Source organism: Gymnoscopelus microlampas, assembly GCF_963454915.1.
Source record: "Gymnoscopelus microlampas genome assembly, chromosome: 20".
Taxonomy (NCBI): domain Eukaryota; kingdom Metazoa; phylum Chordata; class Actinopteri; order Myctophiformes; family Myctophidae; genus Gymnoscopelus; species Gymnoscopelus microlampas.
Window position 1 is genome coordinate 40,576,387 of NC_139957.1, and position 60,948 is coordinate 40,637,334.

The 60,948-nt window shown below is 40.8% G+C and overlaps 3 protein-coding genes across 3 annotated transcripts; 1 reads left to right on the forward strand and 2 right to left on the reverse strand.

Annotated features, from left to right (window-relative positions):
- Positions 1-25,205: 25,205 nt before the first annotated feature.
- atg14 (autophagy related 14) lies at positions 25,206-46,220 on the reverse strand. The gene is made up of 12 exons (XM_084044437.1): positions 45,867-46,220; positions 44,451-44,626; positions 40,157-40,219; positions 39,179-39,221; positions 38,526-38,607; positions 37,381-37,618; positions 34,787-35,016; positions 32,632-32,749; positions 29,427-29,517; positions 28,256-28,341; positions 27,086-27,257; positions 25,206-26,416 (listed from the first exon to the last, which is right to left on the reverse strand). The coding sequence occupies exons 1-12, from the start codon at positions 45,993-45,995 to the stop codon at positions 26,291-26,293; spliced, it is 1,554 nt and encodes a 517-aa protein (XP_083900563.1). The 5' UTR covers positions 45,996-46,220; the 3' UTR covers positions 25,206-26,290.
- Positions 46,221-47,695: 1,475 nt separating this feature from the next.
- Positions 47,696-51,647, reverse strand: tbpl2 (TATA box binding protein like 2; the record flags this gene model as incomplete). The annotated part of the gene is made up of 6 exons (XM_084045905.1): positions 47,696-47,772; positions 48,209-48,303; positions 48,765-48,932; positions 49,128-49,219; positions 50,057-50,144; positions 51,577-51,647. The coding sequence occupies 6 exons, from the start codon at positions 51,645-51,647 to the stop codon at positions 47,696-47,698; spliced, it is 591 nt and encodes a 196-aa protein (XP_083902031.1).
- Positions 51,648-55,591: 3,944 nt separating this feature from the next.
- jmjd7 (jumonji domain containing 7) lies at positions 55,592-60,300 on the forward strand. The gene is made up of 9 exons (XM_084045501.1): positions 55,592-55,836; positions 56,176-56,329; positions 57,600-57,738; positions 57,985-58,099; positions 58,703-58,759; positions 58,992-59,087; positions 59,245-59,321; positions 59,432-59,591; positions 60,043-60,300. Exons 1-9 carry the CDS (start codon positions 55,776-55,778, stop codon positions 60,165-60,167), a joined length of 984 nt encoding a protein of 327 aa, XP_083901627.1. The 5' UTR covers positions 55,592-55,775; the 3' UTR covers positions 60,168-60,300.
- Positions 60,301-60,948: the final 648 nt, after the last annotated feature.

The window sequence follows — 60,948 nt, forward strand, 5'->3', positions numbered from 1 at the left end:
TGAGGCAACTCACACAAACAAAGAACGTTTAAATTATTTTATTAATACTAACTTAACCCCATATGGGTAACAGGTGAGCCTCAGGGCTCAATACTAGTGTATTTTCTGTTTTGTGTTATTATGAGGAAAGTTTTGACTGAAAATAGCCGATCAACAAGCTCACAACGTGTCGCAGTGAGCTTGTCGATCGGCTATTTTCTGTTAAAGCTATACCCACAATACGGATACTGGGGTGGATAACAGTGCTTAAAGGGCAAGACCACTTTGGTAGAGGTTTGGGTTGTGTAGTTACCTTGCCATGATGCATCTCCAAAGGTGGGCAAGAAATCTAAAAATAATTGCTCCATTGATAATAAAAAAAATATGCTCCTCCCTCATTGAATTACATTGTAGGCTGAAACAGCTCTCAAAGTCACTCTTTTAGCACAAACGAACGCAAATAAAGTTGATTCAGACTATATATATATATATATCACATCACCAAACCCAGTACCGTTTATTTTTTTAAATAAAAATGCTAACATCCTGTTGATTTTGCTATTTTTATTAAAAAGAACTCGGACTGGATCCACGGATCTGGATCTTCAAATAGTAAAGTCAACAGGAAGTTGACATTTTTATTTAAAAAGAAAAACAGTACTGGGTTTGGTGATGTTCTATATTGACTGAATCAGCTTTGTTTGTGTTCGTTTACGTGCTAAAAGAGTGACTTTGAGAGCCGTTTCACCGTACAATGTCAATGAGGAGCATATTTTGAATGATCAATTTCTATTAAAGTATTATACAGCAATTATTTTAGATTTCTTGTTCACCTTTGGAGTTACATCATGACAAGGTAACTACACAACCCAAACCTCTACCACAGTGATCTCGTTCTTTAACAAGCAAAATCCAAAAGGCTGGAGTGCTCCCAGTGAGCTTCACGGTGAGAGAGAGAGAGCAAGAATGAAGTCCAGCCACCTCTTTTATAGAGGACAATCCAGGTGGGCCAGATCTCCACTGATGACACACTCCGCCCTCCAATCATTCTGACACACATGACACATGGTTAGTAACCATGACAACCACACCAGCTTGTAGATCTGCTATTTTTGGCTAAAGTTCTCCTCAGAAAAGGCAGGGCTGCCAACATTGGACTGTCAGAATCCAGGAGATTGGTTGGGGGCGTGGCTAGTGGGGAGTCCGGGGGTCCTCACTACCGAAACGAAAGTTTGTCACTACCGGAACGAAAGTTAAATCCGAAAAAATCACTAAGTGTGGAGGCCAAAATCGTCCCCCCAAAAACCTGTTAGGAGTACGTTTCAGGCAATTTAGAGTTGATTGGTAGTACTTTGTAGTGACTTTTTTTTTTGGTCCCTAACATTCATCGAGCTCTGGACTTAGTACTTTTTTTTTTCCACCATTGTGTCACTTCCCATGTATGCTCTAACTGCACCACTGGGGTTTCTTAGTTGTCTAATGTCTTGTATGCTCTTCAGCAGTGGTGGGAGAAGTAAGGCCCAACATCCCTATTCTGGCGGCAAACATTTGTCAAGATTTACAATGTGTCGACGTGTTGTGAGCTTGTAGATTGACAATTCTTTGTGAAAAGATTTGGTGTAGATGGTAACAAGGCAAGCGGGAAAGTAAAGTTGCAACTTTACTAAGAATAGAGGGTTTAAGTGGTGAAGTTAATGTAGAAATACACTGTGCATCTAAATACTAAAAGGATAAGTATTTCCTTCTCATCTGAATGTTTCATGTCTCTGTGGCTCAAGAGATGTGTCACTGTTTATGAACCAAAGAGTTTAAGGTTCAAAGCTCCTAAAGAACATTTTCATTGTCCATCTCAATCCTGAAAAGGTGGTTTAAGTATTATGTTCTCAGTTGCATGGTTCATGCCACCATGGCTCAAGAGAAAACTCTGGGGTTTATAAACCAAAGGTTTAAGGTTCGAAACTCCTGGAGCACATTTTCACTGTCCATCTAACTTCTAAAAGGTGGTTTAAGTATTACGTTCTCTTTTGTATTATCCATACCTGTGTGGCTCAAGAGATAATAACACAGGGTCTGAAAGCAGAAGGTTTGGGGTTCAAAGTTCCTGAAGAACATTTTCACTGGCCATCTAAATTCTAAAAGGCGGGTTAAGGATGACGTTTCCAATAGTAACTTCCATGCCAGCGTGGCTCAAGAGATAAACACAGGGTCTGAAAGCAGAAGGTTTGGGGTTCAAGGCTCCTGAAGAACATTTTCACTGTCCATCTAAATTCTAAAAGGCGGGTTAAGCATGACGTTCCCAATTGTACTTTCCATGCCAGCGTGGCTCAAGAGTTAAACACAGGGTCTGAAAGTAGAAGGTTTGGGGTTCAAGGCTCCTGAAGAACATTTTCACTGTCCATCTAAATTCTAAAAGGCGGGTTAAGGATGACGTTCCCAATTGTACTTTCCATGCCAGCGTGGCTCAAGATTTAAACACAGGGTCTGAAAGTAGAAGGTTTGGGGTTCAAGGCTCCTGAAGAACATTTTCACTGTCCATCTAAATTCTAAAAGGTGGGTTAAGGATGACGTTCCCAAGTTTACTTTCCATGCCAGCGTGGCTCAAGAGTTAAACACAGGGTCTGAAAGTAGAAGGTTTGGGGTTCAAGGCTCCTGAAGAACATTTTCACTGTCCATCTAAATTCTAAAAGGCGGGTTAAGGATGACGTTCCCAATTGTACTTTCCATGCCAGCGTGGCTCAAGAGTTAAACGCAGGGTCTGAAAGTAGAAGGTTTGGGGTTCAAGGCTCCTGAAGAACATTTTCACTGTCCATCTAAATTCTAAAAGGCGGGTTAAGGATGACGTTCCCAAGTTTACTTTACATGCCAGCGTGGCTCAAGAGATAAACGCAGGGTCTGAAAGTAGAAGGTTTGGGGTTCAAGGCTCCTGAAGAACATTTTCACTGTCCATCTAAATTCTAAAAGGCGGGTTAAGGATGACGTTCCCAATTGTACTTTCCATGCCAGCGTGGCTCAAGAGTTAAACACAGGGTCTGAAAGTAGAAGGTTTGGGGTTCAAGGCTCCTGAAGAACATTTTCACTGTCCATCTAAATTCTAAAAGGCGGGTTAAGGATGACGTTCCCAAGTTTACTTTCCATGCCAGCGTGGCTCAAGAGATAAACGCAGGGTCTGAAAGTAGAAGGTTTGGGGTTCAAGGCTCCTGAAGAACATTTTCACTGTCCATCTAAATTCTAAAAGGCGGGTTAAGGATGACGTTCCCAATTGTACTTTCCATGCCAGCGTGGCTCAAGAGATAAACACAGGGTCTGAAAGCAGAAGGTTTGGGGTTCAAGGCTCCTGAAGAACATTTTCACTGTCCATCTCTAAATTCTAAAAGGCGGGTTAAGGATGACGTTCCCAATTGTACTTTCCATGCCAGCGTGGCTTAAAAGATAAATCAAAGGTTCACAAACTAAAGGTTCAAGGTTCAAAGCTCACTCAAAACAACTACAAACTAAAAGGGTAATACAACAAAAAAACAATGGAGCTGTGGTCAATACAAACTGGTGATGAAAAAAAACAATAAAAAAATGTCTCGAACAAATTCATGTGAAAAAAAATAGTGGCCAAAAAATACTAAAATAAAAATCTTTAATTAATATGTAAATGTATTAAGCTCCTCCCCCTGGAGGTGGGCTCCCTCCATGCTCCTCCCTCTCCTACCGGAGCTAAAAGAGGGCGTGAGGAGGGAGGCGGGCTTCATCCATGGTTCTCGCCTTAAAAAGACCGAAAATTGAGATCTTCCCTGACCAAGATTCAAACCCACCACCATCCGCTTGTGAAGCCTATGCTTTACTCTTGCACCACCAGGCCTTTCACATTAATCAGGATTTTGAGGTTATATTTAAAGTTAAAGCAAGAGGTGACAGGTCAAAAACTGAAAATCCACAGCAAACACCTCTACCCCTGACAGAATGACTGGATCTACTAGATACACCCTCTGATGATCAGGGAAAGGGTTCATTATGACACGACTGAGATTTAGGTTGTTTAAAACCATCTGTTAGAAAACGTTTACTCTGGCTGAGTCTGAACCCAGATTTACACTTTCATTGAAAGGAAACAGAGAGATGTTTCGTAATGTCATAAAAATTCATACCCTTTTTGTCATTTATAAATTCCTTAGTTTCAGATTATCAAAACTATAGCAGTTTTGGTGTTAAATCAAGTAGGCTACATTGTTCTCACTTTGGACTGGACAGTAAAAAATATGTCTGTATGTGTTCAACTATAGCTCCTCAAACAGAGCTGTATCATGACCACAGATCCTCTTTGATTAGCTGAATTAAGTTTAAGAAAATACCACTTTGCACTCATGGCATGCAGCACATCAATCAATTCAATGATCAATCATAGGCCGAGCTCCATACTTCATATGGAGGTATTCTAGTGACTCAGGGATAACAAATTACGTAAATTGAATACAACCACTTAAATGTAATGTATTTATTGCAACAACCAACCAAGAGTGTTGCAAACGGCTGAGTTTGTAACAAAATGAGGCAACTCACACAAACAAAGAACGTTTAAATTATTTTATTAATACTAACTTAACCCCATATGGGTAACAGGTGAGCCTCAGGGCTCAATACTAGTGTATTTTCTGTTTTGTGTTATTATGAGGAAAGTTTTGACTGAAAATAGCCGATCAACAAGCTCACAACGTGTCGCAGTGAGCTTGTCGATCGGCTATTTTCTGTTAAAGCTATACCCACAATACGGATACTGGGGTGGATAACAGTGCTTAAAGGGCAAGACCACTTTGGTAGAGGTTTGGGTTGTGTAGTTACCTTGCCATGATGCATCTCCAAAGGTGGGCAAGAAATCTAAAAATAATTGCTCCATTGATAATAAAAAAAATATGCTCCTCCCTCATTGAATTACATTGTAGGCTGAAACAGCTCTCAAAGTCACTCTTTTAGCACAAACGAACGCAAATAAAGTTGATTCAGACTATATATATATATATATCACATCACCAAACCCAGTACCGTTTATTTTTTAAATAAAAATGCTAACATCCTGTTGATTTTGCTATTTTTATTAAAAAGAACTCGGACTGGATCCACGGATCTGGATCTTCAAATAGTAAAATCAACAGGAAGTTGACATTTTTATTTAAAAAGAAAAACAGTACTGGGTTTGGTGATGTTCTATATTGACTGAATCAGCTTTGTTTGTGTTCGTTTACGTGCTAAAAGAGTGACTTTGAGAGCCGTTTCACCGTACAATGTCAATGAGGAGCATATTTTGAATGATCAATTTCTATTAAATTATTATACAGCAATTATTTTAGATTTCTTGTTCACCTTTGGAGTTACATCATGACAAGGTAACTACACAACCCAAACCTCTACCACAGTGATCTCGTTCTTTAACAAGCAAAATCCAAAAGGCTGGAGTGCTCCCAGTGAGCTTCACGGTGAGAGAGAGAGAGCAAGAATGAAGTCCAGCCACCTTTTTTATAGAGGACAATCCAGGTGGGCCAGATCTCCACTGATGACACACTCCGCCCTCCAATCATTCTGACACACATGACACATGGTTAGTAACCATGACAACCACACCAGCTTGTAGATCTGCTATTTTTGGCTAAAGTTCTCCTCAGAAAAGGCAGGGCTGCCAACATTGGACTGTCAGAATCCAGGAGATTGGTTGGGGGCGTGGCTAGTGGGGAGTCCGGGGGTCCTCACTACCGAAACGAAGGTTTGTCACTACCGGAACGAAAGTTAAATCCAAAAAAATCACTAAGTGTGGAGGCCAAAATCGTCCCCCCAAAAACCTGTTAGGAGTACGTTTCAGGCAATTTAGAGTTGATTGGTAGTACTTTGTAGTGACTTTTTTTTTTGGTCCCTAACATTCATCGAGCTCTGGACTTAGTACATTTTTTTTCACCATTGTGTCACTTCCCATGTATGCTCTAACTGCACCACTGGGGTTTCTTAGTTGTCTAATGTCTTGTATGCTCTTCAGCAGTGGTGGGAGAAGTAAGGCCCAACATCCCTATTCTGGCGGCAAACATTTGTCAAGATTTACAATGTGTCGACGTGTTGTGAGCTTGTAGATTGACAATTCTTTGTGAAAAGATTTGGTGTAGATGGTAACAAGGCAAGCGGGAAAGTAAAGTTGCAACTTTACTATGAATAGAGGGTTTAAGTGGTGAAGTTAATGTAGAAATACACTGTGCATCTAAATACTAAAAGGATAAGTATTTCCTTCTCATCTGAATGTTTCATGTCTCTGTGGCTCAAGAGATGTGTCACTGTTTATGAACCAAAGAGTTTAAGGTTCAAAGCTCCTAAAGAACATTTTCATTGTCCATCTCAATCCTGAAAAGGTGGTTTAAGTATTATGTTCTCAGTTGCATGGTTCATGCCACCATGGCTCAAGAGAAAACTCTGGGGTTTATAAACCAAAGGTTTAAGGTTCGAAACTCCTGGAGCACATTTTCACTGTCCATCTAACTTCTAAAAGGTGGTTTAAGTATTACGTTCTCTTTTGTATTATCCATACCTGTGTGGCTCAAGAGATAATAACACAGGGTCTGAAAGCAGAAGGTTTGGGGTTCAAAGTTCCTGAAGAACATTTTCACTGGCCATCTAAATTCTAAAAGGCGGGTTAAGGATGACGTTTCCAATAGTAACTTCCATGCCAGCGTGGCTCAAGAGATAAACACAGGGTCTGAAAGCAGAAGGTTTGGGGTTCAAGGCTCCTGAAGAACATTTTCACTGTCCATCTAAATTCTAAAAGGCGGGTTAAGGATGACGTTCCCAATTGTACTTTCCATGCCAGCGTGGCTCAAGAGATAAACACAGGGTCTGAAAGCAGAAGGTTTGGGGTTCAAGGCTCCTGAAGAACATTTTCACTGTCCATCTAAATTCTAAAAGGCGGGTTAAGGATGACGTTCCCAATTGTACTTTCCATGCCAGCGTGGCTCAAGAGTTAAACACAGGGTCTGAAAGTAGAAGGTTTGGGGTTCAAGGCTCCTGAAGAACATTTTCACTGTCCAGCTAAATTCTAAAAGGCGGGTTAAGGATGACGTTCCCAATTGTACTTTCCATGCCAGCGTGGCTCAAGAGTTAAACGCAGGGTCTGAAAGTAGAAGGTTTGGGGTTCAAGGCTCCTGAAGAACATTTTCACTGTCCATCTAAATTCTAAAAGGCGGGTTAAGGATGACGTTCCCAATTGTACTTTCCATGCCAGCGTGGCTCAAGAGTTAAACACAGGGTCTGAAAGTAGAAGGTTTGGGGTTCAAGGCTCCTGAAGAACATTTTCACTTTCCATCTAAATTCTAAAAGGTGGGTTAAGGATGACGTTCCCAAGTTTACTTTCCATGCCAGCGTGGCTCAAGAGTTAAACACAGGGTCTGAAAGTAGAAGGTTTGGGGTTCAAGGCTCCTGAAGAACATTTTCACTGTCCATCTAAATTCTAAAAGGCGGGTTAAGGATGACGTTCCCAATTGTACTTTCCATGCCAGCGTGGCTCAAGAGTTAAACACAGGGTCTGAAAGTAGAAGGTTTGGGGTTCAAGGCTCCTGAAGAACATTTTCACTGTCCATCTAAATTCTAAAAGGCGGGTTAAGGATGACGTTCCCAAGTTTACTTTCCATGCCAGCGTGGCTCAAGAGATAAACGCAGGGTCTGAAAGTAGAAGGTTTGGGGTTCAAGGCTCCTGAAGAACATTTTCACTGTCCATCTAAATTCTAAAAGGCGGGTTAAGTATGACGTTCCCAATTGTACTTTCCATGCCAGCGTGGCTCAAGAGATAAACACAGGGTCTGAAAGCAGAAGGTTTGGGGTTCAAGGCTCCTGAAGAACATTTTCACTGTCCATCTCTAAATTCTAAAAGGCGGGTTAAGGATGACGTTCCCAATTGTACTTTCCATGCCAGCGTGGCTTAAAAGATAAATCAAAGGTTCACAAACTAAAGGTTCAAGGTTCAAAGCTCACTCAAAACAACTACAAACTAAAAGGGTAATACAACAAAAAAACAATGGAGCTGTGGTCAATACAAACTGGTGATGAAAAAAAACAATAAAAAAATGTCTTGAACAAATTCATGTGAAAAAAAATAGTGGCCAAAAAATACTAAAATAAAAATCTTTAATTAATATGTAAATGTATTAAGCTCCTCCCCCTGGAGGTGGGCTCCCTCCATGCTCCTCCCTCTCCTACCGGAGCTAAAAGAGGGCGTGAGGAGGGAGGCGGGCTTCATCCATGGTTCTCGCCTTAAAAAGACCGAAAATTGAGATCTTCCCTGACCAAGATTCAAACCCACCACCATCCGCTTGTGAAGCCTATGCTTTACTCTTGCACCACCAGGCCTTTCACATTAATTAGGATTTTGAGGTTATATTTAAAGTTAAAGCAAGAGGTGACAGGTCAAAAACTGAAAATCCACAGCAAACACCTCTACCCCTGACAGAATGACTGGATCTACTAGATACACCCTCTGATGATCAGGGAAAGGGTTCATTATGACACGACTGAGATTTAGGTTGTTTAAAACCATCTGTTAGAAAACGTTTACTCTGGCTGAGTCTGAACCCAGATTTACACTTTCATTGAAAGGAAACAGAGAGATGTTTCGTAATGTCATAAAAATTCATACCCTTTTTGTCATTTATAAATTCCTTAGTTTCAGATTATCAAAACTATAGCAGTTTTGGTGTTAAATCAAGTAGGCTACATTGTTCTCACTTTGGACTGGACAGTAAAAAATATGTCTGTATGTGTTCAACTATAGCTCCTCAAACAGAGCTGTATCATGACCACAGATCCTCTTTGATTAGCTGAATTAAGTTTAAGAAAATACCACTTTGCACTCATGGCATGCAGCACATCAATCAATTCAATGATCAATCATAGGCCGAGCTCCATACTTCATATGGAGGTATTCTAGTGACTCAGGGATAACAAATTACGTAAATTGAATACAACCACTTAAATGTAATGTATTTATTGCAACAACCAACCAAGAGTGTTGCAAACGGCTGAGTTTGTAACAAAATGAGGCAACTCACACAAACAAAGAACGTTTAAATTATTTTATTAATACTAACTTAACCCCATATGGGTAACAGGTGAGCCTCAGGGCTCAATACTAGTGTATTTTCTGTTTTGTGTTATTATGAGGAAAGTTTTGACTGAAAATAGCCGATCAACAAGCTCACAACGTGTCGCAGTGAGCTTGTCGATCGGCTATTTTCTGTTAAAGCTATACCCACAATACGGATACTGGGGTGGATAACAGTGCTTAAAGGGCAAGACCACTTTGGTAGAGGTTTGGGTTGTGTAGTTACCTTGCCATGATGCATCTCCAAAGGTGGGCAAGAAATCTAAAAATAATTGCTCCATTGATAATAAAAAAATATGCTCCTCCCTCATTGAATTACATTGTAGGCTGAAACAGCTCTCAAAGTCACTCTTTTAGCACAAACGAACGCAAATAAAGTTGATTCAGACTATATATATATATATATCACATCACCAAACCCAGTACCGTTTATTTTTTTAAATAAAAATGCTAACATCCTGTTGATTTTGCTATTTTTATTAAAAAGAACTCGGACTGGATCCACGGATCTGGATCTTCAAATAGTAAAGTCAACAGGAAGTTGACATTTTTATTTAAAAAGAAAAACAGTACTGGGTTTGGTGATGTTCTATATTGACTGAATCAGCTTTGTTTGTGTTCGTTTACGTGCTAAAAGAGTGACTTTGAGAGCCGTTTCACCGTACAATGTCAATGAGGAGCATATTTTGAATGATCAATTTCTATTAAATTATTATACAGCAATTATTTTAGATTTCTTGTTCACCTTTGGAGTTACATCATGACAAGGTAACTACACAACCCAAACCTCTACCACAGTGATCTCGTTCTTTAACAAGCAAAATCCAAAAGGCTGGAGTGCTCTCAGTGAGCTTCACGGTGAGAGAGAGAGAGCAAGAATGAAGTCCAGCCACCTCTTTTATAGAGGACAATCCAGGTGGGCCAGATCTCCACTGATGACACACTCCGCCCTCCAATCATTCTGACACACATGACACATGGTTAGTAACCATGACAACCACACCAGCTTGTAGATCTGCTATTTTTGGCTAAAGTTCTCCTCAGAAAAGGCAGGGCTGCCAACATTGGACTGTCAGAATCCAGGAGATTGGTTGGGGGCGTGGCTAGTGGGGAGTCCGGGGGTCCTCACTACCGAAACGAAAGTTTGTCACTACCGGAACGAAAGTTAAATCCGAAAAAATCACTAAGTGTGGAGGCCAAAATCGTCCCCCCAAAAACCTGTTAGGAGTACGTTTCAGGCAATTTAGAGTTGATTGGTAGTACTTTGTAGTGACTTTTTTTTTTGGTCCCTAACATTCATCGAGCTCTGGACTTAGTACTTTTTTTTTCCACCATTGTGTCACTTCCCATGTATGCTCTAACTGCACCACTGGGGTTTCTTAGTAATCTAATGTCTTGTATGCTCTTCAGCAGTGGTGGGAGAAGTAAGGCCCAACATCCCTATTCTGGCGGCAAACATTTGTCAAGATTTACAATGTGTCGACGTGTTGTGAGCTTGTAGATTGACAATTCTTTGTGAAAAGATTTGGTGTAGATGGTAACAAGGCAAGCGGGAAAGTAAAGTTGCAACTTTACTAAGAATAGAGGGTTTAAGTGGTGAAGTTAATGTAGAAATACACTGTGCATCTAAATACTAAAAGGATAAGTATTTCCTTCTCATCTGAATGTTTCATGTCTCTGTGGCTCAAGAGATGTGTCACTGTTTATGAACCAAAGAGTTTAAGGTTCAAAGCTCCTAAAGAACATTTTCATTGTCCATCTCAATCCTGAAAAGGTGGTTTAAGTATTATGTTCTCAGTTGCATGGTTCATGCCACCATGGCTCAAGAGAAAACTCTGGGGTTTATAAACCAAAGGTTTAAGGTTCGAAACTCCTGGAGCACATTTTCACTGTCCATCTAACTTCTAAAAGGTGGTTTAAGTATTACGTTCTCTTTTGTATTATCCATACCTGTGTGGCTCAAGAGATAATAACACAGGGTCTGAAAGCAGAAGGTTTGGGGTTCAAAGTTCCTGAAGAACATTTTCACTGGCCATCTAAATTCTAAAAGGCGGGTTAAGGATGACGTTTCCAATAGTAACTTCCATGCCAGCGTGGCTCAAGAGATAAACACAGGGTCTGAAAGCAGAAGGTTTGGGGTTCAAGGCTCCTGAAGAACATTTTCACTGTCCATCTAAATTCTAAAAGGCGGGTTAAGGATGACGTTCCCAATTGTACTTTCCATGCCAGCGTGGCTCAAGAGTTAAACACAGGGTCTGAAAGTAGAAGGTTTGGGGTTCAAGGCTCCTGAAGAACATTTTCACTGTCCATCTAAATTCTAAAAGGCGGGTTAAGGATGACGTTCCCAATTGTACTTTCCATGCCAGCGTGGCTCAAGATTTAAACACAGGGTCTGAAAGTAGAAGGTTTGGGGTTCAAGGCTCCTGAAGAACATTTTCACTGTCCATCTAAATTCTAAAAGGTGGGTTAAGGATGACGTTCCCAAGTTTACTTTCCATGCCAGCGTGGCTCAAGAGTTAAACACAGGGTCTGAAAGTAGAAGGTTTGGGGTTCAAGGCTCCTGAAGAACATTTTCACTGTCCATCTAAATTCTAAAAGGCGGGTTAAGGATGACGTTCCCAATTGTACTTTCCATGCCAGCGTGGCTCAAGAGTTAAACGCAGGGTCTGAAAGTAGAAGGTTTGGGGTTCAAGGCTCCTGAAGAACATTTTCACTGTCCATCTAAATTCTAAAAGGCGGGTTAAGGATGACGTTCCCAAGTTTACTTTCCATGCCAGCGTGGCTCAAGAGATAAACGCAGGGTCTGAAAGTAGAAGGTTTGGGGTTCAAGGCTCCTGAAGAACATTTTCACTGTCCATCTAAATTCTAAAAGGCGGGTTAAGGATGACGTTCCCAATTGTACTTTCCATGCCAGCGTGGCTCAAGAGTTAAACACAGGGTCTGAAAGTAGAAGGTTTGGGGTTCAAGGCTCCTGAAGAACATTTTCACTGTCCATCTAAATTCTAAAAGGCGGGTTAAGGATGACGTTCCCAAGTTTACTTTCCATGCCAGCGTGGCTCAAGAGATAAACGCAGGGTCTGAAAGTAGAAGGTTTGGGGTTCAAGGCTCCTGAAGAACATTTTCACTGTCCATCTAAATTCTAAAAGGCGGGTTAAGGATGACGTTCCCAATTGTACTTTCCATGCCAGCGTGGCTCAAGAGATAAACACAGGGTCTGAAAGCAGAAGGTTTGGGGTTCAAGGCTCCTGAAGAACATTTTCACTGTCCATCTCTAAATTCTAAAAGGCGGGTTAAGGATGACGTTCCCAATTGTACTTTCCATGCCAGCGTGGCTTAAAAGATAAATCAAAGGTTCACAAACTAAAGGTTCAAGGTTCAAAGCTCACTCAAAACAACTACAAACTAAAAGGGTAATACAACAAAAAAACAATGGAGCTGTGGTCAATACAAACTGGTGATGAAAAAAAACAATAAAAAAATGTCTCGAACAAATTCATGTGAAAAAAAATAGTGGCCAAAAAATACTAAAATAAAAATCTTTAATTAATATGTAAATGTATTAAGCTCCTCCCCCTGGAGGTGGGCTCCCTCCATGCTCCTCCCTCTCCTACCGGAGCTAAAAGAGGGCGTGAGGAGGGAGGCGGGCTTCATCCATGGTTCTCGCCTTAAAAAGACCGAAAATTGAGATCTTCCCTGACCAAGATTCAAACCCACCACCATCTGCTTGTGAAGCCTATGCTTTACTCTTGCACCACCAGGCCTTTCACACTAATTAGGATTTTGAGGTTATATTTAAAGTTAAAGCAAGAGGTGACAGGTCAAAAACTGAAAATCCACAGCAAACACCTCTACCCCTGACAGAATGACTGGATCTACTAGATACACCCTCTGATGATCAGGGAAAGGGTTCATTATGACACGACTGAGATTTAGGTTGTTTAAAACCATCTGTTAGAAAACGTTTACTCTGGCTGAGTCTGAACCCAGATTTACACTTTCATTGAAAGGAAACAGAGAGATGTTTCGTAATGTCATAAAAATTCATACCCTTTTTGTCATTTATAAATTCCTTAGTTTCAGATTATCAAAACTATAGCAGTTTTGGTGTTAAATCAAGTAGGCTACATTGTTCTCACTTTGGACTGGACAGTAAAAAATATGTCTGTATGTGTTCAACTATAGCTCCTCAAACAGAGCTGTATCATGACCACAGATCCTCTTTGATTAGCTGAATTAAGTTTAAGAAAATACCACTTTGCACTCATGGCATGCAGCACATCAATCAATTCAATGATCAATCATAGGCCGAGCTCCATACTTCATATGGAGGTATTCTAGTGACTCAGGGATAACAAATTACGTAAATTGAATACAACCACTTAAATGTAATGTATTTATTGCAACAACCAACCAAGAGTGTTGCAAACGGCTGAGTTTGTAACAAAATGAGGCAACTCACACAAACAAAGAACGTTTAAATTATTTTATTAATACTAACTTAACCCCATATGGGTAACAGGTGAGCCTCAGGGCTCAATACTAGTGTATTTTCTGTTTTGTGTTATTATGAGGAAAGTTTTGACTGAAAATAGCCGATCAACAAGCTCACAACGTGTCGCAGTGAGCTTGTCGATCGGCTATTTTCTGTTAAAGCTATACCCACAATACGGATACTGGGGTGGATAACAGTGCTTAAAGGGCAAGACCACTTTGGTAGAGGTTTGGGTTGTGTAGTTACCTTGCCATGATGCATCTCCAAAGGTGGGCAAGAAATCTAAAAATAATTGCTCCATTGATAATAAAAAAAATATGCTCCTCCCTCATTGAATTACATTGTAGGCTGAAACAGCTCTCAAAGTCACTCTTTTAGCACAAACGAACGCAAATAAAGTTGATTCAGACTATATATATATATATATCACATCACCAAACCCAGTACCGTTTATTTTTTTAAATAAAAATGCTAACATCCTGTTGATTTTGCTATTTTTATTAAAAAGAACTCGGACTGGATCCACGGATCTGGATCTTCAAATAGTAAAGTCAACAGGAAGTTGACATTTTTATTTAAAAAGAAAAACAGTACTGGGTTTGGTGATGTTCTATATTGACTGAATCAGCTTTGTTTGTGTTCGTTTACGTGCTAAAAGAGTGACTTTGAGAGCCGTTTCACCGTACAATGTCAATGAGGAGCATATTTTGAATGATCAATTTCTATTAAATTATTATACAGCAATTATTTTAGATTTCTTGTTCACCTTTGGAGTTACATCATGACAAGGTAACTACACAACCCAAACCTCTACCACAGTGATCTCGTTCTTTAACAAGCAAAATCCAAAAGGCTGGAGTGCTCCCAGTGAGCTTCACGGTGAGAGAGAGAGAGCAAGAATGAAGTCCAGCCACCTCTTTTATAGAGGACAATCCAGGTGGGCCAGATCTCCACTGATGACACACTCCGCCCTCCAATCATTCTGACACACATGACACATGGTTAGTAACCATGACAACCACACCAGCTTGTAGATCTGCTATTTTTGGCTAAAGTTCTCCTCAGAAAAGGCAGGGCTGCCAACATTGGACTGTCAGAATCCAGGAGATTGGTTGGGGGCGTGGCTAGTGGGGAGTCCGGGGGTCCTCACTACCGAAACGAAAGTTTGTCACTACCGGAACGAAAGTTAAATCCGAAAAAATCACTCTAAGTGTGGAGGCCAAAATCGTCCCCCCAAAAACCTGTTAGGAGTACGTTTCAGGCAATTTAGAGTTGATTGGTAGTACTTTGTAGTGACTTTTTTTTTTGGTCCCTAACATTCATCGAGCTCTGGACTTAGTACTTTTTTTTTTCACCATTGTGTCACTTCCCATGTATGCTCTAACTGCACCACTGGGGTTTCTTAGTTGTCTAATGTCTTGTATGCTCTTCAGCAGTGGTGGGAGAAGTAAGGCCCAACATCCCTATTCTGGCGGCAAACATTTGTCAAGATTTACAATGTGTCGACGTGTTGTGAGCTTGTAGATTGACAATTCTTTGTGAAAAGATTTGGTGTAGATGGTAACAAGGCAAGCGGGAAAGTAAAGTTGCAACTTTACTAAGAATAGAGGGTTTAAGTGGTGAAGTTAATGTAGAAATACACTGTGCATCTAAATACTAAAAGGATAAGTATTTCCTTCTCATCTGAATGTTTCATGTCTCTGTGGCTCAAGAGATGTGTCACTGTTTATGAACCAAAGAGTTTAAGGTTCAAAGCTCCTAAAGAACATTTTCATTGTCCATCTCAATCCTGAAAAGGTGGTTTAAGTATTATGTTCTCAGTTGCATGGTTCATGCCACCATGGCTCAAGAGAAAACTCTGGGGTTTATAAACCAAAGGTTTAAGGTTCGAAACTCCTGGAGCACATTTTCACTGTCCATCTAACTTCTAAAAGGTGGTTTAAGTATTACGTTCTCTTTTGTATTATCCATACCTGTGTGGCTCAAGAGATAATAACACAGGGTCTGAAAGCAGAAGGTTTGGGGTTCAAAGTTCCTGAAGAACATTTTCACTGGCCATCTAAATTCTAAAAGGCGGGTTAAGGATGACGTTTCCAATAGTAACTTCCATGCCAGCGTGGCTCAAGAGATAAACACAGGGTCTGAAAGCAGAAGGTTTGGGGTTCAAGGCTCCTGAAGAACATTTTCACTGTCCATCTAAATTCTAAAAGGCGGGTTAAGGATGACGTTCCCAATTGTACTTTCCATGCCAGCGTGGCTCAAGAGTTAAACACAGGGTCTGAAAGTAGAAGGTTTGGGGTTCAAGGCTCCTGAAGAACATTTTCACTGTCCATCTAAATTCTAAAAGGCGGGTTAAGGATGACGTTCCCAATTGTACTTTCCATGCCAGCGTGGCTCAAGATTTAAACACAGGGTCTGAAAGTAGAAGGTTTGGGGTTCAAGGCTCCTGAAGAACATTTTCACTGTCCATCTAAATTCTAAAAGGTGGGTTAAGGATGACGTTCCCAAGTTTACTTTCCATGCCAGCGTGGCTCAAGAGTTAAACACAGGGTCTGAAAGTAGAAGGTTTGGGGTTCAAGGCTCCTGAAGAACATTTTCACTGTCCATCTAAATTCTAAAAGGCGGGTTAAGGATGACGTTCCCAATTGTACTTTCCATGCCAGCGTGGCTCAAGAGTTAAACGCAGGGTCTGAAAGTAGAAGGTTTGGGGTTCAAGGCTCCTGAAGAACATTTTCACTGTCCATCTAAATTCTAAAAGGCGGGTTAAGGATGACGTTCCCAAGTTTACTTTACATGCCAGCGTGGCTCAAGAGATAAACGCAGGGTCTGAAAGTAGAAGGTTTGGGGTTCAAGGCTCCTGAAGAACATTTTCACTGTCCATCTAAATTCTAAAAGGCGGGTTAAGGATGACGTTCCCAATTGTACTTTCCATGCCAGCGTGGCTCAAGAGTTAAACACAGGGTCTGAAAGTAGAAGGTTTGGGGTTCAAGGCTCCTGAAGAACATTTTCACTGTCCATCTAAATTCTAAAAGGCGGGTTAAGGATGACGTTCCCAAGTTTACTTTCCATGCCAGCGTGGCTCAAGAGATAAACGCAGGGTCTGAAAGTAGAAGGTTTGGGGTTCAAGGCTCCTGAAGAACATTTTCACTGTCCATCTAAATTCTAAAAGGCGGGTTAAGGATGACGTTCCCAATTGTACTTTCCATGCCAGCGTGGCTCAAGAGATAAACACAGGGTCTGAAAGCAGAAGGTTTGGGGTTCAAGGCTCCTGAAGAACATTTTCACTGTCCATCTCTAAATTCTAAAAGGCGGGTTAAGGATGACGTTCCCAATTGTACTTTCCATGCCAGCGTGGCTTAAAAGATAAATCAAAGGTTCACAAACTAAAGGTTCAAGGTTCAAAGCTCACTCAAAACAACTACAAACTAAAAGGGTAATACAACAAAAAAACAATGGAGCTGTGGTCAATACAAACTGGTGATGAAAAAAAACAATAAAAAAATGTCTCGAACAAATTCATGTGAAAAAAAATAGTGGCCAAAAAATACTAAAATAAAAATCTTTAATTAATATGTAAATGTATTAAGCTCCTCCCCCTGGAGGTGGGCTCCCTCCATGCTCCTCCCTCTCCTACCGGAGCTAAAAGAGGGCGTGAGGAGGGAGGCGGGCTTCATCCATGGTTCTCGCCTTAAAAAGACCGAAAATTGAGATCTTCCCTGACCAAGATTCAAACCCACCACCATCTGCTTGTGAAGCCTATGCTTTACTCTTGCACCACCAGGCCTTTCACACTAATTAGGATTTTGAGGTTATATTTAAAGTTAAAGCAAGAGGTGACAGGTCAAAAACTGAAAATCCACAGCAAACACCTCTACCCCTGACAGAATGACTGGATCTACTAGATACACCCTCTGATGATCAGGGAAAGGGTTCATTATGACACGACTGAGATTTAGGTTGTTTAAAACCATCTGTTAGAAAACGTTTACTCTGGCTGAGTCTGAACCCAGATTTACACTTTCATTGAAAGGAAACAGAGAGATGTTTCGTAATGTCATAAAAATTCATACCCTTTTTGTCATTTATAAATTCCTTAGTTTCAGATTATCAAAACTATAGCAGTTTTGGTGTTAAATCAAGTAGGCTACATTGTTCTCACTTTGGACTGGACAGTAAAAAATATGTCTGTATGTGTTCAACTATAGCTCCTCAAACAGAGCTGTATCATGACCACAGATCCTCTTTGATTAGCTGAATTAAGTTTAAGAAAATACCACTTTGCACTCATGGCATGCAGCACATCAATCAATTCAATGATCAATCATAGGCCGAGCTCCATACTTCATATGGAGGTATTCTAGTGACTCAGGGATAACAAATTACGTAAATTGAATACAACCACTTAAATGTAATGTATTTATTGCAACAACCAACCAAGAGTGTTGCAAACGGCTGAGTTTGTAACAAAATGAGGCAACTCACACAAACAAAGAACGTTTAAATTATTTTATTAATACTAACTTAACCCCATATGGGTAACAGGTGAGCCTCAGGGCTCAATACTAGTGTATTTTCTGTTTTGTGTTATTATGAGGAAAGTTTTGACTGAAAATAGCCGATCAACAAGCTCACAACGTGTCGCAGTGAGCTTGTCGATCGGCTATTTTCTGTTAAAGCTATACCCACAATACGGATACTGGGGTGGATAACAGTGCTTAAAGGGCAAGACCACTTTGGTAGAGGTTTGGGTTGTGTAGTTACCTTGCCATGATGCATCTCCAAAGGTGGGCAAGAAATCTAAAAATAATTGCTCCATTGATAATAAAAAAAATATGCTCCTCCCTCATTGAATTACATTGTAGGCTGAAACAGCTCTCAAAGTCACTCTTTTAGCACAAACGAACGCAAATAAAGTTGATTCAGACTATATATATATATATATATCACATCACCAAACCCAGTACCGTTTATTTTTTTAAATAAAAATGCTAACATCCTGTTGATTTTGCTATTTTTATTAAAAAGAACTCGGACTGGATCCACGGATCTGGATCTTCAAATAGTAAAGTCAACAGGAAGTTGACATTTTTATTTAAAAAGAAAAACAGTACTGGGTTTGGTGATGTTCTATATTGACTGAATCAGCTTTGTTTGTGTTCGTTTACGTGCTAAAAGAGTGACTTTGAGAGCCGTTTCACCGTACAATGTCAATGAGGAGCATATTTTGAATGATCAATTTCTATTAAATTATTATACAGCAATTATTTTAGATTTCTTGTTCACCTTTGGAGTTACATCATGACAAGGTAACTACACAACCCAAACCTCTACCACAGTGATCTCGTTCTTTAACAAGCAAAATCCAAAAGGCTGGAGTGCTCCCAGTGAGCTTCACGGTGAGAGAGAGAGAGCAAGAATGAAGTCCAGCCACCTCTTTTATAGAGGACAATCCAGGTGGGCCAGATCTCCACTGATGACACACTCCGCCCTCCAATCATTCTGACACACATGACACATGGTTAGTAACCATGACAACCACACCAGCTTGTAGATCTGCTATTTTTGGCTAAAGTTCTCCTCAGAAAAGGCAGGGCTGCCAACATTGGACTGTCAGAATCCAGGAGATTGGTTGGGGGCGTGGCTAGTGGGGAGTCCGGGGGTCCTCACTACCGAAACGAAAGTTTGTCACTACCGGAACGAAAGTTAAATCCGAAAAAATCACTCTAAGTGTGGAGGCCAAAATCGTCCCCCCAAAAACCTGTTAGGAGTACGTTTCAGGCAATTTAGAGTTGATTGGTAGTACTTTGTAGTGACTTTTTTTTTTGGTCCCTAACATTCATCGAGCTCTGGACTTAGTACTTTTTTTTTTCACCATTGTGTCACTTCCCATGTATGCTCTAACTGCACCACTGGGGTTTCTTAGTTGTCTAATGTCTTGTATGCTCTTCAGCAGTGGTGGGAGAAGTAAGGCCCAACATCCCTATTCTGGCGGCAAACATTTGTCAAGATTTACAATGTGTCGACGTGTTGTGAGCTTGTAGATTGACAATTCTTTGTGAAAAGATTTGGTGTAGATGGTAACAAGGCAAGCGGGAAAGTAAAGTTGCAACTTTACTAAGAATAGAGGGTTTAAGTGGTGAAGTTAATGTAGAAATACACTGTGCATCTAAATACTAAAAGGATAAGTATTTCCTTCTCATCTGAATGTTTCATGTCTCTGTGGCTCAAGAGATGTGTCACTGTTTATGAACCAAAGAGTTTAAGGTTCAAAGCTCCTAAAGAACATTTTCATTGTCCATCTCAATCCTGAAAAGGTGGTTTAAGTATTATGTTCTCAGTTGCATGGTTCATGCCACCATGGCTCAAGAGAAAACTCTGGGGTTTATAAACCAAAGGTTTAAGGTTCGAAACTCCTGGAGCACATTTTCACTGTCCATCTAACTTCTAAAAGGTGGTTTAAATATTACGTTCTCTTTTGTATTATCCATACCTGTGTGGCTCAAGAGATAATAACACAGGGTCTGAAAGCAGAAGGTTTGGGGTTCAAAGTTCCTGAAGAACATTTTCACTGGCCATCTAAATTCTAAAAGGCGGGTTAAGGATGACGTTTCCAATAGTAACTTCCATGCCAGCGTGGCTCAAGAGTTAAACACAGGGTCTGAAAGTAGAAGGTTTGGGGTTCAAGGCTCCTGAAGAACATTTTCACTGTCCATCTAAATTCTAAAAGGTGGGTTAAGGATGACGTTCCCAAGTTTACTTTCCACGCCAGCGTGGCTCAAGAGTTAAACACAGGGTCTGAAAGTAGAAGGTTTGGGGTTCAAGGCTCCTGAAGAACATTTTCACTGTCCATCTAAATTCTAAAAGGTGGGTTAAGGATGACGTTCCCAAGTTTACTTTCCATGCCAGCGTGGCTCAAGAGTTAAACACAGGGTCTGAAAGTAGAAGGTTTGGGGTTCAAGGCTCCTGAAGAACATTTTCACTGTCCATCTAAATTCTAAAAGGCGGGTTAAGGATGACGTTCCCAATTGTACTTTCCATGCCAGCGTGGCTCAAGAGTTAAACACAGGGTCTGAAAGTAGAAGGTTTGGGGTTCAAGGCTCCTGAAGAACATTTTCACTGTCCATCTCTAAATTCTAAAAGGCGGGTTAAGGATGACGTTCCCAATTGTACTTTCCATGCCAGCGTGGCTTAAAAGATAAATCAAAGGTTCACAAACTAAAGGTTCAAGGTTCAAAGCTCACTCAAAACAACTACAAACTAAAAGGGTAATACAACAAAAAAACAATGGAGCTGTGGTCAATACAAACTGGTGATGAAAAAAAACAATAAAAAAATGTCTCGAACAAATTCATGTGAAAAAAAATAGTGGCCATAATATCACAAAAAATACTAAAATAAAAATCTTTAATTAATATGTAAATGTATTAAGCTCCTCCCCCTGGAGGTGGGCTCCCTCCATGCTCCTCCCTCTCCTACCGGAGCTAAAAGAGGGCGTGAGGAGGGAGGCGGGCTTCATCCATGGTTCTCGCCTTAAAAAGACCGAAAATTGAGATCTTCCCTGAACAAGATTCAAACCCACCACCATCCGCTTGTGAAGCCTATGCTTTACTCTTGCACCACCAGGCTTTTCACATTAATTAGGATTTTGAGGTTATATTTAAAGTTAAAGCAAGAGGTGACAGGTCAAAAACTGAAAATCCACAGCAAACACCTCTACCCCTGACAGAATGACTGGATCTACTAGATACACCCTCTGATGATCAGGGAAAGGGTTCATTATGACACGACTGAGATTCAGGTTGTTTTAAACCATCTGTTAGAAAACGTTTACTCTGGCTGAGTCTGAACCCAGATTTACACTTTCATTGAAAGGAAACAGAGAGATGTTTCGTAATGTCATAAAAATTCATACCCTTTTTGTCATTTATAAATTCCTTAGTTTCAGATGATCAAAACTATAGCAGTTTTGGTGTTGAAACAAGTAGGCTACATTGTTCTCACTTTGGACTGGACATTAAAAAATATGTCTTAAGTTTGCAACTATAGTTGAACACTTTACAGACATATTTTTTAATGTTCCTCAAACTTTCCTCAAAAATGTTTAATAGTTCCTCAAACAGTGCTGTATTATGACCACAGATCCTCTTTGATTAGCTGAATTAAGTTTAAGAAAATACCACTTTGAACTCATGGCATGCAGCATATCAATCAAATCATATAGGCCGAGCTCATACTTCGTTTTGAGGTATTCTAGTGACTCAGGGATAACAAATTACGTAAATTGAATCCAACCACTTAAATGTAATGTATTTATTGCAACAACCAACCAAACGGCTGAGTTTGTAACAAAATGAGGAAACAAAGAAGGTTTAAATGATTTTATTAAAATAACTTAACCCCATATGGGTAACCGGTGTCCCTCAGGGCTCAATACTAGTGATTTTTCTGTTTTGTGTTATTGTGGGGAAAGCTTTGGCTGAAAATAGCCGATCGACAAGCTCACAACGTGTCGTAGTGAGCTTGTCAATCGGCTATTTTCTGCTATAGCTATCCCCACAATATGGATACTGGGGTGGTTATCAGTGCTTAAAGGGCAAGACCACTTTGGTAGACGTTTGGGTTGTGTAGTTACCTTTCCAAAGGTGGGCAAGAAATCTAAAATAATTGCTCCATCGATAATTCAAAATATGCTCATTGAATTACATTGAATGCTGAAACAGCTCTCAAAGTCACTCTTTTAGCACAAACGAACGCAAATAAAGTTGATTAGACAATATAAAACATCACCAAACCCAGTACAGTTTGTTTTTGAAATAAGGCTAACATCCTGTTGATTTTGCCATTTTTATTAAAAAGAAAACCCGGACTGGATCCGCAGACCAGGATTCAAATGTTCAAATAGTAAAATCAGCAGGAAGTTGACATTTTCATTTAAAAAAAAAGGAAAAAAAAATACTGAGTTTGGTGATGTTCTATATTGACTGAATCGCTTTGTTTGTGTTCGTTTATGTGCTAAAAGCGTGACTTTGAGAGCCATTTTACCGTACAATGTAGGCATATTTTGAATGATCAATTTCTATTCAATGGAGCAATTATTTTAGATTTCTTGTTCACCTTTGGAGTTACGTCATGTCAAGGTAACTACACAACCCAAACCTCTACCAAAGTGGTCTTGTCCTTTAACAACCAAAATCCAAAAGGCTGGAATGCTCCCAGTGAGCTTCATGGTGAGAGAGAGGACAAGAGTGAAGTCCAGCCACCTGTTTTATAGAGGACAATCCAGGTGGGCCAGATCTCCACTGATGACACACTCCGCCCTCCAATCATTCTGAAACACAGACGCCAGGTTAGTAACCATGACAACCACACCAGTTAGACCCAAAAGAGTCTTGAGTCGAACCAATTACTACCGCGGAGACATCAATTTTCTCTTTTGGGCCCTAAGTCCCAAGACTCAAGGCCCAAAAGAAAAATTTTATGTCTCTGCGGGAGTAATTGGTTCGATTCAAGACCCAAAAGAGAAATTTGATGTCTCCCCGGAATCATAGGAGGAAGTAAAATGTATAATAAGCCCTTTAATTCTATTTTGGAAAAACTTTGACCATATTCACGTTGCACCAGATCTAAGGGACACATATTTAGTAAAAGTACAGTCAATTATCATATTGTATTTTCATAATCTTTTGGAATATCTTTCCTCTCCCAAAATTTGTCACTACCGAAACATGTAGAATTACCTTAGAATAAAGATACTTATATGAATGTATTCATTTATCTTTTCATCCTCCCCTGTACAGACTATTTCTAAAAAATAATGTAGGTGGTTTCTACAATTAAATACATTAAAATTAATATTTTAACAGATTTTTTTAATATTGAATTCTTAAGATTCATCAAAATTAAATGCTATATTTCTTTGTAAAATGTATAAAGATGATTATATTGATTTCAGAATTAATGATAGTTGAAATTACACATACACCTAACCAATCATTATCATAAAATATTGGTTGATAACTCACTATCTTTGATTTTTGACAAAATAACTGGTGTTTCGGTTGTGACTGCACTATTTCGGTAGTGTATTGTTACGGTAGTGACCATAGTATTTCGCCTCTAGCCCTGATAGAATGACTGAATCTACTAACTAGATTTACTAGAAGATGATCAGGGTTCATTATGACACAGACACAGTCAGACACACAACTGACATTTAGGTTATTGGTTAAAACCACCACCTTACTCTACACCCATATTTACTTTCATTGAGCAAACAGAAAAATGTTTATTTCTAACCTTTGTATTGTATTTTTTAAGTTACTTATTAGTTTCAGATTACCAAAACAATAGATGCTGTTGTCACTTTGGACATTAAATAGATTGGTAGCTAATGCCACCAGCAACGACGACGCAACGCACATAAGAATGCTCACTTCTGGTCAGACTAAGGAGAAGCCAGGCCCGGAGGCAACGCACACAGTGCCTACAGTAGATCCTCCTAGTGTCGCCAACACCTGCTGCTAACATCTCACCTACCCACAAGAGACAGTGGAGGCAGTAGCATGTCACCTCGGTCGGGTCGTCTGGAGGAGGGTGTTTGTTGCAAGACTCGAAACACCCAGTGACTCCAGGAAACAACACTGATGATGTGTCCAAGTTTGTGCATCAGTAGATGTTTTATTAACAGTCATTTCTCAGAAAATTTCAAAAAATATAAACATCAGTTAAAATAGCAGATCAACAAGCTCTGAACTTGTAGATTTGTCTATTTAAATTATTTGAAGCAGGTCGAAGTGGTTAATTCATAATGTACCTTTTCCCTTCCTTGAAATGTTGTGGAGTCAAAACTTAAGTACAACATTTATCTTTGAAATGTAATGGAGTAAAATTCACTTAAATACATTACTCAAATAAATGTACTTACTGTTACTGTCCACCACTGTATGCAGTGGTGTCAGAGTGCAGCAGGGCTGGGCCATATGGACAATGAAATGTCACAATTTTTTTGACCAAATAGCCTACCTCAATATCAATAATGATGATAACATCTAGGGGTGCACAACATATCGGTCATCATATATGTTTATTTATCCTGTTTTACATTTAGCCCTACAAGCCCTTGAAGCGCCACGTAGGGCTTGCAGATCTGCAAATTACACTGAATGTTTGCCCCAGAATAGGGACGACGGGGAGGGTACATGTGTTTAAGCACTCTTACCGACGACGATCTAAATAAAGAGTTTAGATAGTAACTGGTTGTAAATCAGAAAAAAGGTGTAGTCTCAAGCAAGAAGCAACTCAAGCATCATGTCTTGCAGTGGAGTTATGGCAAAGTGTCCCCTGCCAATATGGAGGCGACGTTGATGTAATAATGTCTTATGATTTAGAACCATAGAAATAAAATATATAGAACAGACATTCTCTATTTACAGCAATGTTGCGTTTCCACATGAATGTCATCAATCCGAGATGCGCGACGTGTTTGTTCGTTACGGTGTCCATAGCAACAAGTGCCATCAGGTCGCCCAGCAAAGAAAGTAAGCGGCTGTGAATACGAAAGAAAGTTTTTCCAACGTCGGGTCCGTGCCCCCACTGGGGGTCCAAATGGAACTCTTGTGGGTCTGTAACTCTGAGTGTACAAAAAGAACCGACTTGACCCTTATGGCTCCATTTGGTTCCATCTGTAAACTCTCAGAGTTAAATTAACGCTGAGGATTTAACGATGTCGACTTGGGTCCCAGAGATAAGAAAATGCTATCAAATGGGGATCCGTGGCCTGGTGCATATCAAACTGGGAGACGTTGAAATAAAATAAAATAAAAGGGTTAGAATCGCTGTTTTATAATATACAATTTTACATGGGTGATCATAACTAAGCCACTTCATAATGTGTTTACATTAAATTATGAAACTACATATCGTCGCTGTCAGGTGGAAACCTTGTATGTCCAAAACCGTTACTTTTGAGGAAATTATAAAACAAAACAAAACAAAAAAAGCAACAACCTGTGTTCCATTGGATCCAATGTAGTTATTATTCAGGAACAATATCGTAATACTTTTCAATCGGTTAAATATGTGTAAAACTCACAGACACACTTGTCGCCAATGTCATTCTTGGCAAAAAATGTTTGCGAGTCTTACTAGTCTGACATGGTATACAATAGGCGTTAATTTATTTGACAAAAAACTAAACATAAAAAGCTGAACTATGGAGATACAAGGTTTCTGCCCGACAGCGACCGCATCAAACTGACAAGAGAACAGCTGGAGACGCTTGGTGACAGAGTGACACCTTTCATGGCCTTTTATTTTCCCCGTCATGCAGACAAATAAAACTAAATAAAAACTAGACTTCCCTTATTGATGGACAGACAGACAGACAGACAGACAGGTCAATGTTTGAATGCTAAGTTGCCCTACTCCAGTCTGGCCAGAGTTTAGTCCAGTGGTTCTCAAAGTGGGGTCCGGGGACCCCTGGGCGTCCTTGAGGAGGTCCCCAGCTAAATTATTGATCGTTAGGATCCATGCGGCCCTAATGCATACCAAACTGGGGGTCCTTGAAATTAAAACAAAAAAACGTTTTGGAACTTCTGGTTTAGTCAACAACCAGCCCTCTGTACCCAGAATAACCAGTCCAGGTCCATTCCAAACCCACGCTAGTTAATATATATATTTCTTTACATATTTGTGTGTGTGTGTGTGTGTCAGCGCTGTCCAGTATAAGCTCGGAACCAGGATGAAACGGACGCAGCGGCGGATGAAATCATCCCTCCAGAATTGACTGCTGGCTGCGAAACCTGCATCAGCGTACTCTGAGACACCTCCATGGGCTGACGGACAGAGAGGACAGACAGAGAGGACAGACAGAGGTTAAGTTCAGGTCAAATCGTAGTACAAATACAGATCAGATTTGTAGATCGTCTACTTTCACTATTGTTTTTGTTTGTTCACATTTTCTGAAACATCTTCCCTATGACAGGACCAAAATGTGGATAGATTAACACATCCACTGCCAAAGGTTAATCTCATAATGTACTCACCAGTGCCAAGGTTTTATTGTTTTTTGTTTTTTTCACGTCGCCATAGACCCCGTTAAAATCCTTTAGAATGTGCGATGCACTGTTTGTAAACATCGTGCACATGTCCCTGTGTCTACTAGTGCAGACCACGTGTCAAACGGGGCAGCCATGTTGTAGTTAGAACGGTTTATGTTAAACAGTGATGACCGAGGAGAAAAAACTACAAGGGAGAAAATGGCGTTTTTGTGTGCGCTTTAGAATGGAGGCCGACGGGAACGGCAAAACCGGATCGCAAATAGTTCCGTTCCGGTGGTGTTACACTGAAAATGGTCCGTGTAGAAAATTGGAAAAAAAAAACGAAAAAAAGGAAATTTAATGTGTTAATAGATTTTATTAAATTATTGATTTATTTTTGATAATGGATTATATTGATTAGTTGGATTAAGTGTTGCACCCCTGGTGTCATGCGCGAGGTCGTACCTGTGAGGGCATGTCACAGAAGCGTGGGCTGGGGACAGTCTCCCAGTCGGTCCCCAGGTCCGTCTCCTCGTCGGTCACCTCATCCTCTCCACTCTCCTCAGCTCCGCCCTCCTCTGGCAACACAAACTCCATCGACTCCTCCAGGTCTGGACTCACCTCGAATGGCCCCGTCCTAACACACACACACACACACACACACACACACACACTCCCAAATTGATATGCCTTAGGCACTGTCGTGCACATAGGCTTAAGAATTAGGCATCAACCACCCTATGTTTCGCATTGGATCTCAACGTGGGGTCCAGGGCCCACCAGAGGTTAAATTAACAGAGAATCTTACAGTTTAGATTGGGGTCCTGGAGATGAAATAAGTCATAGTGTGTAACATTCATCTCAGTAGTCTTTTTTTATCAACACCTCAAGTAGCCCTGCTGTCCTTACACCATCTGACTATGGGTGTGTAATATAACCATATTAAATCAACGATTTAAAATGTCTCCACAATCTGCCTTTTCTGAGCGAGTGAGTGCACATTCTACTGGTTTCAGTTCTATAAAAAGGGCAATATCAGTCAACTGAACCACGGACGTGTTTTTTTCAATGAATCTAACATGGTTAAAATGGAGTTTGAAGTTTTGAAGGATTTGTATAGGAAAGGGATGTGTCTGATGAAATTTATATCAAATATCTAAATGCTGGATCAAGCAACTTAAGAACTGTCTGGGATGCTCACAAAAGCCTGAGTAGATGTTAAACATGTTTGAAAGTGAAATATCCCTTTAAGTTGTTTTTTTTTGTTATGTTTAGGCTTAGCGCAATTGTTTACTGTGCCTGTAAAGGGTGGAAATAATAATGTATTCAGCTTGTATTAAAACAATTCAAATGCCATTTTCTAGTGCCTTATTTGACCAGTGGGTGTCACTGTTGCTGCACAGACACCATCTATTTTGCCCTACTCTGGCCTCTTCACCACTCTACTCTATTACCTTCACCTTCACCTACATGTGTTCAATAGTCCTTCTCACTTACAGTGCACTCCTGTACATATTGAAATGGCTGAAGAAACATGTTATGGTCTTCTTTGTAGACTATAGAGTGAAGAAAAAACGCTGCAACCACACTGCCTTGCCCAGAGTATATTGAGAGCGACACCCGCATCCAACCTACCTGCCCAGACTGGGGTTGTCGGGGGCGACCAGGAACATGAGGTTCCTCAGCGTGTGTTGGGGGTGGAGCTTCTCACTGTCAACATGCTACACACACACACACACACAAAATCAATGTTTCATAAAAAAAAAAGTACATCTTGTTTGCCATTTTTCAACCCTAACCCCGTGGTGTACTAAAGAAAGCAGTAACTGCACACATGCGCATGTGCGGGCACGTACAGCTCGCGTACAGCTGGTGGGGCGCCACTCCACCCCGCTCCGGGTCCACTGTACCACTGGACTAACGCCTGATCAGACCCCTGAGTACCAAGCAGGTCGGGGGATTGAACCCCGAACTCCCAATCTCAGCGCAGACACTCTAACCTAAAGGCAACTGAGATGTTAAATGTAAAACTATAGTGCACAAACTGCACATATAAGAAAATAAGAAACACTAGTTACTGTTACTGAGGCTTATTCTGACTTTCGGAGGCATACAGTGCTCAAACAAGAACAAAACAAGCTTGCAATTCAAGCTTGCAAAAAAGCACAAGCAACACAGGAAGAACTAAAAACACAAAACTGACATAGGAAAAAAAGGACGACAGAAAAGTAAATGAAATGAGAATTACATACAGGCCTGGACTTTTGTCATTTTAGGAGCACGGCCACTTGGCCTTTGGTGTTGTCCATTTTATGATGTAGGCACAAAGGCCAAATGCCATGGCAGGAAGGTCATCAAATAAAACAAGATTTTAGTCCATTGAAAGAATTAATTGAATGTATGGGTGGAGGATTATTTTAAAGACCTGCAGTGAAATAAATCATAGGCTTATCTGCAGTGAAATGAATAAATTATGGTATTTACAATCTGATCCATGCTCAGCCCTGCACAAATCAAAGTCACTGGATTGGTTTAAAAATGGGGACTCAGGGGAGTTAAGAATTCAGAATATCAACAAAAGACACAAGTGTCTACATGACAAGAAAGAGACACTGGTGTCTACATATTGACAAGAAAGAAACGGAGGAGAAAGTGGTACAGTCAGCTGGGGCATTAAGGCCACTGTGGCCTCAGGGCATGAGGGTCAAATTCCTGCCCTGCGGGTAACCATACATGAACAGCAATATACTACAATGCCGAGACAAGCTACCTCGTGTACATGCACCCGCCCACAGCAGTGTGTTACCTGTGAGAAGCAGAGATGTAGTATGTTGGTGTTGAGTTTGGTCAGAGTTCTGGTGAAACGGTAGCGGCTCAGGTTCTCTCCACAGAACTCACTAGAAGAAACACACAGACACCTTCATCAAAAAATGCCAAAAGAAGATTTGTGTTAAGAAATGCTTTTGAGAACACAAGCTTTGCATACTTGCTATTTTGAATAGCCAACGCATAAAATATGGATGAAGGAGTTCAAATGATTGTGATAATGTAAAATCAACATGAAGTTATATATCTCTGCTGTCCGGCAGAAACCAGCCAACTCCAAAATGTTCATTTTTCAGGAAATGACAAAAACAAAACAAAAAGGTGGAGTTAGGAGGTTTTGTTCATCATTGATAAGAACATTAAATGAACCTCCAAGCTCACAATGGCCACAGTTACATGGACCATCATGTATTCATTCAGATCAGAATGAACTCATTCCGAATAGAGGAATCTGTTCCACTCACCTGTTTACATGGGACCTGAATAAAAGTATTACTCGTTTACATGACCAAGGCATTCATTCGGAATATAACTTTTGACATGCGCAAAGTGGTTCCCGCCTACGCCCGGGCATGGACCACTAACCAGAGCAGAGCTTCCCCTGGTGGGCATGGGAGGAGGCAATAGCCCCCTTGTGCCTTCGCGGCGGAGGTCTTGTTGTTTGTATGCGGTACAAGCCTGTGTTCTTTTGTTATAACCGTTTTAATGCAAAAGTAGCAGATCTACAAGTTCAGACCAGTTTCTTTTTTTGTATTGGTACCAGACACTATTTGTCACATTTCTCATGTAGGTACGATGATGTCATCGCGCATTCGCACATGGTCATTATAATAATAAATAATAATACTTAAACACCGGACCGCTCATGGTCATTATTATAATGAGAGAGAGAGAGAGAGAGAGAGAGAGAGAGAGAGAGAGAGAGAGAGAGAGAGAGAGAGAGAGAGAGAGAGAGAGAGAGAGAGAGAGAGAGAGAGAGAGAGAGAGAGAGAGAGAGAGAGAGCAATACTACAGTCTATGAAACAAGGCACGCTCATTTATGGCAAAAGTACAAAAGTATTGGCATCAAAATATACGGCTACTCATTATGCAGAGTGTCACGTTTTTCTTCTATTATTATGAAAAAGCTTTGAAACATGCTGTAACTCATTCACTGTGACGAAACCCCTCTTTCTGCGCCCCTGGTCTTTCTGCGCACACGGGTTGAATGCGGGGTCTGTCGCCCTAAAACACAATCGCCCCGGGTCAAAATCCAGCGACCATGGAGCAGCCGTGGATGGCCCGCTGAAAAGGTGCGTGGGGCGGGGTGTTTTGGGACGACCTTTCCGGCTGCCCATGTAATGAATTGATGAAGTAAAACTCATCTGTTTTCGCTGCAGCTGCGCCCTAATAATTATTTATTTGTGTTCACGTATGCCATTAAAATAATGCAGATATTGCAGTATTGGGCCTTAACATGTGATTAAAAATGATTATGTATTTAGCCCCTCATATTTAAAATAAATAAAAATAATAAAATAAAATCTGATTTAAAATTGAAACTTGCCGCTGATCAATGCGTTTCTGCATGCGTCTATGTGTGGACAGGGATTTAAAAAAAAAAATAGGACTAAAATACCTTTTTAGAAAAAGATCCATATAAGTGCAGTCTAGGCCAGCAATCCTCGGAGCGCCCGTTCCTGGACAAGTCTGGGCTTAACCATTACAGGCTTATTAAATGACGCTATTAGAATCATTACTTTTATCCCGCAGGAGCGAGCGCTTCTCAGCACCAACCGTGGCCGAATTAGAAATTTGATAGGTCATTTTTGGACAATTCTGACAGCCCTACTAAGCACGGACATGCGCAAAGGAATGCATGTATTCCAAACAGACAGGAGCGTTTGGAATAAAGTGTTTACATGGTCAATTCCGATTGATTTAACCCGATTCAAACGGTCTATACCACCCCTCCTATTCCGAATGAAAATGCATTCGGGTCAGACTGGAATGGAATATTCTATTCCAATTGAGGTGTTTACATGAGCAAATCTATTCGGAATGAATTCATCCATTCATTCATTCCGAATAGAAGTGTATTCATTCCGAATGAAACTGTCCATGTAACAGTGGCCAATGAGGTTGGAGGTCAAAAAAGGGTGGAGCCTGGAGTCAGCAAAACCAGCTAACTCCACCCCCCTTTGGTGGACTGGTGGCTGGTTTAGCAGAAAGTTTGAGGAACCAATGGAGTTAGCTGGTTTTGTCAGAAGCGCTTTTTAATACTTTTCATTGGTTCAATATTTGTTTAATCAACACACAGACGTAAAGGGCGTTCAATAGCACCGATTTATGGAAAAAAATGCAAAAGCTGAAAAATGGAGTTAGCTGGTTTCTGCCGGACAGCAACGATATTTAACCCATTCAAACCGGGAAAGCATCCGTGTCATTGTAGACGTTGGCTATTCAAAAATAGCAGATATACAAGCTCACAGCACCGTCGTACGGAGAAGTATTCTCTCTCTCAGGGCAGAGCTGCGCCTGCTGCTAAACTCCCCCTCACACAGACATGCACAGAGACAGAGAGAGAGACTTCGAAGCAGGTTAACGATGGCTCGTTGATTAATGGCAGCTGTGTCTGTGTGTTTAATATTCAACTGAACGTTTTCTGTAGCCTAGATATCAAGTATTCCCTATAAAGCGTTGGTCACTCTCTTCTAAGTTCCACTTCTCCTCAAAAGGACAACTTTATTTCCCATCCTGAACGACAAGCCTAATATTATTATTGCATTTCTCTATTTATAACCAGTAACATTGACTCAATTACTAGGTTCCACTGTGTTTTAGAATGGTATAACAATTAATTGTATCTATTTCATAAAGGATTTTACTTGATTATTAAAACATAATCTATTTTTGCTTGATAACTGGTCATTTTAGGTTGATTATTAATTACCGTGTAAAATTAACTATCAAGCCGCAAGGATTGTTCTAGTTCTTGAAGGACTTATTTATTATCTCAACCACTTAAACTCTATACTTAGTTGAGCATATTCCCACAGGCTCTATACTAGGCTCCCCGCCTGTTTTCACTCTACACTAAATATGTTTTAAGAGTCTAAGAGAGTCTGAGAATTGGAATGCTAGTGTTCATGTGGTTATATAAGTCACTTTCAGACATGTACTAGTTCATTTGTTAGTGTGTTTACCTGTTACAGAGCTTCTTGGGCAGGTTGACATCCAGTATGTGAGACAGGATGTTAGCTAGCTGGGTGGCGTAGCACAGTGCTGCGCTGATGGTATGAGCAGGATTTATATGGTCCAGCTCTGTGGGACACACACACACACACACACACACACACACACACACACACACACACACACACACACACTTTAGAATTAGTGTCCAACATCTTAAACCTTATAATTAGTTGACTGGAGTCTGCATTGCCTCCCTTCCTCTACACTGAATATCCTCACCAAAAATAACCAATCTACAAGCTCTTGTAGATTTTCACAGAATGTTCACCCCAGAATAGGGACACTAGGGTTCATGTGGTTAAAGCTCCTTCTTTAGTGAGTAAAATGTTACTTTGACCAATCTGTACGGTGAGAGTATGTTAACTCATTCACTGCCAGACTTATTGCTGGCCGCGTTTGCCCACTGCCAGAGATTTTTCATTGAAAAACAAAAAGTACTCAGGAGCTGAGATATAGAATTTTTAAGCGTTAAGTTAACATGGAAGTGGATGGGAGTCTTTTCCTTCGAAAAATCATATCTCCTTGGTCTTTGGGTCCAAAAAAAAAAAAAAAAACGTTTTTTACGTCAGTGGCAGGATTGGTAAACGGGAATAATTACGTTTATTACGTCAGTGGCAGTGTATGAGTTAAAGGTAGGGTAAGTGATTTTCTTTGGTTAAAATAAATGTTACATAGCTCTATATTCTGATAGTACTCACTGCTATAGAGTGTTTGTTCAGTAAAAAGGAGTCTCCTAGTCTCTCCAGCTCTTTATAAAACAGAAAATGCATTTTCGTTTCAGTTTCAGTTTCATTTCCAATTTTATCCAATCAGGATAGAGAACTCAATCAGGATATAGATTAAACAAGTGAAATTGGAAGTGATGACACTAAAAAATGAGCAGGCAAAATTGGAACTGGAACACTATAAAAATGAAGGTTAAAAATGGGTACTTTCTCCTGATTGGCTGAGATTTTGACACGTACCGGAAAATGTATTTTCTGTTTATTAAAGAGCTGGAGAGACAGGGAGACTCCTATTACTGAACAAACACTCTATAGCAATGATTACTATCAGAATATAGTGCTTTAACATTTTAACAAAATACGTTTTGTTTTAACCCAAAAATATCACTTACCCTACCTTTAATACAACAATATAACTTATACAATTGTGGAAATTAAACACAGACAACTCAGATGGCTCGGACATGTCCTTAGAATGGACCAGAACCGCATTCCTAAAGCAGCCTTGAGATGGACCCCAACTGGAAAGAGGCAACAAGGGAGTCCACAAACAACCTGACTAAGAACTGTGACCTCAAAACCGAAGATGGCAAACCTAACATGGGGCGAGTCACAACATGCTGCACAGGATAGGACCAGATGGAAGCACATAGTCACAGCCTTATGTTCTAAGAATTAAGTAAGTACACAATTGTGGCGGACGCCTGTCTGCTATGCATGTCTCTATGGTATAGACAAGCTGGAGCTAGAGTGCGCCGATGCTCGCTAAAATGCTGGTATCGGTCAGTCTATGCCATTCCGATACCATGTCATTCATCACATGATGATATTTAATTTACAGTAATATTTTGAATTGATGTTGCACTACTGTTTTATATTCTTACTGAACAATTAACATTATTATTTTACTAACTTGGAGCTGCACTTTAACTATTAATTAATAGATTTCTATTTATGTATTCCTAGATCAGTGGTTCTCAAACTTTTACATTTCAAGGACCCCCATAACTGAGTGTACAGATGGAACCAAATGGACCCGATTACAAATTCAAGTTGACGATTAAATGTCACACAAATTAATTGCGATCAACGATTCTATTGTGTTTTTGGCATTGAACATTGGAACATGTGAATCAAATTTTTACTTCAGATTGCCTTTAAGGCTTTGTAATCAAAAATTGCACAGGGCAGATATGACAAATAACTTAAAATATACAAAGAAATCACTGATCTATTTTAATCATTTTATATTTAAAAAAAAATGTAAACATAGCAGAAATGTCTGTTTCAAATAATTGTCATTAGACGATTATGTAATAATTGTGTCAGGCCTATGTGCAGCTGGACGTTAAAGATAATTCCTCTGTGTAGGTGTCACCTGGTCCTTGGCTGGTGCTCTTCTCCTCCACCCAGCTGTAATAGGTGGAGCAGTCTCCGTTGCTGGGCAGGGTGACCGGCGGACCCGTGATGCTGATGCTCGTCTCTCCGTTCTGATCGTCCCAGACCCAGCGGCCAGACAGGTATGTGGTTCTCCGAGCCTCCGCCAGCTCGCTCACCGTGCTGGAGGTCAGCGCCGGGTCACACTCTGCCAACACGTCTGCAGGGTCTCTGAGGGGCAGGGGCAGGAAGAGAGGATGGGGTGGGGGGTGGGAGGGGTATTACAAGAAGAGAAGACAACTTCAATGATCTTTCAATGAGGTTAACCCATTAAGACCTGGAACTTTGTCATTTTTAGATTTGAGCTAAAAAAGCATTATTTTACACTTTGGGCTATTCAAAAATAGCAGATATACAAGCTCATAGCGCGGCACTCGGTGCCGCGCTATGAGCTTGTATATCTGCTATTTTTGAAAAAAATCGTGAAAATGCGCGCAAATCTTTGAATATATATATTTTTAAAGCGAACATTTGTTACTCAAATCTTTGCTTCTGGGGGTCCCTGGAGCAAAATATTTTGATGGGGGTCTGCGGCCAAATACATATCATTTTGGGGGTCCTTGACGTGAAAAAGATTGAGCACCACTGATATAGAAACTTAGGTTTTTCAGAATACTGTTGAGATTTAGGAGACATGTAGAATCGGCTTCAGGTCTCAATGGGTTAAAGCAGGGGTGTCAAGCTCATTCCCGACAGACCACAGAAACTAGATGGTCAGCAAACATTTTTAGCATGTGAGTTTTTCCCCCCAATTTCATATCATTGCTGTCAGGAGGAAACGGAGGAAAAAGGAGGTTACTTTTCAGGAAATGGGAAAAACTAACCTGTGTTCCCCTGCATCCAATGTAGTTATCATTTACTCAACAAAAAAAATATGAAATTGGGCGATACAAGGTGACATGAAAGTAGAGGATCAGCACTTGCTTAGATTGACTCAACAGTTTTGTAATTGCATTTCATAAACCATTCGAAACGTGGCCTGGGTTATAGGACGATGACAACAAGAACAACAAAGGTTAGTAGTAGACCTATATCTGAGATGTATGATGATCAGTTATTATTCCAGTCGTCTATCCAAGACGTTTTACAACGTTAACAACTTCACTTTTGAGACCAGGGCTAGTTCTCCTCCTACGTCTCCCTCTCTCTGTGTCAGCACCGAGTGTGTGTGCGTGGGCGTGCGTGCGTGCGTGCGTGGAGCGTGCGGGCGGGAGTTAGGAGCTTCAGCCTGAGAGATACTGTGCGTTACATAGAGAGACAATAGTTCTCCATTCAACTATGTTTTACCAAGAGAGAATACTCCTCCGTACAATGGCGATCGGATCGGTGAATTTACCCTTGATCGAATGTCCCGATCAAAGCCAATAGAGGCATCATCGGCCGATCGTTTGCCGATCGCTCGAAGCATCTCTAACTGTAACACGTGTAAGTTTGAAGCTTTGCATGTTCAAGGCCATAGTATTATTATGACTTTAAATCCAGTTCAACGTGGTGGGTATTTTGAGCATGACACGGGTGTTAGGCAGGTGATAGGTACTGTAGAAGGAATATGGTGGTACTATTGACAAGGTCATCAGGAGATAAAAAAGTGCTACACAACGGGTGCGCGAGAGGATTCCAACCCCAAGGAGAGACGGGGCACTCCTGCCCCGAGGAGAATGAGTCTTTACGGGGAGGCATCTACTGCTGTACTTAGAATACTGCAGATTCACGTTCAGCTAATATTTCTTGCATTGTCCGTCTTTTGGCTTGATTAGCTGTCTCTGGGAATATTCATGAGTATGACTTATCAGGCCATACTTGGATATTTTCAGGTTCAGATTCAGCTGTAAATTCTGGCATCGTCCGTCTTTTGGCTTGAACGGCTGTCTGGCAATATTCACGTAAAGTATAGCTTGTCTACAGTTTAAGAACATGGGCTCCATCCATTGGGTCGTAAAGGAACCAAAGTCGTTCTCCTTTGGGAAGATTAAAGGAACCCCCAGCTCTATCAGATCGAACAGCAGGAGGCTGTCAAGGTCGAGAAGGGCCTGTACAACCCTTTATCCACCTATCTAAATTATATTATGTTCTTCTATGTAAGAATCAGACTGGTAAGGAGATTACTGACATTTTAATCTCTTTAATTTGAACAACTATTACACAGTCTGATGTATCTTTACCCTGTATCACAAAACCCTTTTAGAAAGAGACGGCGTTGAACACAGAGTTCCGGAGATGACACGTGAACCCAGAGGATACAAATCAAATTAGAACACCTTGATACTTGAATGCTGGGCAGGTGGCCGCTTATCTGCATACATTCTTTGCTGGAACACCACATTCAGAGAACATTTGCCCTTGTACTGAACTATCTCCGAATATAGGGGTGGTTGATAACCAGGAGATTTATGAGCTCTGAGTCAATCCATGTGATTTTGATGCTGTATTTACTAGCTGGGGGGGACCGCCTAGAACCCCCTCAATAACCTCTGGGGGTCCCCGTCAGACCCCAGTTTGAGAGGCACTGATGAATGCGAGTTGTTGCTGCAGTACCTGCTGCCTTGCTTGTCCTCCTGCAGAGAGAAGATGTGCGTGGTCAGCTCCAAAATGTTGTCCCTTCGGACCTGAGACAGAAGCTCCAAGCGAGCCAGAAACTCCTTCCTCCTCCTCTCCAGCACCTCCCCCAGGCGGCGGTTGTGGCGTTCGATCTTGTCTCGTTTCTCCTGGTGTCTCCCCGCTCGCCGCTGCAGTCTCTGACTCTCCTCCCCGGAGCGCAAAAGCAGCTCCTTACCTAGAAAGAGAAGAAGAAGGAACACATATACTATACGCATATACAGTACTTATACTTACTGTGTGTGTGTGTGTGTGTGTGTGTGTGTGTGTGTGTGTGTGTGTGTGTGTGTGTGTGTGTGTGTGTGTGAGTGAGTGTGTTGTGAGCTTGCAGATCTGCTATTTTCAAACATTTTTGTACTTTTACTTTTGATACTTATTTTGATGCCAGTACTTTTGTACTTTTACTCAAGTAACATTTTGAACACATGCCTTTTACTTGTAACAGAGTATTTTTATATTGTGGTATTGCTACTTTGAGTACTTATTCCACCACTGATGCAGACAGAGGGGAACCGAGGGGAAGGGTGTCATGACCTTGACCGTGAGTCTTCCTGGTTGTGGCTTCAAATGTCTTCATCTGCTTGACTTTGACATCATTCTTTGTTTGACCCATTGAGACCGGGAAAGCATCAGTGTCATTTTAACATTTATTTTGCCATTCAAAAATAGCAGATGTACAAGCTCATAGCACGGCACAGAGTGCCGCGCTATGAGCTTGTAGATTTTTGAAAAATCTTGACAATTTGTGCAAATCTTTGAATATATATGTTTTTCAAAGCGAACATTTGTAACTCCAATATTTGCTTCTGGGGGGGGGGGGGGGGGGGGGTCCCTGGAACAACATAGCAAAGACTTCAGTTACAAATGTTCACTTTAAGTCAAAGATTTGTACACATTTTCCAGATTATTTTCCAAAAATAGCAGATCTACAAGCTCATAGCGCGGCTATGGTGCCGTGCTATGAGCTTGTATATCTGTGAGCTTGTATATCTATTTTTGAATAGCCAAAGAAATCTAAAATGACACAGATGCGTTCACGGATTGAATGGGTTAAAAGTATATATTGTATATAGAGGTAAACTCACATGTTTTCACCTCTTCGTTCCCACAGCAGATAGCTTCTTTCAGCTGTTCAATTTTCATCTTACAGGACATGATCTTCCATTTCTGGGACAAAGGGGTCAGAATCACACATTTCATTAGCCATCTGAGGTTCAACTGCTTCTCATCTCTGGTCTGGAACATCCACACTGTTTCTAGTATACCTGCTCTAGCCCCAATAGACTGCAATAATAGGGGAACATCAGTTAATCGAACTAATCAGTTAAATCAATTATCTAAAAAGGATATCGATCATTTTATAAAATAATCGATTAATAATCAATCCCGATGTCACAATAGGAAAACATTCTGTGAAAATAGGAGATCTACAAGCTCACAACACGTCACAACTGGATGCATTTTCTTTGTACATTCTTTGTACACCTGCTATTTTCAGTGAAGATATTTGGTGTAGAGGGGGGAAATAAGGAGTGGCCCAAGTACAGAACTTAGGGGGACCCCGGTCAAAGAAGTATATAGGTTTTAAGTGTATGAACCCTAATGTCCATATTCTGAGGCAAACCTTAGCTGAAAATAGCCGATCTACATCGACAACGCTATTTTCAGCAAAGGTTTGCCTTAGAATATGGACGATAGGGTTTATACGCTTAGAATGTAATGATTAATGTTGTCTTACCATCTGATCAGCCTGAATTTTCCCATCCATGGCCTCCATTACACTGGAAAAAAAGTGAAAACAATTTCCCATTCATTCAGCAACTTCAGTTGTTTGGTTTTGTACATATAGGCCTGGTACACAATAATACTGTTCACAGCTATAAACGGTGGGGAAATACAAAACAAAGCCATGTGTGTACTGACACACTCTGTCTAACAGTGCTTCAAGACGCTTGGGTGGCGCAGTGGCTAAGTCCCTGCCCACCACCACGGAAGTTGTGGGTTCGAATCCACCTTTGGCCCGTGTTCGGGGGAGGGAAGCTGGGCGAGGAGGGTGCTATTGGTCATTGCACATGCTCCTTCGGGCTGTGGCGGCACCTGTCAGCAGGGAGTGTGGGGCGGGAGGAGTAGGACGAAGGTCCCACGTCGTACCGGTGGGGGCTCCTCACTGGCAGATGAGTCAGTAGAATAGAACAGCAGTGACCACACAGAAATGTGTGTGGGGGGGAATTAATTGGCATAACGACTAAATTGGGGAGGAAAAGGGGGTACAAAATAATTGGCTACTCTAAACAAAAAATCGTATTTTTTATAAACAGTGCTTCAAAAAGGAAATCAAAATATAGCCTCAAGTTTCATTCAAAAGAGAATTTATTTGTACGGTTATTTGAGATGCGAAGCTATTGAGAAACTGTCTGTCCATCATGACTCCGTACACTGTATCATCGTCAAATGATCTCAAATCATATCACAAGGCTATAAAACTTTATATCTCTACATCAATATGATATATACAGTATGGTGCAATTTGTTATGCAAAGATCAAAATGGTCAATTACTGAACACACTGTACATCATTTCTGAACTATTCATCTTAAAAGGATGAAAAGCCATTTAATGTCCTTGCATACAAGTTATTTTCAGATGATGTAAGATTACAAATAAAAGTTATTTATGTACACATCTCTGGTGGAAATGAATCGCGCACAACGTTTACCTCTGTTGAAGCTGCTCTTTTTCTTCTCGAAGCTTCTTCAGTGTCTCCAGTTTATCAATGTATCTACACAAAACACAAGTACACATCAATCATTTACATGGAATATGAACACTTTGGTGTCACTTGTCAAGAAGAACAGAGCTTCCTGACGAATATAGAATTAATTATGTACTTATTTGGAATTGTGTCAAGAAAGGTTCCACTATTTATGGTCATTTCCAAGATTGGAAGAGTTTTGGAGGGAAAGTTGGGCAGGAAATCAGGAATAACGGAGGATCTTGTTAATTAACATTGTACCAGAACCAAAATTCTTTCTGCTAGGCCTCTATCCTGTTGGATAGAGGCCACAGGACACAGAATAAAGCGCAATGAGAGAATATTTATAGATATCTGTCTTTTACAAGCAAAAAGAGTAATAGCATTAAGCTGGAGGAGACCAGACAAACCAAGCATTGCACAGTGGGTCAAGGAACTGTCTTTATGTTTACCTCTGGAAAATAATTACTTATATTCTTAAGGACAAACAAGAGTTGTTTTAGGAGGTGTGGGGTCGTTTTATACAATATATTGCAAATAATAGTCTGTCACATTTAATGGAAGAACCTGGAGAGGAGTAGTGCTGATGTTATTGTCATTATGGGGCCAGGCTTCCAGCATGGACCCATATTGTTATTCGCATTATTCCATTTCTTCTTCTTCTTCTTCTTCTTCTTCTGCCGTTTTTGCCAGTTCTGGCTGAACCGTGCAGTCGCTTTTTATGAAACTCGGCCATATGGTAGATGGTCATGAAAAACGATCAAAAAATAAATCTCACAATCTTTCGTCAAAAGGTGGCGCTATAACACTCAGTTGAAAATGACAACTTTGAACAGGTACAACTCATGCCCTGTTTCACCTACAGCCATGAAACTTCGATGCACACATGCGTCTCCTCATGCTGAACAACTTTCACACTCTGACTTTTGACCTCTGACCTTTAGATCTCCCACCATTTTGAATTATATGAAAAACAGTTAAAACCTATCTCCTCCTGGGATTTTTGAGTAATCTGCACGAAACTTTTTACACATGAACTTTGGACCTATACCAAAAAACGTTTGCAAAATATCTTCCATAAGTGAAAAAATGAAGCTTTAATGAGCCAATGAATATTGCAGTTTTATGACAATTATTCATCTGCCCCTAACACATACATGCAGACTTACCATTCTTTGAAACTTTGCAGAAATGTAAAGGGCCATTCCAAATATCACTGAAACCAATCTTACTCCAATTGGTCAAACGGGGGCGCTATAGCAATTTTTTGAAAATTGAAACTTTAAACAGGCAAAAGTCATGCCTCGTTTGGCCGACAGCCATTAGACCTGCTTACACATGTGCCTTGACTAATGAGGAACACATCTATCACGTTGACCAGTAAGCACCGCCCTTAGATTGTCCGCAATCTTGAGCAGTTTGAAAAACACTTAAACCCAGGATTTTTCAGCTATTTGCGTGAAACTGTATGATCTGTGTGATCTCCTTTTTCACAGGTTCTTGTCTGTTGGTGGCTTCTCGCTTAAATGTGTGCCCCACAACCTGAAGGTCACCAGTTCAAGCCTCACTTGGTGCAGACTTCATCCAAGTTGCATTTCACACAACATGACTATCAATGAATACATCTGCAATTGTTAAAGATAACATGAAATACTTAATTGAGTGTTTTTTACATACAGCTGATCTACAATCTCACAACTTTTCAGATAGCAATGAGAGTATGTTTTTTCAATGTATAACATACTTCATTGTGAAAATAGCCAATGTACAATCTGACAACTTTTAATGGTTTGTGAGCTTGTAGATCGGCTACTTTCACTAATTTTGGTTCTGAGGAGATGTACAATTTCTTCATTGGTAAATGGTTTGTGAACGAGTGATCTTAGTGTTAGTGAAACAGGGGCTTGGGTCATGACAGAAGGCAAGAGTTTGTGATCCTCCACAGACAATATCAGCCTGGACAAAGATATAGCACTATAGGTAGTGTTGCAGCTACCTAAGAGTGCTTCATGACCGTAAGGTTGCCGGTTCAAGCCTCACTTGATGCAGACTCATTTAAGTTGAAATGCAAAAAACATGACTCAATCTATTCCGTTTCCATGTCTTTCTCTCTGTCTCTTCAATCTATTCCATTTGTCTCTCTCTATGTCTCTTCAATCTATTCCGTATCTCTCTCTCTCTCTCTCTCTCTCTCTCTCTCTCTCTCTCTCTCTCTCTCTCTCTCTCTCTCTCTCTCTCTCTCTCTCTCTCTCTCTCTCTCTCTCTCTCTCTCTCTCTCTCTCTCTCTCTCTCTCTCTCTCTCTCTCTCTCTCTCTCTCTCTCTCTCTCTCTCTCTCTCTCTCTCTCTCTCTCTCTCTCTCTCTCTCTCTCTCTCTCTCTCTCTCTGAGGGGTGGCCATAGCTGAGTGGTTAGTGAGCCCGCCTAGGGAGCCAGAGACTCTGGTTGCCCGGGGTACGATTCCAGGCCAGGTCAGCAAATGTGTCGATGAAATGAAATTTGTCCCTGAGCAAGACTCTTAACCCCTAATTGCTCACAGGCACTCATTGGAAACAAGACCGCAAGGACTTTCATGAACTGACCTGTTAAAGGAATTATCATTTCTCTTTCTCTCTCCTGGCCCCATATTATCGCTGCTTGCAGCTATATTTATGTGTTGTTCTTTTGTTGCTATTTTGTGTGATTGTCTTGTAATGTTTAAATGTAATTGCCCTTTTTGTTTTCTGTTATGTAATGTATTAAATGTTGTTTGGAAAAAGTAACAAGCAGTGGTGAAAAAAGTATTCACATTTCTTACTGAAGTAAAAGTATCACTACTGCAATAAAGAAATACTCCGTTACAAGTAAAAGCCCGGAATTAAAAATGTACTTGAGTAAAAGTACAGAAGCATTGGCATCAAAATGTACTTAAAGTACCAAAAGTAAAAGTAGTCATTGTGCAGAATGTCCCATTTCAACACAACACATTGTGAGCTTGTAGATCGTCTATTTTCAAATGGCCAAAATGTATATAGGGCTGAAGGGGTTTATAATCAAAATCTACAAAGTAACTAAAGTTTTCATATAATTGTAGTGGAGTAAAAGTACAATATTTGCCTCTGAGATGTAGTGGAGAAGAAGTGGAAGTATTGGAAATTCTCAAGTAAAGTACAAATACCTCAAAATTGTACTTAAGTACAGTACTTAAGTAAATGTACTTAGTTACTTTACACCACTGGTAACAGGACATGAACACATCATCACAAAGTTATTTTCAGTTATAAACATTATGTAAGGCTAGAGGGAGAGTGTACCACCTGTGGGTCAACAAATTGGCTAAGTAACATGAAGCCTGCTGCAGGATCCTGGTACATAAATATCTAACTGGTTGTAAACATGTCAGGGAGCTAAGACTTATATCTTCACTCTTGCTTTTAGTTGATTTTTATTATTTTTTTCTAAACCTCTGCGTTGTTATTCATGTCTTCACTGTCCATGGCCGTGAGATGAGATAGACAGCAGTGACTTAAATATGTGCCATATCGGATCTGTGTTGATGCTGCCTGATCGGAATCGGATCGGGAGTCGCGGCACCTCTAGTTGTGATAATGTGTATTTTCAGACATTAATCCTCTTAAATTAAACCGTCAATTCTTAGTAAACTTGACCTTTCTATGTACTTGTTCTGCTCTTTTTTTTTCCCTCTACGCCACCAATAAACCTCTTTGCCGAAAATAGCCAATCTACAGGCTTGTAGATCGGCTATTTTTGGCTAAAGTTCTCCTCAGAATAGGGATGCTAGGGTTCAAGTGGTTAATGTAAAAAACAAAATATCCTATCACAAAAAGATTTGGCGGCCCCCCTGTAGTAACTCTGAGGACCCCCTCGGGAACACCCCTGTTCTTCGACCGGTCATATTTGACACATTGCTGGCCAGGCCTGCAATCGAACCTGGGGCAACTGGGGACTCCTGCTCCCCAGGCCGGCTCTCTAACCATTCAGCCATGCCGTCCCCAATTAAAATGGTTCTGCTTAAAACTAGTGGAAACTCAAGCAGGTTCGTGGCCGCTTTTGTGAAAGCACCAAGGTTCTGAGAATCTAGAATGGAATCAAAGTTATTTTGGTGGAAAAGGGGCCTCTGAGAGTGACCCTTATGGGTCCATTATTTTATACACTCTCAGAGTTGTGGGGGTCGTTGAAATTAAAACGTTTGAGAACCACAGGTGTGTAATGTTCTACTGGCTCCCCGAGCGGCAGCGGGCGGGTTCGGAGGTAATCAAACCTTTCGGGGTTCCTTCCATCTATGTATTGGAAGTCTCCAGCCCGAATGCAGCGGGCGCAGGTCAGGCGGCGGCGGGCCGTACTGCAGAGGGGACAGCGCTCCACGGCCACGTACAGACCCTCGGCGTCGTCCACAGACTCCACCATCACACTGCCCCCGGCCGGGGGGCGGTAGGCCTGTGAATCACAATTTGGGCATTTAGCAGAGACGCTCTTAATTTACCCAGAGCGACTTACAGTAGCGCTGTCAGGATTATGACATTTTTACGTGAGGATTAATTGTCACAGAAATAATTGCGATTAACGATTAAATTGTGTTATTGTCCATGAACACTGAATATCTTGATAGCAGATCTACAAGCTCACAATGCGTCGCATCGCGACGCATTGTGAGCTTGTAGATCTGCTATTTTCAAATGGCCGAAATGCATATAGGGCTGAAGTGGTTAATCTATGTTTTGTAATAATAATCAAAATCTACAAAGTAACTAGAAAGTAACTAAAGGGTTCAAATAATTATAGTGGAGTAAAAGTATAATATTTGATTCTGAGATGTAGTGGAGTAGAAGTAAAAGTACTGAAAATTGGAAATACTTCAGTAAAGTAGAAATACCTCAAAATTGTACTTAAGTACAGTACTTGAGTAAATGTACTTAATCACTTTACACCACTGACAACCTGTACATTGAAACTGTAGGATACCAGGTAAACAATGAACCCAACATCTTAATCAACACATTAATAGTCTGGTCTGATCTTACTGTAATTGTCTGGTCTGAGATAAATCACGATTATTATTTTTGCATAATCATCAGAATCTTTACAACTCTATATGTAAAAATTCATCTGTTGAAAACTAGTTATAATAGCCGATCTGCAAGGTCACAGTGCGATGCATTATGAGCTTGCAGATCAGCTAAAAATAGTTTTAATTGTTTCAAATTATGAAATGCATGCCTTGTTTTGGCCATAGTTAGTAAATTCTTTATTTTTATTGGACATTGTCAGTCATGTATGTGTATAATTATTTGATTTATATGCCATGTCTTCCCTGATCAATTATTTTGTTTACAAAACCTAACGGGTCCATTTGGTTCCATTTGTGCACTCTCAGAGTTAAATTAGCATTGATTTTATTTTTACAATATGAATTGGGGTCCCAGAGATAGAAATGCCATTACATGGGGGTCCGCAGCCTAATGCATGTCAAACTGGGGGGTCCTTAAATTACAATGATTGAGAATCACTGCTAGAAATCTTCTCTTATGGGGGTCCCTGGCTTATGTTTTCAAATGGGGGTCCGCAAGCTAATAAGTGTCAATTTGGGGGTCCTTGACATGAAAAAGTTTGAGAACCACTGCTGTAAGATAATGAACTGTCTCATGATGGTGGTGACAGACAGACAGACAGACAGTACCGGGGGTGGTGTGGTGGTGGAGGAGGTGGTGGTGGTGGGGTGAGGAGGAGGCCGTCCAGTCGGCTGGGACACCGGGGGAGAGGCGTCCTCCTCCGGGAGGTCCGCAAGGAACGAGGACGCCGCCGCCATGCTAATGCTAAAGCTAATGCTAACGACAATAACAACACGTCGTGAAAACGCTTGACTTCTAAGGACTTATTTGTGGCTACGACGTGACGACGTTCGTCTTCTCTACGTTGAAGTAGGGTCGTGTTCGTCTTCGTTCTTTAGAATGTGTCTTTTAGGATGGAGATACTGATAATAAACACTGTTGTTGTTGTTATCGGAGTCTAACGATTCTCCTCCTTCTCCTCCTCCTCTGCCACAATACTTCCTGGTTCCTCCAACCACGTGACGCACACTTTGTTTATGTGATGACGTACTTGTGGAGGGCGGAGTCTGGAGCCACGCTGCTGCTGCTGTGGCTCAACCAGCGTGGTCTAATATGAGAGTGACGACACCTAGCGTTGACTCCCATCGTAAGAATGGAATGCGGAAATGCTCGCTCTGTCTCACAGAGGAAGTTCCATTGTTTGGAACTACAGCCCATAGCGGCGTGATAGTGATATGCAACAACATTCTGCCAAGACCCGCCCCAGACCCGAAAAGTCGCGCTGTGATTGGCCCTCTTTGCAGCGAGATCAAAGCGTGTCATAACTCTCTCTCGCTCTCTGTTCAACGGAACTGTAAATAGTGGAATTATTTATTGGATTATAATGATTTAAATTATTATTATTAATGTTGTTTTTTTGTTTGTTTTTTTACAAATATTCCCCCCCAAAATCGCTAAATCCACAAAAATAATGTTGATGGGAATCCAAGTAAATCAAATATTAAAAACAAGTGAGGGCTGTACAGTCTAAATCTAAATGAAGACATTAATGCATGTGATATTTGGCTAGACAAACAAAACAAAAACAAAAACATCAGAATAAAATAAAAATCCTTCCCACTTCTCTTCCCTATTTTTGGGCATGTCAGTAAATTGTAAATGGTGCTCATAAAGTTGTAGTTCATGGGTCTTCAGCAGGGGATCCTCAGAGTTACTGCAGAGGGTGGGGGGGGGGGGGGGGGGGGGGGCACCTCATTATATTGAAAATATTACATTTACACAACACTGGTATGGTTGTCAAAAAAAACTATGAAGCCATCAGAGCTGCAGTATTACTTGGAGACAGACAACACTGTAGTGTATGTCACTTAAACCTATAGAATACTTCTAAACTAGTGTCACATCTACCAACCAGACACCACACATTGATGAGACAATCACCAAATGTGGTGAGGTAGCTTTGAAAGGCTCACATCAAGTGGTACGGAGGGCTTTCTCAAAACATATTTTAAAAATCAGAAGATGAAGGGACAAGGGGCCAGTTGTGCAACACAATTTTATACAATATAATAGTAGTGGGGGTCCCTGCTTTGTCTCTCTTAGTCTGAAAAGGTTGAAGACCCCTGGCCAGTTCATCACAGAACAAAACCTTCCAGTCTTCATCAGGGAGTAAACCAGACAGTGAACACAATAGGATATGAAGAGGAAATGTAGTTGCCAGGCCAACCAATAATTCCAGTTTTATTGCCTTCAGGATGGATTATCAATATACATAATACTGTACTGATCATTTGTGCACAATACAAAAATAAAACATATATTTTTTTACCAGCTTGCCATCCACAGCATACATTTTTTAACAAGAAAATAAATAATAAAGAGCTATGCCTTTATCTGAAACAAAATATTGATTGCTTTTCACTTCTAAGCAAATGAGTGATGTTCTACAATTCAATCTTCAGTGCTTCCTGAATCCCTTCAGAATGGGGTAGATGTTCTCGAACGCTTCGTAGATCTCACCGCGGTCTTTGGCTCCTGAATGATCAGAACATAAGCTAAGAATCACACTCTGGTTTATCTGCCTCATACAAAGTAGGAGGCAGATATTATTATGAATTATGTTATTATGAATTATGTAGCAATAATTATAGCAATAATACATTTTGTTTAGCATTTCATACAGGAAAAAAAGCACACAATAGCTCACTGCTCAAAAATAAACATTTGAACTGGTGGTGAGCTTTCACAAATTACCACTTTACAATGCTTTGTAGTTTTGTGATATTTGAACTTCACAAGTTGGTAATAATTATATAATACAAATACTACAGTATGTATTTAAATTTGGAAAATTATCCACATAACTTTGACTGAGCACTGATATTTTACAGCACCCTAACCAGTACAACCACAGTCTTCTACTGTTGTACTGGGAGCTGACCAGTACAACCAGTCTCATATTGTTTAGTACCTGTGAGAACAACCTTCCCAGAGACAAAGATGAGAAGTACAATTCGAGGTTTCACCATCCTGTAAATCAGACCTGGAAACAGCTCTGGCTCATAACTAGCGCGCGCACACGCACGCACGCACGCACGCACGCACGCACGCACGCACGCACGCACGCACGCACACACACACACACACACACACACACACACACACACACACACACACACACACACACACACACACACACACACACACACACACACACACAGTAAGAACAGTTGTATCTGTCATGTGACACAAGTGTACATTATTGTAATATGTCTATCTCTGTCTGTCTACCTGATGAGCCGCCTCTCTGACTGCTGAACTGTCTGTCTACCTGATGAGCCGCCTGTCTGACTGCTGAACTGTCTGTCTACCTGATGAGCCGCCTGTCTGACTGCTGAACTGTCTGTCTACCTGATGAGCTGTATGTCTGCCTACTGAACTGTCTGTCTACCTGCTAAAATGTGTGTGTACCTGCTGATCTGTCTACCTTCCGAGCTGTGTGTGTACCTTCTGTGCTGTGTATGTACCTGCTGAACTGTTGGTGAGTGAGGACCAGTCCCTCCAATCTGATGGGGAAGCACACATCACAGCTTGCCACCATGTTCTGGATCTTAAACTCCAGGAAGCGTGCTGGGAACCCCAGTTTCTGAACCACACGGGCATACTTCCTGGCTGCCAGCCGGGACTGTTCCTCACTGCGTTGAAGGACGGACCACAGGTCAGACTCTAATCACTTTAAGAAGTTCAGATTTAACCTTTATTTAACCAAGGAAATCCACTGAAATTCATACTCCACAGTCAGTCAGTCAGTCAGTCAGATATGCGCGTGCGCACACGCGCACACACACACACACACACACACACACACAATGTTATGATGGGTGTTTGACCTCTTGGCTCCAGTGCAGACCATTTTCCCGGAACTGAAGATGAGAGCCGTGGTCCTCGGTTCACGAATCCTCATGATGACTGCTGCAAACCGCTGAAAACACACGACTAGTGACACTAATGGCTATAGGTTACATTACTACCCCCATTACTGCAGGGTTTGGGGGTCCCCAGTTCAAATATGATTATTTTGGGGGTCGTGGCCTGAAAAGGTTGAGAACCACTGGGTTACCCCCCCCCCCCACACACACACACACACACACACACAGGTATGTTGTTCAGTTCTTAGTAAGCGTGTCAACCACATATCGTCGCTGTCGGGTCGAAAGCTTGTATGTCCAAAGCTATTACTTTTCAGGAAAAAAATAATAATAACCTGTGTTCCAATGGATGCAATATCCTCCTATAATTTGACAAACCTCTGTAGCGTGTGGGTGCATGGTGTCGTGGTGGTGAGGCCAAAATTGTTCTGCCCGGTTCTCCTCTCCTCAGTGGCTGGAGCAATTGATCTGAATTTGCACACAGCCATTGACCCTTACCATGTGCACCTAACAGTGAAGCCCGTTTTCCAATTACAAAATTACGAAATCTCAGCTGTTTATTAGCGTTTTTGTGTTTGCTGGCTCCCGGGTTGCCAGATCATGTGCGCATATCCCCCCAAGGGTATGGTCTAGTAGTTATAATTTAGTCACAAGCCTCTAGCTTGTTAATACTTTTCATTGGATAAATATTTATAAAACCCACAGACACACCTTCAAAATAGCTAAAACAGCACGTCTGTGAGCTTGTAGATTGGCTATTTCTGTGCTACACTGTTGTACGACAAAGTAGGACAGTAATACATGTGAAAAACAAGAAGTAGAAATATGGACATACAAGGTTTCTGCCCCGACAGTAATAATATAAGATGGAATGAGATGCTGTGCGGTACCTTGGGGTTGTACTCTGCATTCCTGGCATGCAACGCGATAAATTTCAGATCTAGTGGACAGCCCAGGGTCACCGTTGAGACAATATTCCTACAAACACACACAAAACTGAGATGTTTCAGTCTGCCATCACACAGAGAACATCATTAATCCATTAAGACCGGGAACGCATCTGCGTCATTTTAAGATTTATTTGGCTATTCAAAAGAAGCACATATACAAGCTCTGCTGGGTTTAAACCAGAAGCCAGGTTTTAAGCCTCTGGGGCTTTTTGTGTTATCTATCCCTTTAGAATAACTTTTTACTGTACAAAAAAACATGTTAATAAAGTAATCAATCAATCAATTCTAGCGTTGTGGAATACATAACTAGCTCAGTGGTCCGTTGTGTTTTTTCCCCCTCTATTCTTACTTTAGATTTATATTATTTAACAATGTTGCATGTCATTTCCAGTGGTGTAATGTTACTAAGTACATTTACTCAAATAATGTACATAACTACAATTTTGAGGTATTTTTACTTTACTGGAGTATTTTCAATTTTCAGTACTTTTACTTCTACTCCACTACATCTCAGACTGGCAAATATTATACTTTTACTCCACTACAATCATTTGAAGTTACTTTGAAGTTACTAGCTACTAGTTACTTTGCAGATTTTGATTATTATTACAAAACATACACTAACCACTTTAGGCCCTATATACATTTCGGCCATTTGAAAATAGCCGATCTACAAGCTCACAATGCGTCGCATCATCGTGAGCTTGTAGATCTGCTATGCAGTGGTATGCTGGGGAGGTGGCATCAAGGCCGGGGAGCTAAACAAACTCAATAAAATCATAAAGAAGGCCAGCTCTGTGGTTGGCCTCCGAATGGAAGGGCTGCAGTCAGTCGCTGAGAGGAGGATTAGGGACAAACTGAACTCCATCCTGGTTAACCCCTCCCATCCACTCTAAGGCGAGCTGCAGGACAGTGAGAGCACCTTCAGCCAGAGGGTGCAGAAATTCTCTTTTACAAGTAAAAGTCTGGTAATCAAAATTTACTTGAGTAAAAAAATATACTTAAAGTACAAAAAGTAAGTAAGTAAGTAGTAAATACGCATTGAGCAGAATGTCCCATTTCACAAGTTCAAAATGTATACAAATCTTTTGAAAATAGCAGATCTACAAGCTCACAATGCGACGCATTGTGAGCTTGTAGATCGGCTATTTTCAAATGGCCGAAATACATATAGGGCTGGAGTGGTTAATGCATGTTTTCTACAAATCTACAAAGCAACTAAAGCTGTCAAATAATAATTGTAGTGGAGTAAAAGTACAATATTTGCCTCTGAGATGCAGAGGAGTAGAAGTAAAAGTATTAAAAATGGGAAACACTCCAGTAAAGTAAAAAATCCTCAAAAGTTATTAGTACATAAGTACAGTACTTAAATGTACTTAACTACTTTACACCACTGCTGGGTGGGACATGGAAATTGCAGATTGCAGCTTTAACAAAGTGACTTTGAATTGCAAACGCACTGCAGCTGTGGAATGATTCCAGAACGCTCTGTGACGGGCGTCATGGGCGTCATCGGCGTCATGGGCGTCATGTGGCAGAAAGGCGAAGCCGCAGTTCCTGTTCCAGGCTCCGTCCCTTGCACCGAGTCTCCAGGTACCTCCGGAGTGGTGGAATTCTGGGTATTGTAGTCTGTGAAGATGCCGCTGTCCTGAGTCATGTTCAATGAACTGTTTCCACCTGAAAAATAAGATAAGCATCAGCTGGATATAATACTGTTTTGTTTTTCATGGAATTAAATGTACATGTATAATTGAATTGAATTGAATTGTTCAACTGATTTGAAACTTATTCTAAACTCCTTTTGCTGGGGACCGTCTGTAACCCTATTTTATGAACCACTGTTCTATAGTATTAATCCATGTTTTCATCAAACCTCTCCCCCCTGTTTCCCTTTCTCTCTGATGGATACATCTTAAACATCATACCAAACACACTGTGTCTACTATTGCTCCATCCGTCCATATACCTGCATTGTTCTGATCGGATGCTGGGTCTTCCTGGGTACTGAGTTCGTCCGGTAGGAAGCTGAGATCCAGTTCATCTCCCAGATGTTTGTTCTCCTGTTCCCCCGTCGATGAGGAGAGGAAGGTCGCTTCCTGGAGCTTAGGAGCTCCCAGCTCTCCATCAAACATAAAGCTAGATGCATCCTGCACAGAGAAACATCTCTTCATCAAACATAAAGCTAGATGCATCCTGCACAGAGAAACATCTCTTCATCAAACATAAAGCTAGATGCATCCTGCACAGAGAAACATCTCTTCATCAAACATAAAGCTAGATGCATCCTGCACAGAGAAACATCTCTTCATCAAACATAAGCTACAGTAGATGCAGGCCTTGTCTGTTTGGAGGTAGTCCAAAATTGTAAACATGTTGCACAAAATCATAACATGTCATGTCCTCATCCACTGTCTGCCTGTATGTTATCAATGTGATATCAGTCCAACTTGCCATACGGAATCCATTACCCTGTATGTATGTGACATCATGTGCTTGTAGATCTGTAGATCTATTTTTTGAAAAATCATTAACATTTGTGCAAATCTTTGAATATATGTATTTTTTAAAGCATTTCATTCTTTTTTAACTCAAATCTTTCCTTTTGAGATGGGGGTCCAAATACATATAAGTTTGGGGGCCCTTGACCTGAAAATTTTGAGAACCACTGATTATAGCAACTTCAGTTTTTTCTAAACAGGATTTAGAAGACATTTGTAGAATCCCCCAGAAGCAAAGATTTGAGTTACAAATATTCACTTAAAAAAATATATAATTCAAAGATTTGCAAACGTTTTCATGATTAAAAAAAGAAAATGCAGATCTACAAGCTCATCGAACGGCACTCGGTGCCACGCTATGAGCTTGTATATCTGCTATTTTTGAATAGTCAAAGTATAAGATAGTGGTTAAAATCAAAAATGACAGGGGTGACAGAGGATGACGTGTGTTTTCCCTGTTCTCTGCCTTGCTGTTTTTGTTTTTGTTCAAGGACCCCATAACTCTGAGAGCATACAGTGTACAGGCTGTGTCGCAGGCTGTCAGATATAAGAAGATATATGAAGTCCTTCAGTCAGTCACAAGATTAGTACAGCAGGGAGGTCAGGTAAAAAAATGTGTGGGTTCCAGCACATGTAGGGGTGAAGGGTAATGAGAAAGCGGATGAGTTGGCTAAGAAGGCGTTAGAGAAAGGGACAGTAGAGATGCCGGTTAGTAGGCCTATTAAGTAAAGAAGAAGCAGTGGTGGAAAAAGTACTCAAATGTTTTACTTAAGTAAAAGTATCAATACATCACATTGTGAGCTTGTAGATCAGCTATTTACAAATGGCAGAAATGTATATAGAAGTGGGTAATGTATGTTTTGTAATAATACACAAAAACAACAAGGTAACTAGTAACTAAAGTATTCAAATAATTGTAGTGGAGTAAAAGTACAATATTTTCCTCTGAGATGTAGTGGAGTATAAGTAAAAGTATTGAAAATTGGTAATACTCAAAGTAAAAGTACCTCAAGTACAGTACTTGAATAGATTAGATACAGTAGTGAGACAGTTTTTGTTTGATCAATACTATGGATCAGAAGGTGGCCACCAAAAGCTGGATGCCAACCACCAGTGGTGGAGGCATAGCCAGGGTCAATGTGGTCATGTATACTTTTTTCCCTTTTTTTTCAATAAACTGTTAAATTGTGATATTATCAAACATAAATATCAGACATATCAGACTACATTTCCCAAAAGGAAATGATGTATTTAATTCAGTGTGACCAGAAGCAGGGATAAGATAAAACAGATCCCACCAGCCCATAATAATGACCAGAGGGGGATATCACAACAAAAAGCAAAAGTAGAAGCATGGATTCTCCCCTGCCTTACTGTGCATTATTATTTCAACAACACAGTCAAATCCTCAAAGAGTTTACGAATCAACACTGATGATTTGTAAAGTGCTTAGACCAGGACACGACATGTCTCTCTATTTTACTTACACTGGCGATGGTGTCGTCAAAGTATTGTTCCAAAGCTGATTCATCCATTGTAAACTAAAGAACATTTCAACAGACGTAACAACATCACAAACACCCATCTCTCTGCCTCAATCAAGTTGATGAGGCACGCAGGTGTGTGTAGTAGCCATGGATCACACGACGGCCGTCTGTCACGACCGTCATGGATGAACTTCAACCTGGTGTTTGCACTTTCTCCATTTACAGCCCGTACATCTACATAAACGTTTACATTTCAAATATAAAGTAATGATCCTATGGACACAGATGTAAATCTTATGTACGGGCCCACATAAGTACCCGTATTGTCTGTATTATTCAATAAAACGTATTTTAATCCGATCAGCGGCCATTTTCTCACAGAGTTATATTGCATTAGAGTGCAATACACCTCTCAACCGATAGAGTCACGTGTCTGAAAGCATACGGAGACAATTTGAAGAAATGGCCACAGATCGGATTAAAATGCTTTTCATTGAACAATACGGATACTTCTGTGGGTAGTACATGATTTTAACATCCGTGACCATGGGATAAGTACTTTATATTTGAAATCTGAAGCTTTACGTAGATTAACGGACTGTAAATGGAGAAAGTGCAAACACCAGATTGAAGTTCATCCATGACTGTCATGTTTCAGGGCTAGGGTGTGTGTAGCTACTTGGAACGGATGCAGGTACTACTGTCTGTGGAAATGTTTAGTTTCCCACCTCCACCTGTAAGCTCATGTGTGAAAAGAGTGTACATCTGCTGAGACGACTAAATGTAATATTTTATATTTTTATATTTGTCATTTGTTTCTGCTGCTCAGTTTGTGATGCCATCGCAAGTAGTTCACTAACTCGCCTGTAGGAGAAGACAACATGTCACCACGCCGCACGCACTGGAGCATTGCAGAAGAAGAAGGGTCTATACTTAGCCCTGAAACAACAACTTGCTCTTGGTTTGGAAAATTTCTCCATTTATACAACCCGTACATCTACATAAACGTTCATATTTCAAATATAAAGTGCTTACCCTACGGCCATGGATGTAATAAGTTAAAACGCTTTAGTTTAAATATCCATATCTTCCGTATTGTTCAATAAAGAGCATTTTAATCCGATCGGGAGCCATTTTTTCGTAGAGTTATAATGTATCAGAATGCAATACACCTTCCAACTGATAGGGTCGCGTAGTTGAAAGTATATGAAGTAAATGTTAAAGAAATGGCCACTGATCGGATTAAAATGGTTTTATTGGACAATACGGAAAATACGGGTACTTAAACCCCACTAAATACATCCGTAGCCGTAGGGTAAGCACTTCATATTTGAAATTTAAACGTTTATGTAGATGGACGGGTTGTAAATGGAGAAATTTCTAAAACCAGGAACAAGTTGCGCCATGACGCCTGTGACAGACGAGCATCATGTGAACGCCAGCTGTGAACCATGGCTAGGTCTGCACTGTACGCATGCGCCCCGGATGTAAACAAAGCAGCATGGCCGCACGGAGCTCTGTGACCTGTCTGCTTCTAAAGACACAATAATGATCATTCTAATAATGTCACACCATAACTAAACAGTAAGAGTGAATAGTCTATTTACTGTTGTGTTTTTACGTCCAGAAATGTGAAGTTTGGCCTGCGGAAGGTTTCAATAAACTAATGTTATTATGGCAGAGCAAATAGCAGCTGTGGAGAAATGTCTAACACAGTTCGCTCAGGAGGCACATGGTGAGTTGCTGCTGTCATTCTCAACCGTTTTAATATTAAGGACCCCAATTTTGATGCGAATTTTATCTCTGGGACCTCAATCTAAGAACTAAGAACTTTGGGGTCTATTCGCTCTACATCTCAGAGGTGGGCTGTGGACAGCTCAGAAACCTGAATTATATGAAAATACCAATTATATGAAAATAAGGTTGAAAAGGATGATTGATTGAAGATGAGTTATTATTTTATGACAACCCAAACACCTGCTAAACAGCCTTTGATGAGGACCAACCAAATGCACCACTGATCCAGGTTGCCAATAGAAAACTGAAACTCTTTTTTTCCCCTTTTTTCCCCCAGAACTGTACCTGAACCAATCAGTGCCTTACTTGGATGAGCCCCCACCTCCTCTGGACTTCTACCGTGACTGGATTGGTCCAAACAAACCCTGTATCATTCGCAATGCCTTCAACCATTGGCCGGCCCTGTCCAGGTGGAGCCCCTCCTATCTCAGGTAAGGGTGACATATATGGTTGTTCTTGTCATTCAGTCAATATTTTCAGGATTTGTGTCATTTTGTGCAAAACGGGCCCCTCCCTCAAAGGCCAACCATAGGCAAGAGACAAGGTGTATCAATTTGCATGAGGACTAAATGTGTTTTTTAGTAGAAGCAAAAGGTGTTTTGAAGAAAACACAAAATGGCAGAACATCTTGTCAGGCGTGGCCTATAGGGGGAGTTGCATCATGATCCAAGGAATGCAGCGGGGAGAAAAATGATTGTACAACCTACAGTTTAAGAGTTACAGGCCAAAATGTGGCCTGTTATAGCGCCACCATGAGGCTGAGGCAAACGGGGCAGAGGAAGACCTAAAACACCTGGAGAAGGAGCACAGAGCAGGATTTTAAGAAGAAGGGACTGACACGGAAACAGCTGGTCAGGGTGCCCCAGACAGAAGAGGCCTATGTTCCGAAAGGAACATAAAGGCCTAAGTAAGTAAGTATCATGAGGCTGATTTGACTGGGAGTGTGCGTCCCATGTTTCACGCTGATCGGTCCAGCGGTGGCCGGCATTACCTGCTCACAGACAGACAGGCAGACTCACAGAATCACAGGGGTGAAAGCATAATCCCCGGCCCCGGCCGCTTCGGCCAGGCGGAGATAGGAAGGTTTAAGAATGAGTGATGCCAGATCACATAAAAGCATTAGGAGAACACAGATCCTCAGAATGACTTTGTGAGAATTATTCAAGTGCTACAGTACAGTGGCGTATGGTGGATTCTAACGTTGACCGGGCCAGAACCGGGCCAGGGGGGGGGAACTGGTTTGACGGCTAAACTGGTTTCCTAATGGCCAGTCAGTAACAATTCGGCCGAATGCAAATGAGCCCCATTTGAAAACAAAGGCGACTTTCTGTGGTCGGCTACAACAGAATAGGGTGAGGGGCTGCTAATGTTGATTTTTTGTTTTTTTTCCCCTGGCGGTTCTTGCCCCTACACAGGGGCAAGCTGGGTCTACAGACCGGGCCATGGCCTCGTTGGCCCCAATGACGATACGCGCCTGCTACAGTACCGCTTTCATGGGAAATGTTTCTTCTTTTTAATAAATGAATTGAAAGTATATTGAAATGATGAAATGTGTCAGTAATTAGAATTTCTTTGTATATTTAAATTACATTGTTAATCGCAATTATGTACGTGACAATTAATCGTCAGCTTAAATGTGTGACCGTGACGGCCCTAGTTACACAATGTGAACATCTGGTTTCACTGCTCTTCCCCCCCCAGGGAGACGGTGGGGTCAAAGGTTATCAGCGTGGCCGTGACCCCTAACGGTTACGCAGACGCTGTGAACGGAGATCGCTTTGTGATGCCAGAAGAGCGACAGATGACCTTCTCCTCCCTGCTGGACGTCATCGAGAGGAAGGTAGTAAAATCCATGTTATATTCATTATTATCGTGGTGTAGGGAAGGGGCGATATGACTTCAAAATAGAATCAATATAATAATCATGATTATTGCCTTTTCAGACTCAACCTCACCCCCTAGTCCACACTGGTTTCTCCTTGTATCCTTGATGCTATATCTTGGTCATGTTTTGCTAACTTAGATTTGTGATGCGTTCACTATTATATTAATATCATAGTATATTAATACTAATGTTATTTTTTAGGTGGAGCAGCGTGGAGTCTTCTACGTACAGAAACAGTGTTCTAACCTGACAGAGGAGTTGACTGAACTGACTGAAGACGTCGAGTCTCACATACCCTGGATGAGCCAAGCTCTGGGTACCAATGGCTTCTGATACAATATATTGTAATAGGCCAGTGCTTATCAAACTTTTTCATGCCAAGGACCCCTAAATTGATATATATTTGGCCGCGGACCCCCATCTGAAAACGTTTTGTGCCAGGGACCCCCAGGAGCGAAGATTTGAGTTAAAAATGTGTGCTTTAAAAAATGTATATATATTTTCAAAGATTTGCACCCATTTTAAAGATTTTTCAAAAATAGCAGATCTACAAGCTCATAGCGCGGCACTCGCTATGAGCTTGTATATCTGCTAGTTTTGAATAGCTAAAGTATAACATAATAGTTAAAGTGGTTAAAATGATTGTGATGCTATATTAACTACTTTTGCTGGGGACCCCCTGGTACCCCCCCAAGGACCCCTGGGGGTCCCCGGACCCCGCTTTGATAACCAATGTGTAATAGGCGTCCCTATTTTGGACATGTCATTATTGTCAAAAGTAAAAGGAATAATTTATCAAAAAAGTGTTGATAAAAAAGCCCCTTAAATGGCATAAAATAAAATTGAAGAAGAAAATAACAGAGTGAAATGATGGCAGAATTATCAGACAATTAACACGTCAATGTTTTCTTCTCCTCAGGAAAGTTACCAGATGCAGTGAACTTCTGGCTGGGTGAAGGCAGCGCCGTCACTTCCAGTAAGACCTCCACATTACGTTCACATTACAGTCATTTAGCAGACGCTTTTATCCAAAGCGACTTACAATAAGTGCATCCAACATAGGTAGGCAAAACATCATGTGCTGACTGTACACGGGGCTCCCTCTTTCTTTGGTGTCAGATCTACAAGCTCACAACACGTCGTGAGCTTGAAGATGGGCTATTTTTCGCTACTTTTGTTTCAGTAACATGTTTATTTGTATGTTTCAGTGCATAAGGACCACTATGAGAATCTCTACTGTGTGATCTCTGGAGAGAAACATTTCATCCTCCTGCCTCCATCGGATCTCCCCTTCATACCCTATGGTAACCATAGTAACATACTGTAGCTTTACCACGCCTTGCACTAACCCTGGTGACAACAGGTTAACCACGCCTTCTGGTAACTCTCCCTCTCCATCTCCCTCTCCCTCTCTCCGTCTCTCCCTCTCTCTCTCTCTCCCTCTCTCTCTCTCTCTCTCAGAGTTGTACCAGCCTGCGGTCTACAGACAGAAGCCTGATGGAGATTTTGAAATAGTTGATGTTGCGGCGTCCGAAAAGGTGAGCCGTCGTTTCTTTCCTCCTTCTCTTCTTCCAGTTCATGTACAGAGCATCTCATCCATCCTACATCCATCTCCTCCTCCTCCTCCTCCTCTCCTCTTTCTGTAAAGGTCCCGTGGATTCCGCTGGACCCGTTGAATCCAGACCTGGTCCGTTACCCAGCGTTCCGCGGGGCGCGGCCTCTGAGCTGCACGGTGAAGGCAGGAGAGATGCTGTACCTCCCCTCGCTGTGGTTTCACCACGTTAGACAGACACACGGCTGCATGGCAGGTACGTAACAGTACAGTGGTGGGAAAAAGTACTCATGTACATACGGTAAAAGTATCAATACTGCGGTGTAGAAATACTCTGTTACAAGTAAAAGTCCGGAATTCAAAATGTACTGTACTTGAGTAAAAGTACAAAAGTATCAAAATGTACTTCAGGTACCAAAAGTAGAAAGTACTCATTATGAAGAATGTCCTGTTTTACATGGTATCGTATGTATAAAATGTATTAAAATCTTTTGAATGCTAATTTCACATTTCTTTTCTGTATTATTTGACAATTTGGCCAATGTTTGACCAGTTTTTATAGTATAGTTTGTTGATTACTATTTGATGCAGTGATGGTCTTTTAATTTTCTTTCTTTCTTTTTTTAAAAGTTCACCCCTCCATCTGATCCTTGTACTCCTTTACTATTGTTTCTGATGTAATGTCACTGATCTCTGTGTGTCTGCAGTGAACTTCTGGTATGACATGGAGTTTGACATCAAGTACAACTACTTCAAGCTGCTGGAGTCTCTGGCTGGTCTCACACTGACATCACAGGAAGTGACATCAGAGGATGGCCAGCCCACATCATAGCTCTGCTAAAAACTCTGTCAAAATAAGTAGGTATTTGCACTAGTTACTTTATAGTAAAGGTCTAGTTATATTGAAGCTATTTTGTACCTAATGTGTTTGGTAATGTGGCTGAGGGCATTGAATATTGAATAAAATATACGACTGTAAAGCAACAAATGGATTAAAAATGGGTCCTAACCAAGTATAGTGTGTAATTATTTTCTTTTTATATATATTAACACATTTTTGTAGACTATAGCTAACTCATGGTGTAGTTAACAGTAGGCTAATGTTGACATCATGAGTAAGTATAAACTTACTAATTTAACCACAATTTAACCACTGACAAGAAATACTGCCACTTGACATCTTTGGTGACATTTACTTGTCATACATCACGTTACACAGCTATTCCATCCAGCAGAAACATACTTTTAACCACTAGATCATGGCACACGATGCACTAAGTAGGCTATAGAATGAATTTGACCAATGAGGATTATTAATGAATGGACAAACTTGAGGCTCAAATGAATTGGGTCCTAGTTTAACACTGTAGAATGTGTCCTTATTATGTTTACATCTTTAGACTTAGTTCTATCCAGTGGTGAGCTGTGGATTTTTGAACTAAGGGTACTGTATTTTATGACGTCACACGCGCGCACGTGCGCGCACATAGCCACTCAGCTCAGTGCTAGTTGAAATACTGTATTCAACATGTGATTATTAATGTAATCATATGTATTATTATTTTGTTGTATTGTTGCATTGTTAATTTGTTGTTTTTATTTTTGTTTAAAAT

Coding starts and splice junctions, on each gene's coding strand:
- jmjd7 (XM_084045501.1), top strand. CDS start 55,776: ATGGCAGAGCAAATAGCAGCTGTGGAGAAATGTCTAACACAGTTCGCT. Junction 59,088..59,244: donor TCTCCCCTTCATACCCTATG/GTAACCATAGTA, acceptor TCTCTCTCTCAG/AGTTGTACCAGCCTGCGGTC. Junction 59,592..60,042: donor GACACACGGCTGCATGGCAG/GTACGTAACAGT, acceptor GTGTGTCTGCAG/TGAACTTCTGGTATGACATG.
- atg14 (XM_084044437.1), bottom strand. CDS start 45,995: ATGGCGGCGGCGTCCTCGTTCCTTGCGGACCTCCCGGAGGAGGACGCC. Junction 40,220..44,450: donor GATGGAAGGAACCCCGAAAG/GTTTGATTACCT, acceptor TGTTTTGTGTAG/ATACATTGATAAACTGGAGA. Junction 37,619..38,525: donor GAACGAAGAGGTGAAAACAT/GTGAGTTTACCT, acceptor TTCTCTTTCTAG/GTAAGGAGCTGCTTTTGCGC.